General features: G+C 41.0%; 4 protein-coding genes and 1 long non-coding RNA gene across 8 annotated transcripts in view; 1 reads left to right on the plus strand and 4 right to left on the minus strand.

The window, feature by feature from the left end:
- The window catches only part of gabbr1a (gamma-aminobutyric acid (GABA) B receptor, 1a), an 89,605-nt gene extending 60,599 nt beyond the window's left edge, over window positions 1-29,006 (plus strand). For all 4 annotated transcript variants that reach the window (XM_037073389.1, XM_037073388.1, XM_037073390.1 and 1 more), the window contains 9 exons: window positions 9,698-9,848; window positions 13,758-13,890; window positions 17,223-17,339; window positions 18,787-18,897; window positions 20,716-20,809; window positions 22,117-22,244; window positions 24,372-24,500; window positions 25,198-25,341; window positions 27,980-29,006. In XM_037073389.1, coding sequence (XP_036929284.1) covers window positions 9,698-9,848; window positions 13,758-13,890; window positions 17,223-17,339; window positions 18,787-18,897; window positions 20,716-20,809; window positions 22,117-22,244; window positions 24,372-24,500; window positions 25,198-25,341; window positions 27,980-28,258 — 1,286 coding nt within the window. In that variant the 3' untranslated portion in view covers window positions 28,259-29,006. The remainder of the gene's footprint in view (window positions 1-9,697; window positions 9,849-13,757; window positions 13,891-17,222; window positions 17,340-18,786; window positions 18,898-20,715; window positions 20,810-22,116; window positions 22,245-24,371; window positions 24,501-25,197; window positions 25,342-27,979) is intronic.
- Window positions 29,007-33,687: 4,681 nt separating this feature from the next.
- Window positions 33,688-37,045, minus strand: tnfb (tumor necrosis factor b (TNF superfamily, member 2)). Its single transcript, XM_037073394.1, has 4 exons — window positions 35,201-37,045; window positions 35,043-35,097; window positions 34,895-34,954; window positions 33,688-34,600 (listed from the first exon to the last, which is right to left on the minus strand). The coding sequence occupies exons 1-4, from the start codon at window positions 35,387-35,389 to the stop codon at window positions 34,143-34,145; spliced, it is 762 nt and encodes a 253-aa protein (XP_036929289.1). The 5' UTR covers window positions 35,390-37,045; the 3' UTR covers window positions 33,688-34,142.
- Window positions 37,046-41,810: 4,765 nt separating this feature from the next.
- On the minus strand, window positions 41,811-44,933 carry LOC119005617. The gene is made up of 3 exons (XR_005070552.1): window positions 43,621-44,933; window positions 43,161-43,254; window positions 41,811-42,935 (listed from the first exon to the last, which is right to left on the minus strand). It is a non-coding gene; the product is annotated as an uncharacterized LOC119005617 (long non-coding RNA).
- Window positions 44,934-47,719: 2,786 nt separating this feature from the next.
- On the minus strand, window positions 47,720-54,636 carry lta (lymphotoxin alpha (TNF superfamily, member 1)). The gene is made up of 6 exons (XM_037074759.1): window positions 54,574-54,636; window positions 52,860-52,983; window positions 52,570-52,609; window positions 51,576-51,608; window positions 51,409-51,441; window positions 47,720-49,301 (listed from the first exon to the last, which is right to left on the minus strand). Exons 1-6 carry the CDS (start codon window positions 54,630-54,632, stop codon window positions 48,964-48,966), a joined length of 627 nt encoding a protein of 208 aa, XP_036930654.1. The 5' UTR covers window positions 54,633-54,636; the 3' UTR covers window positions 47,720-48,963.
- Window positions 54,637-62,188: 7,552 nt separating this feature from the next.
- On the minus strand, window positions 62,189-66,955 carry apom (apolipoprotein M). The gene is made up of 7 exons (XM_037074485.1): window positions 66,759-66,955; window positions 66,277-66,416; window positions 65,303-65,373; window positions 64,038-64,172; window positions 62,530-62,628; window positions 62,399-62,426; window positions 62,189-62,312 (listed from the first exon to the last, which is right to left on the minus strand). Exons 1-6 carry the CDS (start codon window positions 66,870-66,872, stop codon window positions 62,413-62,415), a joined length of 573 nt encoding a protein of 190 aa, XP_036930380.1. The 5' UTR covers window positions 66,873-66,955; the 3' UTR covers window positions 62,189-62,312; window positions 62,399-62,412.
- Window positions 66,956-69,075: the final 2,120 nt, after the last annotated feature.

The raw sequence follows: 69,075 nt of genomic DNA on the forward strand, positions 1-69,075 counted from the left end.
TTTCAGTAGTTTGGATCGGCTGTGTCTTTCACAACAAGCTTCCTCCACTCGCGGTTCTCCTTTTTGGGGCGACTTTGGGTGATTTTTGAGGCTCATTCTCTGCGTGTGAAATACCTCCGTCCACCATCATCCACCACCACAGGCTCACCACAGGCACACTCACGCTGTGGGAAACACCAAACCCTGTTTGCTTCTTAGAATTGTTTTGCAGACTACTTTAGAGTGAACACGACTGAACTTTAATTTCTGGGAGAGCTTTTCCATTAATTTTTTAATGAGTTGTGACTCAGTTATAAGTCATGAGTTATGCCCGACAAGGAGTGCGACTTCAGTGGCAGGTTGCAGCAATCTTTGAAAGTACCTTAATTGCCTCCATGAGCTGTGTGTCACCGTCACTGCCGCAGCTCCCACTGCTGATTGTGATGGTAAGTGGGCCAAATCAGTGCACCAAATACAATAACTAACAGTTGTTTTATCAGATGTCACCCTCGTCCCAGTACGTTTGCCTCGCGTCTCTCCTTCCGCAGCCCCCCGCTGCTTCACAGTTAAAAAAAAACAACCTCTGAGCTAACTCACCCAACAAAACTATGAGTTCATTTTTACATCATTCTCCTCTTTGAAGGAGCTCGAGTTCACATCACACAAACCAGAACCGACTCTCTTAACTCCTGCTGCCCATATTCTAGTTTGCTGTGAAAACCTATTACTGCTGATTTGCCGCAGACACCAAGACCAATTCTGTGGTTGTTTACTGGCCCGTCCCTCCCCGGAGAGGTGACATACTTGTGCCTGGACAGAGTGTGCCACTAATCAATCCTACACGCCTCAGTGGCCCGTAGAGAGCTGCCTTTTTTTAGGCTTTTAAGGAAATGATCTGTTGCCAACGGCTTAACAGAACTCAGAAGAGGTAGTGATTCCAGGTCAGCGTCAGTGGCGAGGGACGAGGGACCTGTATGCATGTAGGCAGCATGTCTTTCACGAGGGCCGGCTGCCAGCTCTTTAGTTTGGCTCGTTGCAACGTGACAGGCTCGGTGTTAGCCCAGTTAAAACCTGCCGGGCTGAAAACTGACTCGCTCTCCAACTTGTCAGAGGTGAGTTCTGTTTACCTCGCTCTAACCCCGGCCTCCTCTATTGGTGCCTGATTTAGTGTTTTGTTTTGTTTTTTTTTGTTTTGCTGTTTACCAAATAAAGATGCATCCAACTGACATGTACTTGTTGTGAGGAAGTGAGTAATTTCCTGCTCTCTGGAGCTGAGTCAGTTTGGGGGAAGTTTTTATTTTGTTTTTTTTTATTTTGACAAGGTGGGGGGTGCGTTTGATTTGCTCCACACTGACAGGGTGGAGCACACACAGGGGCTCTCAACTTAACCCCTCCGCTTGTTTTCCTGCGTGTTAACCACCAGGCGCCTCCCTGCCTCACTTTCTCACTCTCTTCACGGTCGCCCTAACAACCACTTCAGCTCAGCTCTGCCTCTAATCGCTGTGGCAACTGTTACAGAGCTGGGTCTCCATGGCAACACCCTGTCCTGATTCCTTGATCAAGGACGGACAGTTGACACACATGCACACACACACACACACACAGGCAGACATATGCTCACACAGCGTTAAAGTAATAATCTCAAAGATTTGAATTTTAAATACATGTGTTCAGTCACGATCTGTCACACAATGGTGATCGCACCTTCAGGCTACTGATGAAAGTATTGCAATATTTAGATACTGTACCAGCCGTATTACAAACTGGTGTTCTGTGGTGACGTTCCTGCAAAACATGCTCTGTTAAGTTACTGTCAGAAGAAGAGGAAGGACGTCATTGTTAGCAAAAAGACCAAACTGTGTCGCCCTTGTTAACCTGCAATGTCCTCTCCTCTCCCCTGAGCTCACTAATAAGCGGGCCGCTGCTCTGATCTGAACCCGACACCACTGTTTCCGAGCGGGGACATAAACCTGATGTATTATTAAACATTATTACATTTGGCAGAGCGTTTCTGTCACACCAATCACGTGCATCGTAAAAGCGCTCACCAATCAAATCTGTGTATTGTGTTAAGCGCAGTAATTTGAGTCCGACGGACGAGAGATGAGACGAAGGCGACAAAACAGTCGTAGAAGATCAACAGTGAAAACTGAGCTCGAATCAAGCTCGAACTCTTAAATGTTCATGCTTCCAACAGGCAGTTTGGAAATGGTGTGACTCATATCTGGATTCATAACGATAATTAAAAGCGACAATGTGGAACGCCACTATTAGACAAAGCACAAAGCATGTTTAACATCCGTCATGTTAGAATCTGACAAATCGCTTGTTTGTTTACTGCGAATGCAAACCACACGTCTCAAACTGCTGCCGTTTCAGCATTTAAAGTGGTCACAGGAAATATTTTGTTCAGTGGGATTAACATTGACTGCTGCGTTTCATCAGACAAGCGATGAACAGACATTTTCAGCATTCTCTGACAGTGGATCAGTTTGTAATAATGCAGGTGTAATGGAACAAGAGGGAGCAGCGATCTGCAGGCGACACACCTCCAGCTTCCCCTCACTGCACCCGGCTGCATCGTAGTTTCTCACAGGATGACAGAAAAAGCTTGACTTCTTTATTAAAACAACAGTAATTTGCTTGGCTCCGCTGAAACAAGTTAAGTATTAAACTACGCTCGCTGTTACCACCAGTAACCACAGGTGTCGCCAAATCAACCAGGACTGAAATGTTGTCGATTAGACCTTTTAATTACTGCTATTATACACATACATTATATAATATAATCTTTTTTGCATCATACCATGGTCATAAAACGTTATTTTATAGCAGCTTTTATATAGTCCATGGTAGATGGTCCATGCAGGTCCATTTATCATTTACTCTTTATATATAGCTCAAAGTATTTCAGGTCAAATTGTTTATAAAAGAAAGAATTTAAACAAATACATTTTTATAAAACACAGAAAATCAATAAAAAATAGGTAAGATTGATGAGAATGAAATTCAAAATAACAAGTCAGAAGACTACCACTGTGTGTAGTGAGCTGCACAGCCTGCTGTTGAGAAGGTTTTTGCTCACTTGTCGTATACAGTATGTGACGACTCCAGGTCACTGCACATCGGTACGCTGTGCATGCTGTAAACTGCAAAAGGGGGACAAACGTTCTCATAAATAACACATTTTCTTTTTGGTCAGGTGAATAATTGTGATACCAGAAATCGAGGCATAAGGTTTGAACAGTTGAATTCAGTTTCCTCATAAAGGCTTTAAGATATTAAACGTATTAAAACCTGTAGAGAGTGATGTTGAATATAAAATGCTTTTGTACCTGATTGAAGGCTGTCAGGAGATGTTGAACAACCATAAACCAAGTCTAATTTAAAACAGTGGACTGTACTGTTGATGCTGCTCTCCACGGTAACTCGGAAGCTTGTCCTTTAATCATGTGCAAGTGTTGATTTTAGGAAAAACTTGCACTAACAGTTGCGTGGTTGCCTGGCCTTTAGTTGCCATCAGTGACAACCAGTTTTTCAACAAATACTACAGGGAGAGCAAACAGCAGAAGTGCACCACACAATAATTATATTTTTATTATTTGTTGTATTATAGATGTATAGATACTGTTACATTCAGAACCAGAACCAGAGCCAGACAACGCTGCACGTGCTTTCAGTGTTTCCCCTAGACTTTTTTTGTAGCAGCGATGCTCTGAGTTGGTAACCTAGCAACACTACCTGGAAGTTTCAAAGTTTTGAAAAATAACCCTTTAAATGGTGACTACTGGTGAGATTTTAAAAAAAAAAAAAATCATTTTCAGAATTTCAGTATCAGAATCTAAGACATGAGACAAAATAGTGTAGACTTGTAGAAATTACACAAATAGCAGTCATGACAATAATAATCGATTTCAAGATAACTTAGGGTGAAGCGCTTTCACTGTGTGTAACTTAAATTTGCCGTTCGCCCGTGATATTAAACCGACAAAACTCATGTCTGTTATCTTGCGCACCGCCACAGAATGTGTATAGGGGAAACACTGTGTGCTTTGGTACATTTACTCTGCACACAAGCGTCTGTTTTAGAGACAATAGCAAAGCAAGCAGGGACAGCAAAATGTCAAAAAAAATGTCAAGCGGCTGGAATCGCTTTAAAGTTTGCAGAAATGAACCCCAACAAGTCGAGTGCCAGATAGGCGAAAGGAATCTGGCATATCACAAGTCTACTACGAGTTTGTCCTGAAAACTCAGCGGAGACAGCGTTGGCAGTTGTTTTATGACAGGCATATTATGGCTTTCGTCGAGTCACAAGATGACGTAATTCTCACTGAAGCCCCCAAAGCGGTGCTGATATCGTCTCTCCACTGGCTTCCCCTCACGATTTCATACTTTCACACAAACATTACCCTGGAATTGCACTCCGTGTGGTCATAAACAAGTCTTGAAAATTCTTCACTTGAACTTGGCGAATGCTGCAGAGTCCCTCTTACATCGTCATCCCTCAGCCGGATGACACCAGATACACATCGGCTGTGTGACGCCGGTGACAAGCATCTAAACAGAGCACGATGGGCGTCCCGACACCCTGCGGCCCCCCGAGGGTGCGACAACTCTGACACTTTCCTCTGACATCTGACACATCAGCTCCACGCGATGCTGACAGTCCCGCTCAGCTTCCACTCTGACATGCACACACACTCTGTCCCTCTCCATTTCTCTCTCCCACACTAACACACACACACACACTCCACACATACTGTATACGTGCATTAATGCTCCGCTGCACTCATATTCACCCTCGTGCTCACTGTATGCTGTATGGTCCTCATGCTTATCACATAGTATATACACAGTTGGCATTATGTGTACCCAGGAGCACAAATAGATGCACAAATCTGCAAGCAGCCCTACATTTAGACAGATAGTCCGGGGCTGTTGAGGGTAAAAACAGGCTCCCCGTCCATCTGCCCTTCTTTGAACCTTAACTCTCACTGAGGAATTCCGCTGGAAGCTGCATAAGCATGAATAACTGGGTAGTTTATAAAGCCCCGAAGCTACAACTCGTACAGTAATTAACACCAAAGTTGTATTTCTTGCTTACTCCGTCACGTTACGGTACAATAACAACCGACATTTATTTACGACTCAGTTCAAGATCGTATATTTGACCCCTCTTCGCCTTTTATCAGTATTTAATGGAGGTTGTGGAGTTCAGACGCTGATAGAAGGAAAACTTCTGAGCTCTGTGTGTATGTGTTCGCTACTGTTTGTATTCAATATGGGAAAAAAAACTGCTCTTGACACCTGTGGCATCATCTCAAGCAGTATTTTCAATCAATGCATTATACAAACAGACAGAATTGTGGTTACAAGTGCATAGCGAGTTCTTGTTGACTTGAGTTTTGTTGAACTTGCTGAGCATCAGTTCCCAGAGTGGAGGTCAGAGTTCAGTGGAGGCTCACACACAGCACCTTCACTCCGCTGTTTGCATCCCGGATGAAGCTATACATCTGTGGCCTTTCCCCCGAACCAGGCAGAACTGTTCCATATTCACCACGTTAGAAGTTAAATCCACCAAAACTTAAGTCATTATCTTCTCACCAGAGTAGTCCGTGTGAGCGGAGCATGAGCGAGCGGGAGGATTTTGGATGGAGTGCAGAGCAGCTTTTTTTTTTTTTTTTTTTTTAAACGCTTGATTGGCATATCATCTCCCACTCCATCCCGCTCCAATTTTCGCTCAGGTACCGCTCTCACCATGAGTCCGAGGCGAGCCCGACGTCGAAATAAATCACTCCTACTTGGACAAAATGGGGTTTTTCTGCCGCTCAGTCATTTTGGTTGCCAGGCAACAGTTTAAGCTAAAATTGAAATAAAATACAGGTTTATTATTATTATAATTATTATTTTTTGCCTTTATTGGAAACGAGCAGTGAGCAATTTTAGTTGAGTGGGGTGAAATCTGAGTGGTTACAATTAGATGATTCTTCTGCAAAGTTCTGCGTCGACGTTCTGATTTCAGAGCAGATTTATGGATGTTGATTTGCACTCAATGTAAAAGTATATGTGTTATAACCATATCTTGAGACGCCACAGTAAAATAATTGAAAAAAAAAACAGTTTGGGATGTCAGGGTTCTTAGAGGCTTGAAGTACACCGTATGAGCTGTCTGGAAGATTTTTTTTCTGTTGCTTTTTCACATTTGAAAACAAGTCCCCATCTCCTGCAGTTGATTCGGAGAATGCTAAAATACTGTTTTGCTGTGAAGCTCCAGAAAAAAGAGGGTGCGTAGAAAATGAATTTGCAAAAATGATTTTTGGGTGAACTTATCCTTTAACGTGTCTGTATTGAAAGACTAGCACTGGTAGCTTGTGATGAGAATGTTTTGTTAATAATCAGGGAAAGTCTCTCAAAGGCAATACGTACGTATGTGGAGCTGTTGACTGCTATCGACTCAGCCGTTAATTCGTCGCTGAATCATTCGACTGAAGTGTTCTTTGTCGTCTGGGATCAAAAGTGCTTGCTGTCGTTTCAAAACACCTCACCGGTGGTGACACGAGAAGCGTGCGTCATGGAGACGGGGGGAATACATGCGATGTTGTTTAAATATGAAGATACTGCTCATTGTTCAGACGTGGAGAACATTTGTAGCGTTCACACGTAAAAAGACAGAAATAGTTGCTCGAGAGAAAAGTTTGAATCAGGGTGTGAATGTGGGATTGTGGGAATGTCACGGAAACGATCAGAGACTGGCAGGTCTGGCACTGGACAGGTGAGGGCTCCTGAATCTATTCGTCCTGTAGAGGAATCATGGCCGCTTGACTTGATTTGATTTTCAACTGCTGGGCAGTTTTTACAGCGTTGTGTGAATGATGTTTGTTCGTATCGATGAAGCGATGACCCAGATGGGTCCGCATGGCTTCACAAACATCTTTGACCTCGGCTGGATGTCTGTCAGACGCTCAGCTCTAGCAAACAGGCATTTCTTGACAGCAGTTTAATTTGAATGACATCGATATTTTAAAGGAACATTTAACAGACTCCGTCTTTTTCCTCTGTTCTTTCTTTAAACGAGTCAAAGCAAAAAGAGAGAGAGAGATAGAACACGTGTTCAGTGTATGAATTTATTTGGTGCCTCCAGTGTCTAATGTAATTTTGTGTAATTCTGTGTCGAGCGCTGATGTATATTGTACGACAGCTGCAGGCTAACGTCTCTGTGATGAACAGATATTGCATGCGGTAGTCTCTTATGACTCAGTCAAACATGCATCAGATTAGATGTGTGTAATGTCTCAGAGGGCTCAGTGACTCAGTCACAATGAAAAGTCCTGAGGAGTCTGGAGGTTCTAGTTAATTGCATTAATTGGTCCTTTAATTCAGTGGGTTCCCAACATTTTCCTCTAATGTAGCCCCACAGCTCTGTCAGATGAGCTCAAGTACTCTTCATCGACACCACCCAGTCACGATTAAACATGCTAATTTGAATTGATTTTAAACTGGTTGTTTAAAGCTTTTCCAAGTGCAAATGTTCAGCTCAGTTTTGTCAAGTGTGCATTTGCTCTCCCTCTGGACATTTCACCCGTTTATCTGTTACTTTTAACTAACTGTGTTAAAGTGTTAATTCTTCACTTAAAGCAATCTATTTTAACCATTTATCAACCATTTTTAGCTATCTGTTTTAATCATTTGTCCTTTTACTTTACACAGTTTCAACAGTCCAACCACTACTTTAGCTCTTACATGATTTTTATTTGTAACACTTCCTGCTAACTATTTCAACAGCTAATTCATTTCTTTGAAGTAACAATTGCAGCCATTTATCAATACTTTCAGCCAGCTATTTCCACGGTTTCTAATACTTTTAGCTCACTCCTTACTATTTAAAGACGGTCAATGGAAGAATATTAGTTTAAAAGAGATATAACCAAAATGACTAACAATGTGAGGAAATAACATTTAATGAATTGTGTTTCGGAGATATCTACTGAAGCAAGCATGCTAACAAGCTAGCCAACTCTGTCTCCTTATCCCACTTGGTACCTTCACTTTGAAGCTCCTGTGCTCGATAATGCTGATCCCCACTCATTCCTTGCTAACTCCTCCCTGCTCCACACCTGAAAACCTCCTCCTCCTCCCAGCAGTCCAACTCTCATGTGCTAACAATGTAAACGTCACAACAAGTTCCCGTCCAGGCCGCTAGCTGCACAGCTAACTGAGCTAACGGTAGCTATAGTCTGCAGCAGTAAGTGATTGCTCTGGTGATATGTTGCCCCCTGTTTGACTGGAGAATGATTTCAACAGGTGGATTCTTACATAATTCACCTTTTAGCATTGCTGTTAAAAGTCTTTATTTTAGTTTGTCTGCTTGCTGCGAGCTATGTAGCGTTCAGTTGTTACAGTCGACTCAGTAAGTGGATACATGCACATAAATTAGTCGAGCTTCTCTTCGATCTTTCCTTGCCAACTGTAGAAGTTCCCTCACCCGGGGGGGAACAAATAAATCCCGGGTTGGGAATCACTGCTTTAATGAAGTACGCTTGTTAGTTTAAGACTGTTGGCTCGAGCTCCGGACCAGCAGGATCCATCTGGGTGGGGAAAGTGAAACGGCAACACTGAGGTGCCCTTGAGCAAAGCATTTAACCCGCAGCTGCCTCAGTGGAGCTGCTCAGTCAGTGGCTGGCAGACAGGACTGTATGAATGTGTGTAACTGTAATTTTAGCTGCAAACACATTCAGGTACTCTCAGCCAGTATTGATTGGCCTTGTAACACTCTTGTTCGAGGAGTATTAAAAGGGGAGATAGTAGAGCTCCAACCAACAAATATTTTTATTTTTTCATTAATCAAGGATATATTTTAGTTTTGAAATGTCATGAAATATGAAACAGGCTCTTCACAGTTTCCCAGAGCCACCTTCAGATGTCTTGTTTTGTCTGGCCAGCAGTCCAAAACCCAAAGATATTTCATTGACTGTCATTTAAGGCCAGAAAAAGCAGCAAATCCTCACATCTTAGGAGATTCAACCAGCAAACTTTGTGTATTTTTTGCCTGAAAAATGACTGAACTAATTACATGATTATTAAAAATAATTGCAGATAAATTTTCTGTCAATTGGCCAATTAGCCAAACCCAAATATCACTACGTATGAATATCAATGAGTCACATTATTGCCACAAACACACACACACACACGCACACACACACACACACACTGTCATTTTTCTTTGTTGTTTGAGTGAATCCCACGTGCACCATGCTACTCCTGGAAATAACAACTTGTATTACTCCACCACAGGAAATAGTACCCAACATCATCACTACACACTCTAAAAATGCTAAACACTGCAGTCGACAGATGTTTTGGGAAATTATTTCACCTTTTTTTTAACAGGCTAAAATAAAAAATTATATATTTGTGAGCTTCAGTAGGAACCAGTGTGTTTGGGTGTGGACAGGGGAGGGAGGACAGAAAAGGTTGCGGTTGCTGATTGATTAACCAGATGTTGATTTTGGTCTTCTCATGGGAAAAAGCAGCTACTAAAAAAAACATTGCCGTCTGGATCCTATAATATTTTTTTGTCTTATTTTATTGTCTTATTGTGGTTTTGGCCAGTTTATTCGAACATGCCACTGTATCCAGATGTGTCCTTGACTGAGAGAAGACGGCTCCAGAAGCATTTTCCCTTTTCACATTTCTTTCTCTCATTTTCTCCGTTCAGGCGCTGGACCTCCGGCTGATCGGACGGTGGTGATCGAGGAGTACAGGTTCCTGTCTCAAAAGCTGTTTGCGGCCGTGTCCGTCTTCGCTGGCCTCGGCATCCTGCTCGGCATCGTGTGTCTCACCTTCAACATCTACAATGGCAACGTCCGGTGAGTTCACTCACGCTGAATGAGAATAAATGCATGCTCTATCGTCTAATTCCCAGGCTATGATCGATAAACCTAAATTATTGTAGGTGCATTAGAGCTGCAACTACAAGTCAATTTATCGATTTAAGTTCTTGGTTGTACATGATATTGAATAGAATATTTTTAGCTTCTTGACTTCTGGTCTGACGAAATGAAGAACACAAGTGTTTTCACTGTTTTCTGAAATTTTTTTACACAAAATTTTGAATTGATTAATCCAGAAATATTTGGCAGATTAATTGAAAATTGCAACCGATGGTTGCAGCTCCAGTATTCATTACTTCACTGCAACATTTAGGTGTCATGTTTTTTAGGCGGGTTGATTCAAGTGAGTTTAGTTTAGTGAGTTTTTTTGCTTTACCACTCATCTTGTTTGTCCTTCCGAGAGGCATCAGTAATGAGCGATATCTCTGATAATTTTGCAAATAAAGTTGTCCTCCAAAGAGGAAGGTCATGGTTGAAAGGATTTTTTAAAAACCTGAAAATAATGAGAATTGACAGATGAATTAAACGGGGCGTCAAAGGTTAAATACATGGTTTTGTTACATGAAGGTCACCTGTTTGAGGAATTGCAATGGCTCCGGGAGGCGAATGGAAATTACTTCCTGTAACAACCTCCAGCTGCTCCAGCAGAGCTGATCTTTCACTGTGGTTGCACGAGTGCGAATGTGATTATGTGAAGTACGTGAGACAAAGGGAAAAAAAATATTCACATGCTCAATGGAGATCCTTGCCTCTTTTGAGGTTTATGTAAACACTGAGTGGCTCTGCTGCCTCTTGAGTTTGGGGACTACAAAGTTTGTGATTTGGGTGTGGCTTCTCTCGATCCAGCAGCTGGTTTCATTGTCGCAGCTTAAGCGTAGCCCTGGACCAAATGCAAATAGACTTTCCCTAAAACATGCTTTTTGATCTTGGATTTCTGAGCTTAATACATGTCTGTGAACTTGGCGCAGGGTATCTGTGATGTCTTCTAACAGTATTTTTATGTTTGACCGGGGTCAAAGTGATTTAAAGTCCCATAAATCCACAAGCTTATCGTGAGTTTTTCGGAGAAGCGGGAGAGGTTTGTTCCTTTGGGGATCTCTGGCTGGCTCCAGTGTGGCAGTCAGGCCCTTTTCCAGCTTTGATTATATTTCAAACACAGTTTCACCGAGGGCTGCTCTCAGCAGCCAAAACACTGTGAGTCAGATCAAATCAAATCAAATTTATTCAGTAAGCTGTTTTTACAAAAACAAGTTTGCGACCGACTGCCTCGTTAGGAGACAAAAATACATAACCGATTCATTTTAAAAACAAGAAAAAGTCAAACGCAATCACAGTCCTAAAGGAGCAATACTTTAGAAACACTGACACCCCTTTAAAACAGCTACAAACAATGTTGTCTTATAAGAACTTGTCAAATTGAAAATGTCAAAATAACGTGACAGTGTGAGAGGGCTCGGTCGTAGCGATGCACCAACACAGAATTAACACCTGAATCTGCAGCTTCCATCGGCTTTACGGAGCTCACAGGGGTTCACTCTCGCTGCTGTCATGTCAGCATTTCCCTCTGCAGCAGGCAGCTGTCTTCAGTGAGAAGGTGCTCAAACGTCCAACTGAATTGATTAACGGGTTAATGTAGTTTAGCATTTAGCAGCCAAAGATCGAGAGATTTCCCTCGGGAGATGGTGGAGACCAAAAATTGAGCAAAGAGATGTTGAATATTGGACTTTAAAACCTTATACACATAGAAACCTTAAATGGTGACTACATGTCTGTAACGACTGCTGAAGCAATCGGCTAAAGACTCAGTTTCATGATTCTGAGACAGAATTAAATAAAGAAAAACAAGATGTCACTCTGTCAATGTTGTTTAGCCAAACGGCCCCAAAAAATCAGTTACTGCAGTGATGCTGCATTTAAGTTTGATGACAGAATGTCTTCCAGTGATCTAAAACATCAACAATATAAATGTGATTTTCAAATCACCCAGCTTCTTTTATTCAAAATATTCAACAATATCCGCATACAAGAGAAAAAGATGACGGCTTTTCTTCTAATAATATCCTCAATCGACTATAATTCAGAGCGACCGCAAGCACGGTGCATAATAATGGAAGGAAGAAAATAACTCCTGCAGCACAAAGAACATCATATATTCATGGTATATAATAGCATTAAAGGGGTTTCTGGGGTATGAAAGGTTGGACTGGGGCCAGTGTGCATCCGTGTGTTTCTGTTTCTGTGTGATTGGGTGTTTGTATGCAGGCTGTATAGTAAATAAGCAGCGTGGCCTCAGGGCAGGTCAACGGGATGAAAGAATTAAAGACACACCTACAGCTGCAGGATGAGCCGGAGCTGCAGAGCGGAGGAAGGCTGCTGTGCTGGGTGCCGCGGTACAGCGCAGATTATGTAAAACACACAAGTCTTAAATCTGTAGTTTTTTTGAGAATATTTTAACACTGAGATTATCTCTAATGTAGCATTTACATAAACACTTTGTCGTGACCGGGTAGAAAAATCACTGTGCTTATGTTTCTTTTTTTTTTTTCTTCTTCTTATGGTAATCACTTTTTTGCTTCATTATCCTTTAAGCTCCAGTCTTTACTTGCACAAACAGTGACAGTGTACATGAAAAGCACAGCGACGCTTTACCGCAGTGACAAGATGCAAAACTTTCATCAGATGTCAAACATGTGGGCAGAGGAAAAGTGTATGAGGAGCGTAAGAACGCCCACGTTGAATTTTGAATTGTTGCTGCCATTGTTAAATGACACAGCTCACAACACATCCAGTGCATCAAAGGACGGCTTACCTTTAATTGAATCTGGACACACAGGTAGTTTGTTAGTCCAGGTTTTGAAATCGCTGCCGCCACCCGAGTACAGTGGAGGAGAACTGACTCGAGTTTATAAAGCATTTAAAAATTAGATGGAGCTGGGCAATATATCAAGATTATGTCGATACTGTGATATGAGAGTATAAATCATCCTAGATTTTGGATATCGTTGTCATAAGTGTGACTTTCTTAAGATTTAATACTTTCTTGTTGTTTTTCCAAGAACTTTCTGCGTCGTGTCACCGCCATGATTCACTTCTCCTCCATTTCCTTCGTGCATTGCATTGTGGGAGACAAGAATCCATCATCAACCACATTTATTGCATACTGTCTGAATTAAGGATGCTCCAGCTAGTAACTGTCTATATTTTACAAGTTTTACCATATACTAAAAAAACGGCTTTCGAACTGGCGTGTAGTCGAACATCCGCATGTTAGCATTGTCTTTGTCAGCATGTTAGCATTTAGCTCAGTTCCAATTTAGACCCACGGAGGCGTAAGCAATGCTGCAGACTCTTAGTTTTGTCACCCATATGATTAAAACTGTTGAGGGTGTGATCAGAGGATTATCCAGAGAAATCAGCGCATTGTTTCTGTGCCAACTCACAATTAATTAGGAAGAAATTCCCCCTGCTGCCGGGCTGAAGCTCACAAAATAAAGCAATGGCTCCTCCACTAAACTTAATTCCAATTTTCTCTTTTTTTTTTTGTCCCTTCTGCCACACATAAATTTCCCTTTTCTCATTTGTTAGCTTTACGGTAAAAAAATATGCATTTAAACTGGAATAGCCAGAGCAGTGAGTAATTAAAAAACGGCCAGACTGTCTGAAGTAGGACGAAAAGATGATAAAAAATTTCAATTAAAAAACAATGGGAGAGCAATTAAAAACAATTGATGGCATTTCCAACAGCTAACAGCAGGACCACCAACACAACTAGCGCCTCCTTACCTGCAAATTCACAAATTGTGCCTTTCAAGTATAAATAAGTAATTACCAGTGTTTGTTTTTTGTCTCATTCTGTGCCCCTCTGTGAATCTGTCACTGCTGCAGCTACATCCAGAACTCTCAACCGTACCTGAACAACATGACGGCGGTGGGCTGCATGATGGCTCTGGCTGCGGTGTTCCCGCTGGGCATTGATGGCCATCACGTCCACAGATCACAGTTCCCGGTCGTCTGCCAGGTAAGAGGAGAAAGAGACGGACACACAGGGGAGAGACGGAGGCAGAGAGGAGCCAGAGGGCAGGACGAGAGCTGTAGGGCTGCGGATGTTTGGTCTCGCTGATTTGATGCTAAAACAAGAAGCTTGTTACGTGATATGATGCAAACTATAGAAGCAATTAAATGCCTTTTTTTTGCCTCTCTCTTCGATGGAAAACTATTAGTTGGAAAAATATATGTTAGAATTCTGCATTAAACTGTCTAAAAACGACCTGTGTTATATTAACTTGAGCTGTGCGCATTATCTTAAATGTTTCAACAATGTTCAAACTCGATAAAATCGGTAATTTTACTTAAGATAGCGGTGCGTTTAATTTGGCCACATGCCGCTAAAACATCTGCAGAAACATTAGATGATGCGTTTAAGGGTGAGGAAGGAAGTCAGCGAACGTGACTAAACACTAGGTAAATAAAACTTTAAAGGAGATCTGTTACACTTGTATATGTTTTTGTGCATGTAATATCTAGAGGGTAAAATGGCCAAAATCCGCACCAACAGAAGCTCCTGTCTCCCACAGAAAACACTGCTCCTGAAACGCCTCGTCACTAGCCCCGCCTTTTATTGCGAGACATTGTGACATCACACTATGTCACAGAGTCATACGTTTGGGTAATTTATACGTATAGCGGCTAATTGTGCACTGAAGAAATGATTTAAAACAGAAGTCTTCAGGCGGAGAGGGATAACTGATGTGTTTTCTTAGCATTAAAGCATGTAAGCCTATTCTAGAAGCAACCCAAAATAAAGTTATGAATCTGAAAATAAGCACAATATGTCTCCTTTAATACATAACCTTCTCTGTGAACAGTCCTGCTGGAGTCGGGTCAGGTTTTCATCGCAGTGATGGTTGTTTGAGAAAGAAGACAACAAGCTACTCCACGGCATCATCAAACAAAATCTTTGGCTTTCATTGTTTCGATTGAGAGAACCGTAGTGTAGTAAAAATTACCTGCTGTGCGTTGAGGGCCTTCAGTAAACCTGTTACCTCCATTTAATAACCCTTAAAGTCCGACTGAAGTTGCAATTAGTCGTGGCTGACCCAAATGTTCGGAAGCTTTGAAGTTTTCAACGCTGCTGCGAAGCTCCAGAAATGTTTGGTTTGGCTATGAAACTTCATCTGACTTTCCATCAGCGAGGGGGCTGAATAATGACTGAATGTTCCACTTCATTTATATTCTGTTCCTTTAAAGGTTGGGAACGTCAACTTATTCCACAGTGACTGTGATTGTCACATTCTATACATATTGTGTTTCATCTTGTTCCAGCTTTTGATTAATGCTATTTGAGGTTTACACTGAGTGAAACGCGTGGAACATTTTTTTTATTTTTTTTATGGTGCCACCGTTCCATGAAATTGAAATATTATCAAAGTCTTGTGCATCATTTTATACACATTAGAGTGAAATTCAGCCTGACACGTTTTGAAACCTCGGGATCTCATCTGGAATTTGAAACAAGGTTCTGTGGGGTTAAACAATGTCGGGCTGCGCGGCGTGAATGTGAACTGGGCGGTCCACCTGCAGGTCAGTGATGGTTAAAACTTACACCTATTGAAATTTCTCTTAGCAACATTGACTTGTTGTATTTGATTAACGGTATGACTGGACCTAAACTAAAGCCCTCTGTTGTCCTGTGTGTGTCCCATTCTGTCTGATCACGCGCTCTTAGTGGACGGAACACGCTAAAAGTTTAAACACAGACATAATTCATGAGGCATTTGAACGTGTTTTGGTGCTCGGTGGCACAGACGTGATTTGCTGGACGCCAGAATAGCCCAGACGATAGGATACCAGCACTAATGAGGAGTGGGAGCGCTCCTCTGTCACCCATGTTGAGCCTTTTTGTTGCGGAGGCGAGAGGGAGATTTCCATTTCTGTTGCTTCTGTCCAGTTTTATTCTCTCTCAATCTTTGTGCTGCATCTCTACTCCAATCTGCATCTATCTATCTATCTATCTATCTATCTATCTATCTATCTATCTATCTATCTAGAGTTTCCACCGGGTTAACTTCAAAACTGTCTCTCTGTCCGACCCGCTTTTAAAATTTCAAGGTGATTTTCTAACAGAAAAAAATCTTTTAACTCTTAGCGTCCGTCCACCACAGTCCAGATGTAAAAAAAGCAAAGAGAGGCGTTGATAGAAATGTTGATATTTTCATCTGAATAACCTTCAGTTGTGCATTCAGAGCAATAAGCTTAAGAATCTGCAGAGTGTTTTGCAGACTTTTTTTTCTTTCATCCTGCAGGCTCCTCACAGACGGCCCCTACACCATTGGTGTTTTTTTTTGTTTTTTGGGTATATGCAGTCTGAAAACGAACACCTGCAGACATTATTATGAAAAAAGTCCTCCCACCTTCTCTACATGTTCTTTGGAAAGGAAAAACATCATGATATCTATGCTTTTATTCACAGTGTGTATTTTCTTTTAAAAAAAAACATTTAAATAAAACATCAAGTGGAAAGGGAAGCACAGAGCTCCTTGTAGTAAAGATACAAACACACATTCAGTATGGGGGTAAAATGTGTTTAATGCAGAACACAACAACCAATGTCATCAGTATTTCTTAAATGCTAGATTGATCTACATAAAGTGTCGCTTTAATCAAAAGTACAGGTGAAATTATCTCTTTTTTAACCGAGAACCTAGCTCAATAAATGATCTACATATTTTTAGCACACAAAAAAATCAATATTCCAGCTCACACCAGGATATCAAGGCATCAACACGTTTTATTAACAGCTGTATTAAAACAACAAGGAGATCCGTGTTTTGCTTGTTGCTTTGTCAGATTAATTTGCGCTTTACTGGTTTACGGGTTTAGCCATTTATAAAATGTGTGCTGGAATACTGATGTTTCTTTGTCCACTATGGTTTGCCCTGTTGCAGCTGCATCCAGGAGAGAGAGAGAGACGCCGTGCACCGGGTTTCTTCAGCATGTTGGATAATTATATTTTCGATTTATTTCCCACTGCTGATACCAAACCCAAAGAAACTCCGGTCCAGAGAGTCGACACTGACACACAGAACAGTTTGCGTTGTTCATGTAATGTCGACTGGATGATCAACAGCATTGAGAATGATTTCTTTAAAATGTATTTTTTAGAGTTCTTCGGCCGCAACATGCTGATTTTTTAGAAATATGACTCCGTCCTCACCTAACAAACATAAAACCCACAAAAATGATAGAGATTTTATAACCTGCCTCTCCTCTCCTCTCCTCTCCTCTCCTCTCCTCTCCTCTCCTCTCCTCTCCTCTCCTCTCCTCCTCCTCCTCCTCCTCCTCCTCCTTCAGTTCCGCCTGTGGCTCCTCGGCCTCGGCTTCAGCCTGGCGTACGGCAGCATGTTCACCAAGATCTGGTGGGTCCACACCCTCTTCACGAAGAAGGACGAAAAGAAGGAGAAGAAGAAGGTAGGAAAGAAGGAAGCGTGGTAGGGAGGGAGGGAAGGGATAAGCCTCTCAGCTGTCTCGGGAGAGTAGAGAAAAGATGGGAGAGGGGGGCCAGGCCACGCAGCATGTGTGGCGGCGGCTGATAAAAAAAAGTTCGGTTAAAAAAACTTTGCAGGCTTCCCAGTCACATAAGCTTCTAAGAGGCCAGCTTGGCATCATTCACTGCGGCGGTGGCGTTAAGGGTATTGGACACACACTGACACAGATACTGTACTTTTTACACATGCACACATGAAGCACATGTGCACCTCCACAACATTAATGCGCGGAAACATGCAGACGCAGGTTTTGGACCGGGGCCCCTGATACCTCCCGTCATCAGCTTTATTTGCATGTGGGTGTGTGCGAGCGTAGGGCGTGTGTGTGTGTTTATATGTGAGGGTGTGTGTGTGTGTGTGCTTACCCTTGAAGATAGTGTATCCTGGAGCCAGCTAGATACTGCCAGTCTGCGATGTGTAGTGGGAATTTCTAAGACCTAATCAGAAGAATAAGAGATTAAGCCATTTATGGAATATTTATGAATATGGATGAGTATTAAAGTTCTATGCAGAAATCCAACCTTCGGGGGCTTTATTATTTGAGCCAAAGCACGACGAATCAGGATGACTTTCAACTCTCTTCGTGTCCACAGAAGGGCATTTTGCCAGAGAGCTGTAGCGTGAGTATTTAAAGAAACTTTCACAAAATCGAGGGGTGAATGAGCGCCTTTCAAATCATTTATTTTCATGCAACTCAAGTGGAGAGGCGCTCGGGACTGTGTAATGCGTTTTCTTCTTTATTATATTTTTCAGTTTTAGTTATTCCACGCTTGAATGGCCGCTACTACGTCGGAGGTTCTGGGACAAAGCGTGGTCAAATAAAAAAACGGAGAAATGTGTGTGGAAAAAGAGGGCGAGGGGGAGCTCGGTGGGGGAGCTCATTTCGGTCGCTTGTTTTTCGGTTACGGCTGTATTACTTCCATTATGGCTCAAGTTAAGAACAATAAAGTTGATATCAGCCGCTTCGGGAAACCGTCCACACAAAGGCAGTGTCATCTCGGTGTGTGTAAACGATGATTTCAGGTGGCAGCACAAATATAGCGGCTCTCTGTGAGTCGCCTGCAGACGCACAAACATACACACACACATGCGCGCGCGTGCGCACGCACACACACACACACACACCCACACAAGCAAACTGCCACTGCTCCTAAAATACACTTGGAGACGGACACACACACTTGAAGACACACATTCAGAAAGACAATTCGCGCCCAGTCATGCAGAAATCACAAGGACGCCTGTCGTATTATTCGTCCCGGTTGTTTGTCTTTGTTTGTGGACCAGCTCGTGATGCCCTTGGATACTGATGACTATTGTGTGTGTCTGTGTGTGTGTGTGTGTGTGTGTCTTTGCTCAAACTCACACAGCAACACTTGGAGCCATGGAAACTCTACGCAACAGTTGGAGTGCTGCTGGCTATCGACTTCCTGTCACTCATGATCTGGCAGATTGTGGATCCTCTGCACATTACGGTTGAGGTAGAGTGCGAAAGACAGATGAGATAATTTGTGTGTCATCGCCCATCGGCGCAGAACGTGCAGCCACTGTCATCAGTCAATAACGCAGTAATGAGACACCGGGCCTCGTTTGTAGCAATGTTCTCTCATTTTGATTCATCTTACGCTCAAAGAGCACCATCGCAGACAAGAATAAATATCATGTCATTGCTGAACGGCAGTGTAACAGTGTAGCTGTGACATTTATGACTTGGATAATTATATTTATCTATGTGTTAGTGTTTGTGTTATAGTGTGACTACCACAATCACTGTTAAAGGTGCCCGGAGGCATTTTCTGCAAACAAAATTCAACATTCATCAAGCAGCTAAATAAACAAGTTGAACGAGCTCCTCTCCTCCTCTATGTTTAACTTCATTAAACCTGCATTGATCAATATTTTCAATATTAACACTGACGCAGGGGACTCGCACGCTCACTTCTGGATATATAATCACCAACTGTGTGCCACAGTCTGGTTCTGACAGAGCTGCTCTCATCGGCCTTCATGTGCAGTTGTTTCCAAAAAGAGGAGATCCCTTAGACCCATGGGACATAATCTGCTCCGCACCAAGGAACCTAAAAAACAAGGAAGGGTCACTACGTAACTAATTCTTGATTTGGTGCTGGAATGTTGTGACGGATGTATTGAAGTCTATGGGAGATGCATTGAGAAACACACCGATCACACATATCTGTGTTCTGAAGCAAAAATGCCTCCAGAAAATGAAAAAAACACTCCAGAGATTACAAAAACAGATATTTCTGTCATCCTGAGAGCTGCTAAATGCTCCGCTATGTTCACAGCTGTTTAGTGCTGAGCACTAAATTTAATTTTTAGAGATTTTTTCAGCAGAAAACAGCTGCAAACAAAAAACGGACAGTGATGAAAAGCAAAACACTTAGCTGAAAGATGCTAAAATGCTCCGTCGGGCTGATGGGAACTGCAGAAACAGATGACGACCATCACCTGGTCTTTTTTTGACATGACATATTGATAAGTAGCCACTTTAAAGATCTGAAAATTGCAGTGTTTATTTACATTACCGCCCCTGATCTGAATGCTAACAATAACATGCGTCATCCCTTTCAATGTGCATGTGTATCCTCATGCTTGTGCTGGTAAAACATTAGATAGAAAACAAAACAGGCACCCACTCATCAGAGTATTGCTGCACAGCACCACCAGTGCTCAAATCTCCTCAGGGTCTCTTTAATATTACCTCATCATCGCATTAATTTCATGTCTTTGTTGGATTAATCCGTCCAAAGCGACTTACGATGATTGTGTTTCCCTGTGCATGAGTACTATACTTGATACTGTTCTACTGTTTAAACACTATCAGAAGCTGGATAAGACACCAAACAGTGCATCTGATTTGCATGTCACCCGCTCATTAAGCTGTTCTCTAAACCGTCCTCATTAAGGACGTTAAATCTCCGCTGGAATAAGAGCCGTACATCATCGTCAGCCCCAATCTGAGCAGCATTGACTTTAACTGCAGTCAGAGCTTATATGGAATTTCTAAATAGCCATTTTTCATATTTATTGGATATCTGATACTCTTTTAATTCAGCCATCTATATCTGACTAACAGGAAGGCCTGTGTACCCGTGGGGCTCAAGCGTGCAGTCTCTGGGGCTTTTGCTTACTGTGCATTTTTGCCTCCTTCTCCATTCCGCTGCTGTCTCATCGTTTCTTATTATCTTCCCCTCCTCTCTCTCTCTCTCTCTTTTTTCCCTCCATCTCTTCATCCCCCTTGTTCCTCTCCCCTCTTCATCCGTCTGCCATGTGAGCAGAAGTTCACTAAGGAGGCCCCGAAAGAAGATTTGGATGTCCTGATTCAGCCCTTGTTGGAGCACTGCAGCTCAGAGAAGATGAACACGTGGCTCGGTATCAGACCTCTCTTCTTCTTCTTCTTCTTCTTCTTCTTCTTCTTCTTCTTCTTCTTCTTCTTCTTCTTTTTCTTCTTCTTCTTCCTCTTCCTCTTCTTCTGCTTCTTTTTCTTCTTCTCACATATCTCAGTCTGTCTCTTTATCACTCTCTGCCCTGCTGTGTTTTTTTTAATGTCTCTGTCACTCACATGGACATATGCAGACACATATGCGTGTGCAGGCACGTCACTGCCACTCACTCTGAATTAAACAGGTCTCATATCACAGCCTCCTCCCTCGTTTGATTCCTCTTTTCTCTCTCTCTCTTCTCTTTTTTCCCTCTTTGCTTCTCTTTTTTGTCGGCCCACGCAGACCTTCTCTCTCTCTCTCTGTCTCTCTCTCTCTCTGTCGCTCTCTCCCCGTTCGTCTCTCTGCTGTCTTTCTTAGTGTGGCAGCTCTTATGAAAGTATAATGGTGCTGAAATTCAAATAATGTGGGTCACAAACTGGGCCATTGCCCCATAGCATTTCCTTTCTCCGAGAAGAAAAGATGGTGCTTTAATATCAGGCGGTATAAAGAAACAATGGACAGTCTGAAGAAGTGTCGAACTCACTCAGTCACAGATTCTCTTTTTCCTCCCTGCTCGCTCTCTCTCTCTCTTTCTCTTTCACGGTTATGTTCTCTTTTCTCTGTCAGTCAGCCCGGCTCTGTCTCTCTTTCAACATATTCAAACATCTATTGTATCTGCATTTTTGATTTTCTACCTCTGCACACACTCGCTCACTCCCTCGGTGGTTATATTGAGCTGTTGCTCTCTTCGCTAGCAGCAAGCAGGAGCCATGTTTAGCCATTGACACGATCCCAGAATTTGACAAAAGCATAAAATTAAAGTTGCACTGCGCCGATTTAGTGTGACACTTGTTGAACTTCTGAGAGATTGTGTTTCTTTGGTTGGTAACACGACTAAAGGCCTTCGCACACCAATTCCATTTTTGCGTTTATGTTTTAATCTGTCATCCAATTACAAAAAAGAAAAGTCCATTGCGTTTATTATTCTATTTGTTTTGAAAATTCACGTTACGAGACAAAATGGACTCTGGACTGTAGCAGTGGGTGATGAAGGTTTGAGCTAAAATCATGACCGACCTCTAGCGTTCAGGGCTTTGTGTCCATTGTTTCCATGTGACTCTTTAAGCAGACTGCATTATTTGAATAACTGCACCATGTGCGTTACACACACATCATATAATATTCATTTCCATGGCTGCACACTCACTCATTCACTCTTTTTACCTGCCTTCTCTCACTGTTTCCCTCTTCCTGTAGGTGTGGTCTACGGCTACAAGGGTCTGCTGCTGCTGCTGGGCATATTCTTGGCTTACGAGACCAAGTCTGTCTCCACAGAAAAGATCAATGACCACCGAGCCGTTGGGATGGCTATTTACAACGTTGCTGTGAGTCCAAAAAAAGAAACGGTCATGCGTGAACTCCTGCTTCTGGGTTCTGCTGTCTGCTTTCTGCCGTTTTGCTTTTTTCTGCAACAACCTTTTCTCCAGTGTAGCGCGCTGAGAAACATTCGAGTGGCAATACGGATTTTTTATTGCTCCATAGCGCAAAACTGGTGTAGTATATCTGTTGTGGGGGGTTAATCAGTGCCAGTGCCTCAGTGATTCATTTGCCTGGTGTGGAGATTTCTGGCTTCCAGAAGACACTTTTCTGCTCATTTCAGAGCAAACCAGGCAGCTGACCAGCGTGTCAAGACATTTCAGCTGCAGCGGCTTAAAGCTGCATTCTCAAGGGGATACTCTTTGCATTTTTATGAAAGTTAATGGAGTTCCTGGTCATAACTTGAAGCTCCCTTAATACCTCTGTGGTCCATTTTCTTTATTTGAGTTGAAAACTAGCAAAACGTGACAGAAAATCACATTGAAATACTTCCAGTGTGATAATGATATTATTTGTAGATTAACCGTTTTGCGTCAATCATTAAAAAAAACATGCAACAACAGTCCAATGTGGGTGCGTGAGAATATGAATTGTGTCTTTACCACCTCTTACATATCTCTCTTGGATGTGCTGCACATCATAAATTGATGATCTAGTATAATATACTTAAAAGCACATGTTGGTATAACGCTCAGTCGCAGCGTTACGAGACACAGAAACACACTTCTATATAAAATATTCAAGCTTTTCTACAAGTGCGTCCCGAGATTTCGTTCCTTTAAAATGCACATCCCTTTACGCATTTCTGTCCAAATCAGTAAACTACAAACAGAAGCTGCTGTTTTGTACGAATCATACGTTTTGATGCTTATTGCGCCTGTGGTGCAACGATACCCACCGTCGTATCTCAGCTCGCTTTTGTAGAATGAAAACTCCCTCTCGCAGGGACTTCCTGGTGGAATAAACGTTAAATAAAAATCTATAAAATACGAATGGCTGCATCGCAAACTTTTATTGTGCTGCAGTCTCGCACAACTCTAGCTCACCTGCGTGAGTGCTCTGTGCTTTAGCTTTAGTGTTGAAGCATAAATATGGGGGGAAATCTGTGCGTGGAGATAGCAAACAAAACACTTTGTGTGGAGCTGTTACCTTGCCCTGTGGCAGGAATGGGTTTAAAATGTACCCATTTAGGCACTAAAGTACAGTGGTAAACGCTGCCGTCAGCCGCACACATTTGTCAGCCACTGTTGATAGCAAGTGAATCATCTCAAACGGAGGCACCTAGGATGCACTTTACATGAAAATAGCTGCCATTATGTTCACTTCAGCCACTTCAGACAAATAGTCGATGGCATTTCCTCATATTCTTGACACGGGGTAACTTTGTAATTGATGTAAAATGTCTGTGAAAAGTGGCTTCTGTCACTTCACGTTTTCTGTTTGGATGGAAGGCAGGGAACATTTCTTCCCCTCTTTCAGACTTCAACAGTCATTTTGCCAGAAGTTGCTGTCCTCGCCCGCATCGCCGCTAATGAATAAAAGAGGAAGCATCTTAATGAGCATCCAAACATTTATCAGCTTATACTTTGTGGATATGTAATTAGTAAATGGATTGATCTCGCCTCCTCCGTCACGGAGAGGATTTATCATTGATCATCATTCATGGTTATTTATGAGAGCATTAAATGCGGCTTGCACGCTCATTTCATCACATGGGTCCATAATGTGAGACAAGTCTAATGTGATTATTTTATGTTATGATATACACATTTCAGTTTTATGGCGGTGTTAATAGTTAATGGTGTCTGTAAAGGGACCTCCTTCCTCTTTGCCAAGCTGGGAGCTGCAGGCCCTGATGAGATGACAATGTGGTGATTGTCAGCGCGCTGTTGCCACTTCAGTCATGACTTTTTAATGCTGTTTTCACATGGGAGCCCTCCCCGGAATGATAAACAGATGCCTAATGCTTTTATGGATGTGATTTTCCTCCCCTCTCATGCTCTCGCTCGCACGCTCCACCTCCTCCTCCTCCTCCACCTCCTGCCTCCGTCTTTCTCTTTATTTTAAACCTCACTTCTCCTCTTCCGTCCTCTCTCTTTCTTTCTCCCTCTGTTTCGGCCTCTCTCTTCATGCAGGTGTTGTGCCTGATCACTGCTCCGGTGACTATGATCCTGACTTCGCAGCAGGACGCCTCCTTTGCCTTTGCCTCTCTAGCAATCGTCTTCTCTGCCTACATCACGCTGGTGGTGCTTTTTGTACCCAAGGTGCTCCGACTCGTTGCACACTGCACACACTGAAAAGTGTACTTGTAACGCAGTAAAGGTCAAACGTACTGGCCTCAGTGCCTTTAAGAAGGCAGTCCAGCATTAGAACTAACTTCTGAAATGCGCATGCAATGCACGGTGACAGTCTTTAAAGTTTCCATACTGAAAGTTGCTTTAATATAATGAGCTTTCTAGATGTGTAGCTGCTGTAAACAGTTGGTGTTGGAAAAAAAATAATCCTCTGGCACGAATAAAGGGAGACATTTACATGTCTGGCAGCAGCTATTATGATTTGTTTGGACTAAATAGAGCTGGGTAGTGCACACGAGCGCTGCTGCAGACAGAGGGAAGAGTGCCACCTACAGAAGCTCTAACTTCATCAACTGAAACTCAGACAAAAAAACATCACAATATTGTCACCATTGTTTGATTGTCTGGCTATTTCTGGGAGCACACTGCAGAAAACCGCACAGCAGTGAGCACTCAGATGTCACCGGAATAAGAAAAAGAACTGAAAGCATCAGCCCCTTAAAAATGGCTCCATGCAGTGATCATCTTTAAGCCTCCAGACAAGTGCCAGAGATTTAGGCTTACAGGACTGCAAATATTAAAAATATGTTCTCAATAGATGCATTATTCATCCGGCACGCTGCACTCCCAGGCCTGATTTTTATTCTTTATTAACTCTCCGGTCCAGATGCGGCGCCTGATCACCCGCGGTGAGTGGCAGTCGGAGCAGCAGGACACTCTGAAGACCGGCTCGTCCACCAACAACAACGACGAGGAGAAATCCAGGCAGCTGGAGCGGGAGAACAGGGAGCTGCAGAAGATCATCCAGGAGGTGAAAAACATTACAGACATTACATTAAACACACGCAGACACATTAGTGTCATTACTCAACATGCACATTTAAATACCCATGAGGTACACTTCTGTGTTAGATAGCATTTAAATTCATCCTGGAGGCAGGAGTTGTATAATTCATATCTACATGTTATTTTAAGCATTCTTTTTTTTTTTAGTTAACATACAGCGTGTTCTTGCTGCTTTTCTGTGCGTGTGTGAGTGCGATTCAGTTGTACATAATTCGCAACAGTTAATGCCGCGTAATGTGAGAAAACAGAGAATAAAAATAACATTCAACGCTGCAATTATTTCTTTTATTAAGTGAATGTTATCCCGCAGGTTTCCTTTGATATTTTAACCTCATTTCACACTGACAGATATGGAAGAGGGGTCATGACGCATCCCTCTTTATTCATCACTCATCACATCATAAAGGGATAGTAAAGGGATCAGAATGTTGTATTTTTTTCCTGTGCAAAATTAGGTTGATGTTTTACGTAACTTATGTGAGGTATGTGCAAAGTTAATACACTTTAGAATATCAGAAGAGATTATTGTTCCCCCTCTGACTGATCTAAACATAAAGGAGATCGGAGCTCCAGCCGTTCTGGGCATTTATTCATCGATGTGTTGAGATGGCTGTTGAACGGGAGGGTGGGGGTTGGTTCTCTTTTGCCCGTGCTTATTTGTGCTAAAGAAGTTCCTTCTGCTCTCAATCGGTGAATGACTCCATGCAGCTGTTATCCTCGGCAGGAAGTCAGTGGATGTGCCATCGTTTACAGACCGGCATCTACTCATTACCAGATTGGTCGCGTATGAAAAGGGGTGCAATGCAATGTTTTCTTCCTCCAAGGGAAGAGGAAGAGGGACGCTTGCTTTTTTTTAAATTTCAAACTTCCTTTTTACTTCTTTTGCAGCTTATTAGGATAGCTCTGCCTCGGTTTCCACTCAAACATTGAAACAGCAGTGTGAAAGGAGAGTGGAGTGAGCAGAGGCAGGAAGACCTCAGACTCAAACAAATTATTTCAGTGTGAAAACAGTTGTGATTTTTTTTAAAAGACTTTTTAGACACTGTGAAGTTGGATCGCACATATTATCATATTAGTTTGGTAACACTTTAATTTCTAAGCACAATATAAAGCTTTGATTTGATAAAGGGTTTGTACCACACTAATGAAGCGTTAAGCAGATACAAAGACACAGCTATTCAATTTTAAATCCTCCTATTAAGACATTTTATATTAGTACAGCTATTGTTGTCGTACCATGTTGTCATTAATTATCAAGTTTCAAGATTACTTTATTTGTGCTGAGGAATATTTCATATTTAATAGATAAGTAGTGCACATTTAAGTTAGGGCTGCAACTGACAACTATATGACTGATAATATGATTAATTGAATTTAGTCTATAAATGTAAAAAAAAAAAAAACAATATTACATTACATTTTTTTATGTATATAAGCTAATTGCTTCTTTTGTCCAACCAAAAGCCCAAAACCCAAAGCGTCTTCATTTATTAACATGAATGACAAAGAAAATCAGAAGCTGGAACTTGAAGCTTTAAAATGATCAACGTTTTTGCTCAATCAAATTAGCGACACATTTACTATTTACTTTTGATTGACAAATCGGTTAATAACTAATGGTTGCAGCTCTAATTCAAGTATACACAGAAAACTGCCTGTACATACATACATACATCATGATGAATTAACAGACAGGTGCAGACATAAATGCAGCACAGCTCGTCATTTCACGGCCTCCTTCTGTCCTGCGTTTAGGAGTTTCACTTTTAAAGAGATGAAAGAGTTTTCATACCTGTTATCTATTTATACACCGGCCTCACAGGAGGAGTAACAGTTGTAGACCGATAAACAATAAGCACATATATCAGCTCACAACTACAATGCAGTTTGTAAAAAAAAAAAAAAAAAAAAACAAAAACATTTATGTGCGCTGTTACATTATCAATTACGCTTCTGATTTTTTCTATGATTAGTCTACAAAATGTCAAATCATTGTGAAAACTGATCACCATAGTTTCCCTCCTGCTCTTTTTCAGGTTCATGCTTTAATTTTAGGTATCTACTAGTCAATCATAATGTTCTTTAATGTTCATAAAGCAGATTGTTTTTTTCAAACGGCCCATTCCTGCAGCACCTCTATTCATCCTCTGTGCCACTCGATGAGCCCGGTCTGATTTTATTGGTCAGCTCACACTTGCCTGAGCAGGGTTAACGGCTGAGGGCAGTTTAAAGTAGTTTATAGTAGTTATAGTTTTACAGTATCTATACAGCACCGGGACCAACGTTGTAATCAAAAGGGACGTGGAAATCTCACTTTCTATGATATCTGATGGTTGGAATCCCAAATATATTTCATTCACTGTGATATTTGCCAGGAAAAGGCCGAAAACTTCTCATTTAGAAAGCTGACAATCAAAACAGTTCGGGTTAATAGGGTAATTAATTTTCTCCTGAATGACTAATTGACGATTGTCTAATACATTTCTGATGTAATGACTTCTAATATGTAAAAAGGGGGTTAACACATAAAGTGTTGCCCTGACATTTATTTTCATTTAGACGTGACAGCTGTACAGTAACTTCTCCTCTCGCTGTGTCTGTAGAAAGAAGAGAGGGTGTCGGCGCTTCGCAACCAGTTGGCTGAGCGACAGGCTCTACGCAACCGCCGCCGGCCCTCCACAGGCCAGAACCAGAACCACAACGCCCCACCGCCGTCGTCACAGCCGGATCCCAAGTCCCTGCTTCCCCCGCCCGGCTACCCCACCACGGACAATCACTCCCTCCCGCCTTCCTTCTCCAACTCCTCCAACCTCTACCCCGCCGACAGCAAGATGAGCCGCAACCACTGTCACAACAGCCAGATCCCACTGCTGTACAAATAGGCGAGGCACGGAGGGGGGAGGGGGAAGAGGGAGGGGGCAGTCGCACAATGCACACGGGGGACACGAAACACAACGAGACACTGTGACTTTCACTTGTACCGGCGACGAGCACAGCGGTGTTGTGACACTGTTTTGGTTTTTTTTTGTAAAAGAAAAACGGCGTGAAAGCACAAACAAGTTCCACAGACAGGAGTGTTTTACACTTGGCAGCTCCGGGGAGAGTCACGCAGGTAACACCCGTCCTCACAGTTTTGATCTCACTGTGTTCAGCCCAGCAACGCCGCGGCGACAAGCACATCTCAGACGAGCAGCACTTGAGATCTCCTCTAAGGTCACAGATCTCTCAGTCATCTCCTCTCCCTCATTCGTTATCTCGTTCTGTTGTGGAGACACTCGAGGATCTCAAAAAGGAAGTGTTCGTGTTTGTGTCTTTGCTATATCGTCTCCACCTTTTGTCTCCTCCGGTTCGTTGACTAGCACTTACAGTAGTGATTTATATTGTTCTGTAATATCTGATCTGTTTTCGTCATGGAGTTGTTGTTGTTAAGTTATTTGTTTACTTTTCAGGAGAGTTGTGAAAACCGACGTTTCACAAAAGGGACAAAGCAATGTACAGTTTCTTCCGGTGTTCCCTCGGAGGAGCAGCTTGAGCTCGACTGCGTGAAAAAACTGGCTCCACTGGAAAGTGATCATGTGCATTATTAAATAGCCATAAAGTAGAAGGACCAAGGAGTTTGGCATGTTTGGATGTCTGTTGTCAGGACTATGTATTTAAGTACAGCACTGCATCTTAAAAATCCAGTCCTTCGCTGATGTACGAATATTAGACCCATTTTAAAGGAGAAAATGATCGAAGCTTGCTGGTGTATGAGGACGATTTTGATAGTTTCGCCATTTGAAATGTTTTACAATGTATTTTTTGAGATTTGTGTTGTATCTATCTAGCAGTGTAGAAGAGTAGTAGCCATCGAATGAATCCCTCATCCCGCATCGGATGTATTTCCCAGAGAATGCCGACAAAGACAGTCTGCAGCTGACTCTCACATTTTGTAGAAACAGTTCGAATCCTGCCTCCTAGACAATGAAATCCAATCTATATTTCTACAGCAGCGGTGCGGCCTGATGCGGTGCTTCTAAGATGGCTATTTCTGTGGACGGTCAAAGAAAGCACAGTTTTTTCCTCAAGATTTTATACATACATGTCATTCTTGTAAACCTTTTTTTATTTTAAAGGATTGTGTTTTTTTTTTTTGTTTTTTTTTTAACGTTTTCCCATAACAGACAATCTGGATGGATGCTCTTTTCTTTTTTTTTATTTTTCTTTCCCATTTTTGCCTTTGGATAAGTTGTAAATGACTCAACGAGGGATATACGTAATTTAAAGTGACATACTGTATTTACTCAGCAGCAGTTAATCTGGATGTACTATTTCATTCATGAGCTATTTCCAGATTTTATAAGCAATGATACCTGAACAACTTTATCAGCAGGTAAAACAATACTTTGTCAAATATTTCTATATATATATTTCAGTGTGCACTTTAAACTGAACAAATTATCATTATCCCACTTTTATGTTGCTGTTTATTCTAATACATTTTAGCTCAGGGTACGGAGAAGGATATAAATGAATGAAATAGGCCATATTTATTAACTGTACAGTACCTGGATCAGATAGTGTAACATATGAATGCAGAAAATAATTTAGGAAATGTTCTATTATCTTGCACATATATGACAATATACATGGATTTGGGGATATTTGTATTCACTATATCTAAGATCTTAAATGTTAATATATTTCAGAGTATGTGTATGCAGATATATGGGTACCGTAAATAAAATAATTGTTTTTTCATCGGGTAATTTTCTGTTTCAGTGAAACCTTTTGCATCAGTGGGATTACAGGTGGAATAAACACAAGTGGATTGCAGAGTTGATTCCTTAAACACCACAGTGTTCAGCACAATGGACAACGTACATACCTGGTGGGTTTTTTAGCTCAGGCCATGTTACATCTTAATACTTCCACCAAGGAGGTTTTTGTTTTCACCTGTCTGTTGGTTGGTTGGTTTGTCAGCAGGATTACAGAAAAGCTATCACATGGATTTCCACAAAACTTGGATGGAGAATGAAGGACAGACACTGTTATCTTGTGTTGGGAGTGCAGATAAAGGGGCGCATCCTGGAATTATTTTCTCAGCTACTTCATCTAAAGTCCTGTTAAACAGAAGGAAGATTGTTATTTGCTTCCAGATGTTCACCTGTCACAAAGGGAAGGATTTGTGAATGATATTGACCGGCGTTGAGTTACGGCCCTCGCCATGCAGCTAGATGCTAGCTAGTCTGTGCTATCTGTGTGTACAGTTTTTCACTATCCTTAGTGCTACGTGACAGTACAAAAAACACTTCCAAGCTAGCAACCTACTCGCTGAAAATAGTCAATTAATCTAGCACATCAAGTCGCTAGCAGCTGTTAGCTTTTCTTTTGGGGAGATTGAGCCATTTTAAGGCCGGCCTGCCCATGTGCAAACCATATCTCTCCCCCTCCGACACTGGTTTGACAGATGCGAGCTAACTGACCCAGTCACTGGGAGCTCCTGGTGCACACAGCTAATTAAGTGATATGCAAGCCTAGTAAACATCGCCACATGTGCCAACAGCCGAGACCAACGGCTGCCAGTCTGACCACAGAATACAGCACCAAGGTGTTTTTCTTGCCAAGTTTGGTTCCTGCAAATCAGCTTATGGAACCTCTAACATGCTTAAGTGGTAATCACAGGGGGGACGGGGGGAGCTGGACCCCCTTTCTCTAGGAAAAACAGAGATTTATACCCCTCAATGACATATCAGTGAAAACATATCATTTTAAATCATACAGTAATATGTACTGAAAAACACGTGTGCTAATTAAAGATGTAAAACTAAAGGTTATTAAGTCTTTAACGGCTGGTTCCCCCCTCCATGTGCCTCAAAGTGGTTTGGTCCACTGCCAATCAGCCTCCCCTCCACACACCTGAGTGCTCCGGACATGTGTGTTGTGCAGCGGTCTCTGGAGGTGCGGTGGAGTGCTGTGGTGCTGGCTGATCATAGTAAGTAGCTACTTTGCAAAAGACACAAGAACGGTGTTATTTTTCTCTTGTCGCAGAGAGCTATGTTTAAGCACAAAAACCACTTTGTTTGAGTTTGGAAAACAGTGTTCTGGCTTGAAATTGCTACCTGTTTTTGATGCTACAGGCACATGAGAAAGTGTCCCGAGGTCCCCTCACAGATATCCAGCAGTGTCACGCTTGCAAATGTTGAACCACCGATGTCCCCCTTCAGAAATTTCCACCACCATTTGTATCCTGGCGAGTGGGCTGAAAAATGTGTCTGACATTTTTATGAACTTCTACCTTAAAAATGAGAATACATTTACACGTACGACTGCATATTTTTCCTGCCTGTTACCTCAATGTTGTGTGACAACACGGCCAACGTATTTGTACCAAGCAGCCACGTCTCTTAACATGCTGGTACAACCCTGAAGTTATTCATCTTGCCTTCTACAATATAGTTTAATGGTGTGCCTCGTAATCAGTGTTTCCTCTTCATGCATTTAGACACACAGCACCTTTGCTGTCCCCTTCAGGAATTACGCTTGAGAAATGTTTTTGTTTATGCCTTTGGGTGCATGACCAAACAAGCAAATTGTAACTGATCAACAGCAGCTAAACTCTGTCCACTTGGAGCCTGGTATGATATTAATGGTTACTTTAGCAACAGGGAAAGCCGTCGGTCTTTCAGAAAACATTGTCTCACAGAATATGATCCAGTTTCACCCAGATCCAGAATAAAGTTACACATTTGTTTTTGTAGAGTAATCAGTACTATACCAGCAATGCCTACAGATATGAAATCTGCTATCTGTGCTGCTGGCTCACTGGTTAAAGTTGACGATTGATTAACGGGTGGATGGCACGATATTACTGGTTAGAAGTTGGTTGGTGTCAGCTGACGTAAGCACGCGTGATATTTTTGTTTAACAGGACAATGAGGAAAACATGTTTTTTTTTTCTTTCACAACCTGACCATGGATGTGATCTAAACTGGCTGAGAGGCTTTTGTAAAATTTCAGCTTGAAGTGATCATTATTTCTGTTTTTGTCAACCTATTATTCTCCCACAACACAGTAGAGATTTTGATTCCATCTGCATTGTTTTGTTGCTGAAGTGGTTGTTGAATTAAACGGGACTGTGGGGCCTCGGCGGAGGTAGGAACCCTCCCCTCCATGAATAATTTTCAGAATAATGTGTTTTCATAAGTCTTTCCGAGCCGCTCCCTAATCTTGAGTCACAGTATCCTGTTGATAACACAGCCAAGCATGTTTACATCATCCACTAGATGTCACCAGTTATTTACTGCTTTTCTGACTCACCATGACCTTATGAGCAATTAACCATGCGACGTCGAGGGATAATTGTCCGTGAGACTTGATTTCTTTTCTCTAGATCGGCCTGCGGGAGTCAAAGAGCAAATAAACCCAGAAGCCGAGATCATTAAGCCAAAAAAGTGGGAAGTGGTTTTCATCACAATGAGCAGCTGCGAGGGCCAGTGGGAACCTCATTACCAAGACAATAAGTGGAAGTTTGTAGATAAAAAGAAACTAAAGGAGACAAATTACTCCCAAGTGCATCCGATATTTGTATAATTTGTGTTTTTAGATGATGACAATGTGACAAAACCAGCTGCGCTCCGGTCCCAAACACACACACACACACACACACACACACACACACACACACACACACACACACACACACACACACACACACACACTGAATGCAATTAGATGCATACACACACATACACACACACTCCGTCCAATGTCATGTCTCTTTCCAGATGACTGAAGATGAGGTATGTGGTAATAGGGGGACGGGGGTGGTGGTGTGGAGGAGGATGGATGTTGGAGAGTGTGTGGGAGAGAGGGTGTGTGTGCATGTGAGTGTGTGTGTGTGTGTAGGGGGGGTGGGGGGTAGTCACTGGGGAAAACCCGCTCTGGGCTGAGGCTTCTGTGGGCCTCCACCTGACACAGCATTCAGCAAGACACAAAAAAGTAGGAAATTCCCCTCGTCTTGTCTGATCTAACAAAGGAAGTATTTGCTGGCTGTGGAGGAATTTCAGCGCGACTTTTGCCAAATAATAGACCGAGCCCAGTGCAGAGGGTGTGTGTGTAGGTGTGTGTGTGTGTGTGTGTGTGTGTGTGTGTGTGCGTGTGTGTGTGTGTGTGTGTGTGTGTGTGTGTGAGAGAGAGAGAGAGTTACTGCCCTGGTTGGCCAGAGCGGTTTGCCAACTCAGCTGTAAATTTTCTATTTGGTATCTCAGCTATGAAATGAGTCGATGCTCCGCAGTGACACAAAATATTCTTTTTTTTTTTTTTTTTGCATTTTAATTAAGTTTATGTGCACATATAAATATAAATCTTTCAACACCTTACCCCAACAATTTAAATATAAATAAATACAAATAAATACATACAGGCTGTACTGGTACATGATAACAATTCTGTAGATAATCCTCAAAAACCTGCACTCTCCAGTGAAGAGCTGTGTCGTCATCAGATACAGCAGAGAGAGTCTGGCCTACTACAATCTCAGGTCAGCATAAATAATGTACAAAAAGTGCCTAAAATAGAAATAACATTTCAAACTGTTACAGTTTATAGGATTTTTAAAAATCAGCAGCGCCTGTTCAGCCACAAGCGTTATCTCCATTGAGATTTCAACATTTCTACATCACCATGAAGATGAATAATAAAAATTCAAATAAAATCTTTCAGAAAAGCCCAAACTTTTGGCACTGTGCAAGGCTTTGCGTCCTCTCTGTCAGTATCACAGTCATTTTAAAGTGCAAACACACCAAAGAAGGTCTTGCCCTCGTCTGTCTCCAGCTCTGACAGCTGGTTGGTTTCCGTCTCCAGTCTGTCACCTCTGTTCAGCTGAAACACGGCGCCCAGATAGATGGTGTTGTACCAGCCCCGTCCATCGCTGTAGCTGTCCTCGTGAGCGGTGTTCTGGCACGCCGACCTCACCGCGCTCATCAGAGACACATCAGTGCCCATGGACTCTGAGAAGCGCGAGATGGTGTGGCTGAGAGGTGTGAGGTGTCTCCCTGCTCCCTCCTCGTCGCCATCGCTGCAGGAGACTCTGAACGACGCCTGGCTGTAGACGAAGTAGAGGCCAGTCTGTGGGATCACGATCTTGTTGTCCACCAGTCGGAAGCCGCCCTGAGCAAACGCCTGGCCTTGACCGTTCTTCCACTCCACCTGGTCTTTCAAACCTTCGTCTTCATCATAGCTCCCTGGAAAAAGAACACGAATAGATGCTGTTACAGCCGTGAAGTGCCTCGATTCTTCTCTCCACAGGGTGATAAACACAGGAGTGAATAGTTAACAGGTGTATCATTTGGAAAGTGGAATAAAAGATTGCCTGAGCTAATGAATAACTTATGCAACCACTTCCTTATAGAGCGTCTGACTAACGCAAACAGCAAATATCACACAAGTGGAAGAACGAGTCTGAAAGGTCCCTTTGAAAGCCAAAGCATGAGCCCAGTGTTTGCTGAGCACCAAATTAAAGGTAAGCTGTGACTCACCTTCTAAATGGATGGCTGCCTTGGCTTTGCTGCTGATGCGCCTCAGCGTGGAGTGGGGATCTGAGGAGCGGAAGACAAATGTGAGCTTGTCTCGAATAATCCACAGAGACTTAGATATATCTGACAAAGCACCTGTGCATATAATCACCTGTTTTCTCAGTGTGGTCATTCTTGGTTAGCGCCTCTGTTTGGCCTGAATGTATCTGTAAAAGAGAGAGAGAGAGAGGGAAACAGATTAGAGATATAAACACAGAGGCTTTTGTTGCCAGAAAATACTGGGTTTTTAAAAAGATCTCTGATCCTTACCAGAATTTCTGGCTTGCCATTCCAATACCAAGCAAACAGCAGGACGCCTGCGAAACAAAGTGCTGCGACGAGCAGGGCCACGGACACCTTCCACATCCACCCTGTAGCTGACTTCTTCTCTATCAAGACTACCGTCCTCTCCTCAGGACCCATCTCCAAGTCACATGGAGCTGTTGTGTATGCCACCATACTGTGCACAAGTCTGCTCTCTGTCGTTACTGCTTGCTGTTTAGAAGTGTCTACAAACTGAACTCTTGGCTGTATGCTGTAGTGTGTCGTCCAGTGCTGTAGTAATACTTCTCTCTTTGTGTTGCTATTGTGCCGAAGTGAACTTCTGCCAAGGATCTTGTAGTATTTATGCTGTGGCAGCTGCTTCTGCAGAAGGGAAACTCCAGTGATGTCACTCTGTAAGCGGAGACAGTGCAGGAGGCAGTGGCAGAGCAGCCCGGGCCACGGAGAGAACAGAGCGGCGGACGAGAGGGAAAGAGAAGTCACAGAATTTTTAGCGGAGTTTCACCAGAGCACGGAACCCAACGGGAGTCGCGGTTTCAGGATGGGAAAGTGGTCTGTCGCTACTTTTGGGTTTTGAAAAATTACACAATGTTGTAACACACACACCCTCTCACTCACACACACACACACACACACACACACACACACACACACATATGCAGAAACACTTAAACTACTGCATACACACCGAGGCAGACACGGTCATAAACACATAAACACACATTGAGCTCATTACCGACTCGAGCCACCCACAGAATGTAAGCTGAGTCTGTTAGTGCTGAGGTTTTACACATGAATCCACAGTTCACCAACATTTTGAGGTCGAGCCGGACCAGATGTTTTGAAATACCACAAAAATGCGAGATTGTGTAAACACCTGTTCACCACTTATTTTGGAAAACACTTAACGGCAACCGCCCCTGATTATCCCTGATCAGCTCTTTATGAACACTTGATTAATGTTTTTTGTAACGCACCGTAATCAGTGATGAAGAGGTAAGAAGTACATTTACAATTTTGAGGTATTTGTATTTGAGTATTTCCCTTTTCTGCTACTTCATACTTTCGCTCCACTCTACATTTCAATGTTTGTACTTTTTACTTCGCTACATTAATTTAATAGCTTTAGTTACACGTTACGTGACAGATTACGTGGCTGTATCAGAGCTAAAAGAGTGCATGTTTGAATTAATATATTTCATCAACAGTCAGATGTAAAATAAAAACACTGACTCCAATTATCAGAAAAATACAGCCGATAAATTGATCGACACATACATTAAATATATGTATGACTGACTCTTTATTACCCAAGTTAATGTAATATCAGATACTTTTAAGTCTTTATTTTAACATGATATCTTTACTTTTACTTTTAGCAGATAAACGGACATTGTTAAGTGTACATCAACTTTGACTATTACATCTGTGTTTAACAATATTATCATTCATTATCTGTTAATACACCAGCCTCTTATTGGTGTACATTAATGAAGATCTCTGCTGATAACTACAATTCAGTGTGTTCAATGCTTCATAGGAGAGTTTAAAAGTACAACAAGGAACTTTAAGGGTTAACTGGTTATGAAACAAACTCAGTTTAATACTGATCCTTCTCTATGATCTACACCAGCAAAAGAGACTTTCAGCGAGAAGACTGGCTATTTATAAGTGAAAAAGTCCACCCTGATGCCCGTCACTGGGTCTGATTGTGAACTGCTCTTCAGTCTGGTGGTGCGGCTCTAAAACAAAGTTTGCTTCTTTTCTTTTCTTTGCCAGTACCTTGCTGTAACTTTCAATAAATTATTACCACTTTTTTTTATCTGAATCTTTACTTTTATTATCTGAGGTTCAGTAGCATTTCCAAATACCGTCACTTAAAAAACCCAAGTAAAATCTAAGTACATAACCCTGGAGCACCATGTTGTTTCAATAGGTCATCTTGACACGAAAACAAATTATTTTTGAGAACTACCTCAGTCTAAAAAGGGAAAGCTGTGCAGCAGCAGAACTTGGCAGCTCTTCAACATTCAGTTTCAAAACTGGATGATGATGTAACGCAGACCACTCGGCAAACTGGTTTTTACACTTCTCCTTATTGGCCTCTGTCTCTGTGCCGGTTTCCCTGATATACTCTCTCACCTGACGGTTTGTGTTTGTTTCCAAATGGCTTTATGGCCACACATGCCTGAAATGCCCGCTCCATTCTGTTTTCATTCGGCAGCGCTTAGGCAACACTTATGGACCTCTTTCTCAATCACTTTCCCTTGTAATTGTTCTGTTTGTTTGCTCGGAGTGCAGCGCAGGCTTTGGGTGAATTCTTGTGTTTGTGTGACTTGGAAACCTTTCAGGACTCAAGTGCTGTGACGCTGAATATTATCACTGTAGTTTTAAATGTGTGTCTGTGTGTCTGTGTGTATGTGTGTATGTGTGTTCGTTTCATTGTGTGAGATGAGTGGCCTTGACTGTTTCGTTCCGACCGCAAGATGCTACAGCATGATATCACCGTCACCATCATCATATGCACCCACATGACGTGCAAACAAACAAATAGACATAGTCTCTGTGAACTTCCTCCTGCTCACTCACCCACCTCCTCTCGATAGAGAAGATTCACCAAATGTAAGTTATCACATCCGGCAAACTCAGACTGCACAGGAAGCTTGTGTACAAAGCTACATTACTCACTTTACTCTGAGTTGACAGACATATATGTCAAAGTAAAGTGGTCAAAAAGTCAGTAACAAATGTAGAAATATCAGAGGATGATTGGTATTCTATGCACGTAACGCACATATTCACACTCCAGGAAATGGAGGGAACTCGGTCGGAAGAATTTAATTTGCTTTTTCATCACACCCCAAATTAAAAATAAACAACTCCTTGCCCAACAGCAGTGTCGGGAGATTGTGTGAGCTCACGAATGCTCACTCAGTCTCACATTTTGTAGTCATGTGAATCTGTGTCTTTAACCTTACAGACATTTTAGATTGTGAAACTCCCACAGACCAGAAGATAACGTATCCGAACTGATAGAAGGGAAGGCTGATCTGTATCTCTGGGGGGAAAAAAAAAATCTTCTTTTCCTGTTGGTTTATGAGGAAAACTTCTGTCCTCTTGGGAAGAAAATGGGGGGAATGGATCAACTTCAAAGCAGATAACATGGATGCTGTCATGTGTGGATTTGGATAAATCGAAAGACAATATGAACATGTTCACTCCACTTGATCCCACGCTTTGTGGATACACAAAAGATTAATATAAATAAAAAGGGACCATTAGACACAACCTCATTTACCTGTCATATGTTATCACGCCTACATTCTGTCGAGCCTTTCCAAAGATGTTTTTCCCAGTCAGAGGTCATCTGTAATATGTAACTCACAAGCTCCCACTGGATTCCTCCAACAGACAAACAGCTCTTTTCATGGAGCTGAAAACTGAAACTCCCTAGTTTGAGCCCACATATCTGGGTGCCCTTTCCCTTTCCCCGAGCCACTGAATCATTATCAGCCCTCTCCTATGGTGACATGTTTCCCACATGTAACTCCCCCCCTGCGATATCCAGAGGACTTTGAAAAAGCCCTCTTTTGTTCTTTTGCTGATTTTGCTCATGGATTGCATCATGAAATCCCAGGATTGTGTGGTCATCACGCAGCGGAGCTCAACCACAGTGCCGGCAAAGATTACCTCAGGGCAGGAAGGAAAGGATGGAAGGATGGAGGGGGAGGGTGGGAGGCCAAGGAGGGAGGAAGTGGAGGAAGGAAGCTGCAAATAAGCTCCATTTGCAGATACGTCTGGTGACACAGTCGCAGGTGCCAGGTTTTGAAGAAACAAAAAATCCACATCACACGGTTCTGGTTTCTGTCTCATCATTCCCTCTTCAGTGTTGCCATGTGTGGGCTCAGGGAGAGCTGTTGATGTGTAAGGGAAGAATCTGGGCCAAACTGAGGTTTAACCACATATGCAAGGTGGCTTCTAGACTGTATAGTCTGGTGGCCTACAAAGCCATACACCTCCAAGAAGTTACGCTGTGCCTGTTACTGTAGGTGTTTCACCTCCTCGCTCTCCTACTGTATGTATCAGCCAAGAACTCATTTAAAAACCACTAGATTAGATCAGGTGATTGTATCAATCTGGGATTTTACATTTTATATTACGAAATGAAATTAGATTAATTCCAAACTTATTACAGGGTCAAAAAAATCAATTTAACTAAGCGATAAGAAATAAATGTGTCGGGTATATTTGAGAAAATGCCTTCGAGATAAGTATAATAAAAGTTAGAGGAGATAAGAAAGTTGCTGGTCATACAGTGTGTGTGTGTGTGTGTGTGTGTGTGTGTGTGTGTGTGTGTGTGTGTGTGTGTGTGTGTGTGTGTGTGTGTGTGTGTGTGTGTGTGTGTGTGTGTGTGTGTGTGTGTGTGCGTGCGCATGAGTTGTCAACTGTTGAATATGTTTTAATGTTTATGTTACAAGTCATCTGCAGGCTTTTTCAGATTTTTAAAATTCTTTGCTTCAAAAAAATGTAGGCAAGAAAAATAGTTTAATAATTCTGTGTGTTCAAAATTCTATATATTAATGCTAGAGACAATTACAGCGCTTCTGACAGCTTGGGAGGAAAAAAAAAATCCGTTTATAAGTCTTATACCCAAATGAGTTGCAAACCGAAACTGTACTCCAAAAGCTTTGACTTTACTCTCAGCTAGACTGGGACGGGTGGTTTAGGATCATTTTAGATGAATTCCCCGAAATAAGAACAGGTTAACATAAATGCAAGGCAGTCAGACTTATTTGGAAGAGAACTTTAAGGTGACTTGTGAAATAATTTCCCAGTACGGTGTCAACATTGATCACAGCTGACATCTGTCAATGACTCACTTCCTGCATCAACTTTTACATAGTGCTTTGCTGTAGCTGTGCACCCACACAGTTTCTCTGTACAATGCGGGATCAATACTAACAGTAGGTGCTCTCACTTTCAATCTTATCTCCGAATAATGTGAAGATAATCTGACTCATCTACGGGATTAGTTACAACATGTTTAGCACCTTGTCCTGTCGGATCTATTTAGTGATCTGGAGCTCATGCACAGATCTCAACTTTACTATCTTATCCTGAAGAGAAACAATATTATAGAAAAAGGTTGTGGCCTAATGAACCTTAATGATCATTTGACAGACACCGATTGTCATGGTTTGAGTTTTTGGTTTAGTTGTTTCCTGTTTTATTTTGTAGTTCATATCCTTGAACTGTACTTCCTCCATTTGTCTGCTTTCCCACAATTTTTGCTGCATTACCAAATCACTCCCTGTGTATTAAAGCCTGTGTTTTCTCCTCACTCGTTGTTGGTTAATAGTGTGTCTCCCTGTACATTTGTGTCTTTTCTTGCTTTCCTTTGGACTCTTGGATTGGAGTTTAGGCCTTGGATTTCAGCTTCATATAAATACTGCTAGCTTTTTTTATTTCAATCTGCCTGTCTCTGGGTCTACTTTTGGGTCCTCACCTTCTTGCATCTGTTAGCATATTGACTCTGTCCAACATCCGCTCTCTGTTTTAAATCTAATTTCATCTCTGCCGACTCCTGAGGAACACGTGTATGTCTTAGCTGGTCGCTAATGTCATCTGTCCCAAGTGTAAACCCTTAAATCCCCCTCTGGTTTGTGGACTACCGTTGTGAATCCTTGGCTTTGGCATTATGGCCGTCACCATCTTGGTTTTATTGGAGGCAGAAGTGAACGTATTTTGGATTGAGAACCGGAGTACAATCTGGTGATAACAGTTTAAAGAAGTGTTGAGACCATAAACTCATTAGGAACAAAGTTGAGTGGGCAGTAGGGTAATTTCCCTGCAGCTGGCTTTTAGAAATCATGCTTGTTTAGAGCACTTCTGCATTGGCTTCACTTCTCAGACCCAGAAGCTCCATCCTCCGTTTAGTGCAATCAGTTGTCGGTCTTCTTTGACCCGTGTCTCAGCTTTTTAACACTCCAGCAGCCTGACCAGTCTGTCCACGGGGAAATACAATATCATTATTCTATCAGGGACAAAAGAGTTTAAAATAAAGTGAGAGGATTTTTGTGGGTCGATGCTTTTACTCTGTTATTGCATCACTGCAGCTCAGAATAACTTACAGAATAGTTAAATACGTAGTGATGATAACTGGAAATAATAACCATACCCTCTGATGTCTTTTACAATATAAATAATCTTCACACAAAGTTAGATATTTTCTGAGATCGTAAATGCAACATTTTGGTTAGATAGACCTCATCTTTTCTCTCTTGTCTCTGATTTAGCAGCAGGAAACAATCTGATGTAACTTTCAGCGGTTTTCTAATCTGCATCATATTCATGATACTTTGCTAATCATCAGACAGCAAAACAACAAAAAAATACCCTATACTAAAGATATGTATATGGAAATCTCCACACTTATTTTTAGCCTATACTATCAATCTTTCAGTTTCTTATTCTATCTTAATTCCAATATCACTTTATTCCTTTAATATGCTATCAGTTATTAAGGACAGCCAGTGTTAGCCTCTGTGAAATATCAGATAATCCAAAGAGAGACAGACAAAAGTGAATAAACATACAAGACACTGAACTGTAATACAGACATCTTTATTTTGAAGGGGTCTTTATGTGTTTTCCAAAACCTGATTCACCAGGAGTTATGTTTGCATTATTTAACTTAAAGTGTATAATACCATATTTTTGACCCTGCAGGTGGATCCACACTGACAGTCTCTCACCGTTAGATGCTGGCCAGGTCATGTACGGTGAGTTTATCAGAACTCTTCTGTGAAAAAAAAAAAAAACAGCTGGAAAGGCCGATAACAGCACTGAGAATAGTCAAAAAAGCAAAGTTAGGGGTTGTAAGACTGTCCTCCCAGGGAAAACAGCAGAATCAGTCATTCCAGCAAATGCTTCAAAACAACACATGCTTATATGACAAAGCCCTCCGAGGTTATTGCAACCTTAACCATGTATTTATTTTTGTAACCATACCAGCAGAGGTCCTCGGACCTTACCAAAGTAGTAATTTCAATCCAAACCACAATGTTTCCCTCAACCTTACAAAGGTCTTTCTGTGCCAAAACCTCATCAAACCACAACCAAAGCAGATTATAAAATGGATTTAGTTTCATTTAGTTTCAATAGTGATTTGTAAAAGGTTTTGTATGACTCAGTAAAAGGATGTCCTCCATTGTGATTGTGGCATCGGATCAGAAAATGTTTTTTTATGTGTTTTTTCAGAAGGTCAGTTTGGAAAGAAACAACCTATAAGATGAGATAAACCTGAATGGAAGTAGGTAGAGTGCATACCTCCACCGAAGCCCTTTAGTATAATCAAGTCTAATCACTTGACTTAACATCAGTTAGAGGGTCAGATCACAGCGTTACAAACATGTTTACTTCAACACAAGTTTTCAACACACAACTTTGTCATGACGTCATGAAATTTGTTTGTAGTTATCACCTACATTACATCTGACAAATTGTTCCAGACCTGGGATTTGCATTTATGACATTGGTGATGATCTCAGGAACTGTTATGCAAATCTCAATTTCAACATAATGTTGCTTAAAAAAAAAATTCAAAGAAACACAATCATGGATCCGCCTCTTTATCTGAAGTCAGTGGGGTCTATTCTGGGCTGAGAGCCATCCTCAATTGTAGTTTCGCGAAGATCCATTCAGTAGTTTTTGTTTAATCCTCCTGACAAACCAACAAACAAACAAACAAACAAACAAGCTGACACAGGTGACAACACAACCATGTTGGTGGGGCTGATGATGCTAAAATGCTGGGCAGGGCTGAGAGGAACAACCAGTGACGCAATCACATTACTCATTCATTGTTCATACAACTGGACTCAAAAATAGCTGTGACGTAAAGAAAAATGTACAGCAATCATTTGCAATGTAAAGTTTGTTTACTGACCGGTTTTACGAATTGCTCCTGAGTACCACGTAGTTAGATCCTTTAAGCTATCAAGTACTGTATGTCATGACGCCATCACTGGTTACCAATGAACCTGTTTGAAACGCATTGCTGTCATCAAATTCATACATCAGGTAAAACATGAAATATGTTGTTTTTGTGCAGTTTTCATTGGAGTATGTATCAGGAAAAGGATTAGGAAATTATCAAATTCAGTTTTGTTGATGTTTAACACAGTGTTCTAAAGTTTTTAAAATAAGCGATATGTTGGAATATAGATTTGAGCAGCATTAAAATAACAACACGGGTCAGAAAGGGAGCTTGATAACTCTCATTGTGGATAACTGTTGACTTCAACTGCTGACACAAATCTGTCCAGGCTGTTTGGGACAGATGCAGCCACTGCGACCGGAGAGGTTTGAAGAGTGACAAGTCTACAACCACAGCAGAGTTTACGCACCTTTGGTCTTTGAGGACTTTCTCTCTTCCTCTGTTCCACATCTACGGTCGGCCTTTTAGCAGAAGTTGCAAGGCAAGGTGCCTTCCTAAAGGGCACCCCAACTGTTTTTTCTCGAGGGAGGCTGAAAAACATTGTTCTCGAAGTTTCCCTCTTGCCGGGGATTCATATTTTACTTTCCAGCCATGGGACCACTTCTCTAATCTTCAGGGTATCAATTCCTGCATTTTATAAAGGTAATGTTTGTCAGAACAGCCCTCCTACACATGTCTTATCTGGATAGTTTGACCTTTGTCTGTTGATTTGTTGATTTTGTTTTTGCAAATGATGCAACGGTTGTACCTGATCTGAGAACAAACCTTCATTATCAAAAAAACTTTTTCCTTCAAGGCCATCTGTCGTGCTTCTTCCTTAGATGCTCGGTACAGTCACATGATGAGCTGTGCGTTCGACATGATCACTCACATGTGACCAAAAATAGAATAAAATAACCAACGAATCTTTACAGGAAGTACATCGTGTCCACATGACTTAAAGTCAGGTGTTGGACATCACTGACAAGACAGAGGAAGTGATAATAGATCTTTCTCTCCCTTTTTTGTATTATTGCATCCAATGAAAACACATAATTACACATATTCACAGCAGCTAATATCATGTAATGGTGACATGCATGAGACGGGAAGTGTGAGTGACAAATAAGGAAATGGTATTTTCAGTGTTCGTAGCACGAAAGCTAATGTGTCCTGACCTTTTACTATGACTACACCGCTGAAATGAGATGGTGACGCTTCACATTTGAGTCATTGTGGTGACTTGTGTGGCCGTTTTCAAATAAAACTTTTCTTTATTTTTAGTAATTTGTATATCACTTGCCCGTTTGTAAATGTATTTGTTTCTGTGTTGTCTGACTTTGCTGCAGTAATGCTGTGGTTTCCTTGTGGGATTACAGAGAGAACTCTCTCCTGTGCTTTTTAATAAACATATTTACTTGAAGCTTTTGCTCTAAAAATAGCTCGTTCTCTGGATTGGCACACTGGGTAACAAAGCAAACATACGGTAGATTATGACTTAAACAAACACGCAGCGGTGGAATGTAGCTGAGTTCATTGGGTTTGAGTGATGATGCACCCGAGGAGTTTTCACAGGGAAAACATGATGATATCATTCAATATGATGCATTCTTAAAAACTGGAGGTGTTTTGACTGGTGGGCTCAGACGTCTTGACTCTACTTTATGTATTTTATCAATTATGGCAGTTTATTTAGATGATGTACTTTATTAATGAAAGTCTTTTATCTCTGAATTTAATTAAAAGATGTTTTTTTATTATGTATTTTTACTTTAGATGACCCTTCCTCAGTTCCTAAGTAGGTCTAATGGGTTTTATTTTTATTGCTTGGTGTGTAAATAATATCCGATTGATTGATTGATTACTCTTGTGAATATAAGACTTGTAGTAGTCTGTTTATATATTGAAATATTTTTACTTCTGAATAGTTAGCAGAACAGTATGCACTTCAGCAACAACAACATTTGCACCTTCTAAGACTGTGTTTTGTTTTGCTTGAGGAATAAAGTGTTGAGCAAAGCTTGAAAGGGCTCGAAGTACAAAGTTGTATCAACTGGCATTCATTAATCACTTTTTATTGTCAATATGTGAGTGGATTGAGGAGTGTTGTGTAATATGAGGCCTTCGCTGTCTCTGTGGTCGATTGTTTAAGTCGTTCGGTGCTGCCGGACTGTGGATTTCTCTGGGAAGATTTCTTTAAAGTGGCTGGCGAATGTATTTCCAGACGTAGAAACTCCAACTCCAAATGTCGTCAGAGCCCCGACGAAGAAGTCAGACAGAAATGACGAGGCTGACAAACACTCCCTACAGAACTACAAAGGCCCGGCAGAACAAAGGAGTAAGTGTTGCAGAGAATGTGCAGGGAAGTGAACAGGCTACCTGGTGGAGGTGATGTCATGCCACCTGCTTTCCTTGCACCCTGATCTGTAAGTGTCCCAGCTGTCCGCGGGCTGTGTGAACATCGATAAGGTGAAGGCAAGGTCAACCCTCACACAAAGAGAGTGTTTGCCACATCACATGAAGTCAAGTCAATCCTATTTCTAAAGTATTTCTAACTAATCTAAGTAGGTGAATGACATTTACAGCGTTAAAAGTGTGTCTGAGATATTACGTCAGCCTCTGTGCTGCTTGAGTGTGTGTTCACGGGTGCTTTACAGCATTGAGTTAGGATTTGAATTAGCACTTGAAGCCTTTTTTTGGCTAGTTATAGGCATTGCTCTGTGGCTCTAGGGTGAAATATCTCAACAGCTATCAGATGGATTGCTGCGTAATGTTTGAGCATACACTGATTGTTCCAGGAGGATGAATTTACTGACTTTGTTTTTCTCCTCCGCTGACTTTTGTGGTCGCGCCGCCACGGCGGTGATTTCTTGTTTTAGTAAAATGTCCTGACAGCTGTTGAACTGATTGCCTCTAGATTTTGTCTTGACATTCGTGTCCCCTTGAGAAATTCTAATCACTTTGGTGAACCCCAAACTTTTTCACGGCTCTATCTCAAGTGCAAATTTGATTTGTTCAATGTGTTAAGGACCAGCAAAACTAATTCCCATCAGCCCCTTTGAGTTAAAGGTCAAGTGTGTAGTGCATGTTAATCACCTGAAATTAAGAATCACTGTGCTTTTGTTACCTTCGATAGCACTTTTCATATCTACTGACAGTCCTCTCCCTCACCACAAAATACATTTATTCAACTGTGCTTTTAGAGCACTTACTGTATTCTGAACTACAAATAACAGAGTATGCTCTTAGCTGACTTTTTTTGTGCTTATCAGAGATAAACACAGCAAGATTATACTTAGATTAAATCAGTTTATACTGACAAGTGTACAGACAGGTTTACATGTATACCTGTACTTGTCTCTTGCTCATGATGTATGCCAGAAAATATGATTTTTTAAATGCGTGTAGCCCACTGGTAGTGTATATATGAGTTAACTTCAAGTTTACTCAAAGAACAGTTAAAGGTCTATTTCAAGAGTGGTGAACACAGACAAAAGGAGAATACTGCATCAGAGCCAAAGCAACACATTTTCATCTGCAGTTGGACAAAAAAAACAAAACACATAGATACAAAAAACAGGGAAAAATGCTGAAGATCAGCCCCGGTAATCGCCCAGGCTGGTAATCGGTCTATCCCCACACTGTATAATCAAGAAGGACTCATTTTGGACACAGCCCACGCTAGCGTGCTGATGTTATCATTCAGCTGAAAGCTCAACTGTGCCTACGAAAAAAGCCTCAAAGAGCAGCTGCTGGCATGAAGACTCTTGATAAATTTAGGGTTTGAGTACAACTTTGGGCATTTTAGCAGTTTACCTGCATTAAAAATTCAAAACTTAAATGGGCTTCTGGGCTTATGAGCTGTTTCAAAGTGGTCTAAATGTTCCACACATCCACTAATATACGGGAGACTGCTGTGGTTTATTCGACGCAGCGACAAATCGCCGGCTTAATTAGCGTTGAGTTTGACAGGCCACGGCGCTGAGGTCAGACATGCAGACAGAAAAGCAGGCCTGCCAGTGAGCCTGAGAATAGTATCAACAGTCATTTCATTAGAGGAACCGAGCTGCCGCCAAGGGGTTTGATCTGATAGCGTTTTTCACTTCAGTATGTCTGGTGATGTATCGTAAAGGGGAGGTGGTGTGACAGATATTGCACCAAATATGTGGCTTCCTGTTCTGCACTTGCTTCTCCTACTGTTTGTGTGTACAGTGTTGGCCTCAGGCCAGTCAGACGAGCCACATGGTTTGTGTTGGCTGGACTTACTGCCAGTAGTCTTGAGGTTTTCTCGGGCATCTGTGGAATGTCTCTGTTTTGTTTAATCGTTATAATTTGTCACCAGGCTGTGAAATGTGATCTACACAATAGTGAGTCTGATACACAGTACATGCAGTCTGCAGTGTTACCTCTCATGTGGGGGAAGGTGGCACCCCCCTGTGGGCAGCTGGCAGATCACAGTGAAGATAAAAATGTGAACGAGTCAATGGTTCTTTCAAATAATCTTTATGAATCTTTCATCCCACTCCCCTCTTTGACATCAAACCACCATTTCATAAATTACACAAGAGCACAGCAGTGAAAACAAACGTATTCGTGCCCCACACAGTTACAGTTTACATTCATTTAGAATTAGCTTAAACATTTACAACATCTCCAAACGGCACACGATGAGAGTCTGAACCAGCTGGCACACCTGAAAGTCAAGACTCTGTTGAGGTTGGATTTTTGTTTTTCTTTTGATATATAAGTCAGTAGGATGTGAACATTTGACCTCATTAAAATGTTTCGTCCTCACAGAAACCGGATGGAGCTTTAACCATTTTAGTGTTCCGTGTTGACCACAAAGATTGTTAAAAGACTCAACTGCCCTGCATAAAATCAGATTTATTCACTTTGGACGCCACTTCATCCCTGTGGTTTTCAGTATTATTGGCATAAAATTGAGTTAAAGGTCCAATTTATAAGAACTGTAAGACGGTGGCCTGCCCGACCCACAATCCCAAAGCATCAGTATTTAATAAGGAGGGAATTCTTTTCATTTGGACCTTTAACTCATTTTTATGCAGTGTTGTAAAAAGTACCCAAAAGTAACACTTGAGTTAGACTAAGGGATAATAACACAATAGGTTAAAATATTACTCCGGTGAAAGTGAAAGTCATAACTTATTTTATTAATAAATAAATATATTTAAATATACTTACATTTCAAAAGTACAAGTAAAAGGAGATTACGTATACCAACATGTTCGTGTGCGCTGTATGTTGTTGACAGATTATTATGATCATCTTTTTTCTGATGAAATCAGCGTTTTTCTTTTCCTCACTGTAGCTAAAACACTGTAGATTATTTATTATAATAATATTATTTATTTATTTATTTATTTATTTATTATCATATAAAAAACAGACTACTTAAGTATTCTGCAAAGCAACTAGTAACTAAAGTTGTCAAATAAATGTAGGGGAGTAGAAGTACAATATATCCCCTCCAAACTGTAGTGGAGTGTAAGTAGAAAGTAGCAGAAATGTATGCTTCAGTACAGTATTTAAGTAAATGTACTTAGTTACATTTATTCCTAATAATACTAAAAATCACAGGGATTTAGTGATTATTCATAAATCTAATTTTATTACGTTTAAACTGGGCCTTTAAACAAATATTGGAACAAAATACAGGTGATGAAACACTTTCATACAGGATTACTAATGACATATCAGTCCAACCCCAAACAAATCCTTCTTGTATGGTAACACGTCCTGGAGGCCTGCAGTGCTAATGAAGCTGAAAGGCACCCCAGAACGTGCTGTCTCTTCGAAAATCACCCGTGATATTTATACTGACACTGTCTCCCTTTCTGAGCCTGACAATCTTGGCCACCCACACAGATCCCTCCAGTGTGTGTGAGAAGCTCCCCTCGACCAGTTTCTTAAGATGCCTGCCAGGCCGGGCGTTTTTTATCAAGATCACAGACCTGGGCGGGTGACTCAGTTTGCTGAAGGTGACCTGGCTGTAGATGAAGTAGAGGCTGTCCTCCATGCAGTGGATGGAGTTGTTGTGCAGGACGAGGAAGCAGGAGTCACAGCTCTCTAAGTCTTTCCATGAGTCTCCAGCTGTAGGTACAATAATTAGCTTTTCTTTAGTTGTTCAGCTGTTGAAAAAACACCTTCATTTCACCGATGATGCTTCAGACTGTGACATTTGAGACCACTTTGGCTCAAACTGAGGTTCTTTAGTCTACACAGGCCCGCTGAGACATCCACCCTCACATTTTCATCTCAAGTTGAATAAAGACAAATAAAGTTGATCTTTCAATTAATGGCTAATTTTTGCTCCCATCTGACAGACTAAGCATCCCCTGGCAAACCGACGATGTCTGTCGCTGTGGGCTGTAATTATACCTTCAGTCGGCTCAGCCCACATGACAGCTCTGCTTCGGGTTTGTTGAGGTTTTTAGGAACCCACTTCATACAGGAAAAAACGGCAATGTGGTGGGAGGAGCACAGCGCATGAGACTGGAAACATGACAGTGCTGTACTGTCTGTCTCAGTCAGTGGTTTAGTCTGGCTGTGTGTTTATGCAGATGAGTTATTTGTGAATGTAGCTTACGTGAATGTCTGAGATATGATAGCTATTCAGCTGGAGGGTGACCAATACTGTGTACGTTACTGTTCAGGAGTGACAGTAAATATGGTAGCAGATACAGTAGCAGCACAGCTTTCAGGTGCAAACTGTTGAGTTTAAGGTCCCTTAAAACTCTTTGAATTTCTTTTTGAACTCTTTTTGAACTTCTTCGAAAAAGAACAAGAAGAATTGTTATTTGTGAAGAGATTAACACTCAGAAACATAAAGTAAAACTCATTTTAAGCCCAGAACTTTATATGTTGGTGCAAATTTGTAATATGTGTGATATCAGCTTTTAAAACATGGCAGGAACTTGATCCAGAAAATACATTTTCAGGGCTTTTAATGTGTTTTTTTTGTGAAACTTCACTTCTGGTTCAGTCGATCTGAACTTCTCACTTAAAAATATCAGTTAAAGACGATCTTATATGCTTTTTTTTGGTTGTTACTGTCCTTCCCTTCATGTTAAAGGCCTTGAAAGTTAAGTCTCCAACAAACGCTCCTCTGTCCCACAGAAAACACTGCTCCCTAAACGCGTCGTCAGTAGGCCGGTTCCCTGACTTGATGACCTCACAACACGTCGCCATGTCGCACATTTGCGTAATCAATGCCAAGCTAGTTTGGCACAGAAGAATTCATTTCAATAGTAGCGCTGGCTCAGGCATGTGCAAGATGACCAATCAGAGCAGACTGGGTATTTGAGAGGGGGGAGGGGCCTTAAAGTGACAAGAAAAGTGGTTTTAAGTATTAAAGAATGTAAACCTATTCTAGTAGTTACCCAAAATTCAAATGATGAAGCTGAAAAAAATTATGTCTCCTTTAAAGAACTCCAATGTGGTGTTACTTTGTTGTTATTTACTCTTAAGTGCAACCACTTCCCCTCAGTCTGCCCTATTTCACTTAAAGGCTTCCCACGTTTCTCAGAATGACTTTCAGCAGCTCCCTGAGAGCACGTCTGAGCCCGTTACACCGAGGATCTGTAGGTGTCTGCATTTTCTATGCGAAAGAAACACAATGACACCAAGAGAGATCAGTGAAAAGTGAGAATAAGGCCTTACAACCTAAACACATCTTGTATTTTGGTCCATTAAAAGTTCTTGGGCAATAAAGTGGCATTTCTGTCTTTTTTGGCTCGTGTACTCGCGCTTTGAAATCTCAGGAACTGACAGCAAAACCTGACACTGACTGCACGTTTCAGAAAGTATAAATTGCTTCTGCTGTCATTGGAAATCTCAGCTTGACATCTCATCATTTATGCCTGACTGATTTTTTTTTTTTCTTCACAGAAATAAACAAACAACCGATGTGAGAAATGCAAAACTGAGGAATGAGGGTTTAAAAATGCAATGTACCTCAACAAAGCTCTCATTATTTGACAGTTTTGATTTCTCCTCAAGCTCCAAGGGCTCCTCAAGACAACCACTGACAGCATTAAATAGTAGCTATGCTCTCTACAGCTATCTAAAACTCTAAAATAAATATGACAATATAATTTCTTTATAAACACACAATCACTAAATCACATGGATTTTCCACACAGGAAGAGGAGATGAAAATAAATCTAAATAGTAACCAGAAGAGGAAGTGTTTACTCACGCTTGTACAGCTGGATGTACGAGAGAGAGGATCCTGAAAATCAACGTTATTTAGAGAGTTAGCTGCTGATGCGTAAGTGTGGAAATGTTCACAGTACATTTAACTTTAGAGTTGTTTTTTTTTATAGAGGTTTGAGGATGTTGGTGGTAAAACAAGATCTGACTTACCTGTCAACTTTAAGGGCGCCTCCAAAGTGCTGACTGCCAGAGACAAGGTTTGAGTTAACTTCAGTTTCATCCATGTAAAAATAGCTTGGTTTTGTGTTGATGTGATGGAATGTAAAGTGCAATTTTGAGGTACTCTTGTACCTTCACTTGAATACATCTTCTGGGCAAAAACGCAACTTTTTAATACACTACATAAGTGTGATAACTTAATTACTGAATATTGGCTCCGACATTTAGTTGACCCAAAGTGTATAGCATATAAACAAATGTTAATATGTGTTTAAAGTGCCCAAAAGTCATACTTGAGTGAAAGAAAACATTTAAGGGCTTTTTACACACAAATTCTTCACCCAGATTTGCCCTCAGCCCAGAGCAAAGAGATTCACACTGCACCTCTTACTAGCTCAGGGTTAATCACACAAGTGCTCTGAAGTTTGGCTGAACATTTAAGAATGTTGTCTTACTACTCTGTTTGCTTCTTAGCGCTTCTTAGCCGCAGGCTTAGTTGATTTTCTTGGAATAACGCCACAAAGTTGGGGCTTACCCTGCTCTGGAGCAGAGCCAGCGAGCCCGAGGCCAATGTCAGGGTTAGCCTAACAGGGCTAACAGCTTCCTTAGCCTGCCTGGGTCTAGGTGCAGTGTGAAATGTAGAGCTGAAGTACAATAGTTACCCCCAAAATGTAGTGGAGTGGAAGTATAAAGACAACGAAAATACTTAAACCTCAAAATGATGCTGAAGTACAGTTGAGTAAATGTACTTTGTGACATTTAATCACTGAGTACGAGATACGTTTAGCTCTTGTTTCATGCTTAAAGACATTTCATATCCAATTTTTCTCAAGTTCTATTTACATTCGTGATTCACTAATATTTTAACATGATATCTTTACTTTTACTCAAGTATGGCTTCTTCTTACAACACTGAATACAAGGTTACTCTAAAAGGCTTCGTCTGAAGTGCACACAGTGAAAGGTTGACATGTAATAAGTGTACCTGTCGGACCGACGTCTGACTTCAGCACCGAGACTGCATCCTTAAAAAGACAGAAAACAAACCATCATCCCCTGCATCGTCATCACCCTTTCCATTACTTTGTCACCTCAGTGGCTCACACGTTGGCATTCAATTCCAAAAGCACAAGTTGTTCATTCATGTGATCATGTGTCAGCTACATGAGAGTGTCATGCATGAATATGGAGCCTGATCCAGTCGTCCAGAACTGTTCCGACTGCGCTGCTGTTCAGGCAGTAAGAGTTCTCTCTCCTTGCAGCAGATGTACTGACCTCAGTTGACTTTGGCTTGATTGAAGTGAGAAACGCAGCCATAGCCACCATGGCAACAGTGAGGAGACCACACCACACCTGCAGGAGCAGGTACTTAGGAGATGACCTCGACTGACCCTCCATTCTGTCAGACACAAACACAGACACTTCAGTTATTGTCAATTATCTGATCGTAATACTTGATCATTGTAATATTTTATGATTAGTACTTCTAATCATGTAAATGAACCACACAGTCAAAACAGGCAACATACTATGTGGTTAGAAAGGTTGCCATTGAATCCTTAGTATAAAAACATCATCTAAACAACAAAGGAGGTAAAAGAGAATGAAAACAACAGCGGAGACCCGTCTGACTGCTCGTGTCGCTCTTCTTGATCGAGTCCAGAGTCTCTGTGGCTTTTTGTCTCTATTTGTTAAATTAAATGTTAACATGACTCAGAGGAATAATCGTCAAAACTCATGAAATATGACTCAGGTTGTGAGAAAAATAACACTGTCCTTCAATCAGTAACTCTAAAATAAGCATTTACACTCAACAACAGGACTAAATGTAAATCCCAGATTGGCTGTACTTCACACATTGCATTGTGGGTATGTACCCTCAGCTCACAGCACACCAGGCTGGGATTTCACCTCAGTGGGAGGTTGCTTTTTTTTTTTTTTTTGCGTCCTGCACAGTGTGGCATGTCAGTGTCTAGTTTGTGGCTCAGTTGTTTGTTTGTAGTGACATAGAGTGAAACTTGATAAATGATTGCTAAAATACCACTGACCCTAAATCTTGTGTCAGGGGTCCGTCGATCAAAACCCAAACCTTTAAACAAGATAGTGACAGTTGTGTCTGGGTGATTTCCAGTGGCATACTTTACATTCCACAGTATATGATGTATGATTGTGAGTGGGTGTAACACATTTCAGGTTAACAGCATGGCAGAGTTACACAATGACCATGCTGTCACTCAGATTTTCATCATGTCAGCTGACACATTCAACTAAGCTAATTATTTTGCACCTTTTTGATGAATTATAAGAAAGAATCTGGGATCTGCAGTTGGAAAAAAACAAACTGTATACCGAATCACATTCAGCAGCTAGAGATACTGATGAACTATTTAGATAATCAATTAATCATATAGGTAATTACTTCTTAATTTATAAGTATCTGCAGATGAGTCAATCAGTTGGAACTCTGTTGTGGACTGAAGCATCTTGCATGTAACTGCATCTGACTCTAAATCACATCCTCCCTTGTACTCAGCATCCTGTAAGCACTGACAGGTTCATTACTCCAAATGCCAATCAGACCTTCAATACAAACGATATCCCATCAGCTCTCATTAAAGCTCTCATTATGCACTGATATGAATGGCACATCAGATTTTTTAACATGGAAACAGGAAAACTGATGCTCAAGAGGGTCAAAACCTGCATTATGTGTTTTAATCAATTGCACCAAAACATTTCATTATTTCCTCTGAATACCATAGAAATACTGAAATGGTGGCATCATTTAATAAGGGAAGAGAACGATAAAAATCCTGTCTCTCATCACGGGTCTTCCCCTTTCATACTTCATGCATAACTTTGATCCACAGACCGCTGAGTCCAAAAGAATTCCTAGTATTCTCAGAGGTATCACAGGAACACAAAACAATATTATAATATACACGCATTAAAGACAGGAACTGAATTCACTTACTAAATCTTGACTCACCCAGTGTGTGTTGCACTCGCAGTGTCCAAATTCGTGTGCTGCTTCTCTCTGAGAGACATGACAGGTTGACAGGGTTTTTCCTTTTACATGGCTCGTAGTGAAGATGAGATGGACTTTTTCTTTCTACCGAGAGTTGTGGTTTGACAGAGAGGAGGGAGGAGGCTGTGGTGTAGGTGGCTCCACTTGTAGATATCGCAGAGTGTATTACACGTGGGGTGAAACTAACAAGTGCCAAACAAGAACTGGTGTGAAACCTTTAATGAATTAATGACACCCGAATGCACTTTCACATGGTGCGATGTAGATCTAATCATTGCCCTCTTTTCACCCTAAAGTGAAAGCTAAAGAAAAATTATTTTAAAATGTTTTTTAAAAATGTGTCGAATAAGATGTGAAGGCATTTCAGTGACACATAAAGAAATGGGTCTGTGGTGCGGCCCCTTGCTGACACATTCATGTTTGTTGTGGGTGGCTTGTGATTTCCCACGTTTATAGGCCACGGTCAGAGTTTAACACCTAAACAAATATGACAGGGGCTTTTTCACACTGCATTTGATCTGATGTGTGATGAGGAAACGCATTGCATGGCTTTTAAAATGCAGCACGTTCTGGCATCCCTTTGATGTGCTGCTGCCTCTCTCCGTCTCTCTCCAGAGTCTATTTTTGGAATGAAAGACTCTTTACTTTTAATCTTAGGTATAGCATGTGAGTATATAGTTGACTTAAAGTATCAAGAAAGCTCCAAAAGAGTTCATTGACAGCGTCACGAGGAGCTTGAACACATCCGGTATTTAGATTTTCGAGTACTTGTGGGTCAGGTTCATCCACTGTCTTTCTTGTTTGACTCACCAGTCATGCAACAAAAGTTCAGTGTTGAAAAAAATTACCCAAAAGTGATACTTGTGTAAAAGAAGAGATACCAGGTCAAAATATTACTCTGGTAAAATTGACAGTCACCTGTTCCAATAGTACTTAAATGTCTTCAAGCATCTGTTATTAAATGCACATTAAGTATCAAGGTTTAGGGTAAAAGTAAAATTATGCATATATTTACATGTATGTATACTGTAAATTGTGTCGACCGATTATGAACCTGGTCGATTATCATTATCAATATTTGGCATCTAATCTGATTTATATAAATATGAAGAAATAGAAGAATCTTGATCAATCTTTTGTCAGTTATCTTTACATGCAAACACACCCAAAATTAGTCCTCTGCATTTAACCCATGCACATTGTAAGTACACACACACACACACACACACACACACACACACACACACACACACTGCAAACTGGGAGCAGTGGGTGGCCATCTCAGGCGCCCAGGGAGCACATGGGGGTTTTGGTGCCTTGCTCAAGGGCACCTCGGCAGTAACCCAGGAAGTGAACTGGCACCTCTCCAGCCACTGGTCCACTTTCCATATTGTGGTCTGTAGCTGGACTTGAACCAGCCACCCTCCGGTCCCCAAGCCAAGTCTCTACCGACTGATCTTGTGCTTCTTTCCCTGGTTGTAGAATGTAATCTGCAAAGTGACTTGTAACTAAAGTTATCAAATAAATGTAGAGTGAGTACATGGATATATGCATCCAAAATGTAGTGGATTACAGGTATAAAGTAGCAGAAAATGGAAATATTCAAGTAAAATACAAGAATCTGAATACTGCATTAAAGTAGAGTACTTGAGTAAATGTACTCAGTTACATTCCTTCACTGGCAAACTGAGAGTTTTCATTTTCTACTGTGCACATCAATAAAAATAAGTCTTACATAAAATCTCTTTTAAACCACGAAGAGAAGAGTTTGAGTAAGATTTCCTGCATGTTTTCTGACTTTAAGACTCAGTACGTACAATAACAGCCACACACAACTTAAACGTGTTAAAGCTGTTAAGTATAAATGATTAAGAAGGCTCCACATGTGTAGTTTCCTGCTTCCTGAAGCGCTTGACTATACCTACATTTTTAATGTTGAAATATCAGATTATCACGTGAGGTTCAAATTGTCGCCACTTCCTTCCTCCCTCCACGTTCCTTCGCAAACCAGCTATGGGACGAAACTGCACATATTTAATCCAACTCAAAGTGTTTTTGTGCATTTTGATCTAAAAAAAAGTGCAAATCACTGACTGGAATGGGAATTTTTTTTACCAGGTTATTTTAAACTACTAAGAGGACAGATTGAGTAAGCTGTGCCACACCAGTACCGGATCAGCACAGAGTGTAAAGTCCCTTGAACATTTTCTGGGGGGCCATTTTCTGTCTGTAAAGCTTTGTTGTGTTTTCTTGTCACTTCTTGCCCATACTTATCATTAAAGGGTATCTAAGGGTATTGGAGCACATGTTAAGATAAATATATTAAGATAGATACTGTTGGATTAGATCTTTATTGGGATGATTGATGTCATTTAATGGTAATCATATGTTTTATAGTTTAGAAAAAAGATTATATGTGTACGTTCTAACGCTGCTTGTGGTGTCAGGAGTTGTGAGGTTTGGCAGAGTAATACGTCAGTTACAATTTACAAATGTTGAGTGATGTACGACACGCATGGTCAAAGTAAAACAAAATTAAATTGCCCATATAAGTGTTCTTTTACAGTTATCATTGCTGCTGTTCATACTGGCCACTGAATGAGAGTGGATGGAAGTTGATACCATCCAAAGATACATGTGTCTTGTATCAAACTACTTCTTTTCGTTTCCTCTTAAAAGTTTCCTTGATGTCGTTTCCTTGATTTTTTTCCCTAATTCGTCTAAGTCGAACTGCTGAGACCTCATTTTATCAATAGTCTTTATTTGTACACAAAGACTGTATACAAACAAAGCTGCCTCATCATGCACAACCAAACCATGCTACTCTGCATCTCATAAATACTGTAATCTTATTATTATTTTTTTTTTATTCTATCTGACTTGTTTGGGGTCTGTGCACAACTACTCCACGTGCTTTTAATTGCTGCCTGGGGACAAATAAAGTATTTTAAATTGAATTGAAGCTTGTCTCCCATAAATTATTTTTACATACAACTAATTTACAACAGCAGAAACACTCCGATGGAAACATAAATGTCGGCTGGAATACATCTTCTATTACCGTATTGAGGAAATGTTCTCGATTTACATATGTGGCAAGTTACAAAAGTCTTGTTTCTGAAAAACCCCACCAGTGAAAAATAACCATGACAAACATTTCTTATTTGTTTTCCACCAAACTATTAGATCTTGTAATGCAGATTTCACTTGTAGTGAATAGTACATAAACTTTTTATTAACATTGGTGAAGGTTATGGAAAGTTTGTGGTCTGTAGAAAAGGTCTGCAGTGAGACATAACATGCTCAATTAACTTTCACCCTGTGACCAAAACCACAACCTTTTCCTAACACTCGCCCAGTCACCGGAGGTAAAGGAGATGTATCACGCTCATTTTTCGGTTTGTAATCTCATTTTGGATCACTACTAGAATACCAGAACTGGAATTTTACATGCTTTAATGCTAAAAAAAAACCCCACATCCCTTATACAGCGCTGTATTCCCCCTCCGTCTGAAACGCTCTGTTTGAGCTCCTGCCAAACACACGCTCGAGCCACCACTGGTAAAATCAACAGACTCTGCTCGGCTAAATCAATTCATATGCGCCAGACAAATTATGCAAATGTGTGTCATGGGGATGTACGGTAGTGTGGTGTCGGAAAGTCATGGAAGCAGTGTTTTCTGTGGTAGAGATGAGCTTCTGTTGGTGCAGACTTTGACCTTTTGAACATGCAAAATCTTTTAGATGCTCAACAACCGAAATGCGAAAAAGCAAAAGCAAAATAGGTCTCCTTTAAGTTGTTGGCATCGTGAGTCTCTACAAACCCAGGGCATGTTAAATTTGTAGGTTCTGCATGTGTTATTTCTACATTTCTACAAAACGTGTCATATCTTGGGACAATCTTCATTAGTGTTGTGGAGCGACAGACGTATGACCTAATTCTAACCCTAACCAAGAGGTTCTTGTGCCTGAATCTTACCGGACCTTTAGCAGAGCATTGCCACAACATAAAATGGAAAACTAAACTTAAAGAAAAATAAAGTTTCAACTTATTTAATGATAGTTTCTCGGTTAGTTTTCTCTGTTTCTTAGTTTGTACATTGCCAGTGTTGCAGGACTTTCTTTACACAACAACACGGCACGGTGAGAAATGAAACTTCAGCAGCAGCTTTTTCAGGTTTTCTCATCAACACACATGTATATGGGTAAAGAGGAGTGAATGATAGGAAACCTCCAAACTAGTCTGAATAACTTTCTCCCACAGAAGAGAAAAATGCATGGTATCAAATTTGCTACGAGAAACAGAATCCCTCCTCCTCATCGTTTGATAATAACCGACATTATTTTTTACATTTGGGTTGAACGAAACATTTCCTCCGAACATCAACCAGCCAGCGATTACGGCTTTTAGCACAAATAACAGGTTTGTTTTGGGATGAACCTGAGGAATGATCACAGCCTGCAAAAACTGTTTCAGTGCACACCAGAGTGACAGACTATTACATTAAGACAAGCTTGAAAAATTGTGAAGTGAGTTGCACCGAAGCGGATGTTTTGCTTTTACCCACGCTGTGAGAGCAATTGTAGTGTACAGCTAAGAGCTGCTATAAGCTAAGCTACGTCATTTTAACCTAACCGTGCTGTGGAACGGATCGACAGTAAGAGGAATGAAGTTACATTCAGAGAAAGGGATGAGAAATGTTTGTACGAAAACAGAAGTGAGAGTTGGGTTTGAAGAAGGCAGTGTGAGACAGACACTGAGGATCAATTTCCATTTCACTTTGGTGCGTTCGGTTTCACGTTCCATGGGACATCCCCAGCCAACCAGCCAGTGTTCTCCTGGATTTTGTAAATGTCACCAACTTTCTCCTGTATTAGCTCTATCAAGCGCACACATGCAAACAAACACACACACAAACACACACACACACACACACACACATCTACACATGCGACATGAAAGACAGGTGGGCTGGATGTGGGCTGCACGGTGCTGTCCTCGCTCGAATCAAACTGAGGACGTGAGCACGGCTGAGTTGAGCCCTTCTTATCAAATCCACATCACTTTCCCCAACAGGTTCAATATCGGTTGTCAGCATCTCAGACACCGCTCTAGATTTCACAGTGATTACAAACGATCGGCCAGGTCTCAAATACAGAAGTGTGTGTCCCTAGACTCACCCACCGAAAACCACCTTGTTCTTAAATTTAAGGTCAAAAGTTGTCACAATGAAGTTCAACTGAATGGGAACATTATGTCAGTGTTCAGTCCCCGTAGTTCTGCTGTAGAACGCATGAATAATCTTTTTATCTGTAGACGAAGTTCTGCTTTTCAAGACATCACCAGAATAAATGTGCTGTCTTGTGAGATCGATGAATATCAAATCAATCATTCAAATGTCATTTAGTGACACTTTACAAACTGAGCAGGTCTGGACCTTAGAACTTAAAGGAACAGTTCACTCACAATTATCCTCTGACCCCCATGCCGATGGGAAGTTGAGTTACATTTTAAAAGGTGTATGGAGCTTCACAGCAAAACAGTGAGGCAGCATTCTCCTAAATACTGGAGGCAGGTAGGGACTTGTTTTAAAATGTAAAAATAGCAGAAAAAACAGCTTGTCTGGCATAATCCAAGTCTCCTAAAGCCCAGAAAGCCCAAACTGATTCGAAAAAACGTCATTTGCTACTTTTTTTTAAGCCAAAATCCTGTAGCTGCAAAACTAAAAGTGAAGTCGGTGCACAAGCTCGAATGCACGAACATTTGGTCCATACATATCTGGACAGTAAACCTCTGGTAAAAAAAAGAGTTGGATTCAGTTGATATGACATCCAGACGAAGAGCGATTAGCTGCAGCCGTTTTCTTTCTGGGCTCATGTAGTGGAAGTCTGTGGGAAGTTAGCAACATGGCTACTGACTAAAGCAAGAGAGGAGCCGTAGGACTCCCAATAAACTCTGATTTACAACACCCGGCTGTATTCATAACGGGGCAGGTTTCGGTACTTACTGTTATAATAGAAAGAATGCCAGTTTTGAACCATCTCTGGCTATTATGTGTTTCCCCTGGTCAGGGGGACGTTGATCAGGGGAAACACATAATAGCCAGAGAAACACATAATAAAAAAACACATAATAGCCAGAGAACAGACGCTAAACACCAGAGCACTAGATCAACTGCATGCACATCCATTAACCTCCACCGGTTCTTTATCCTTTGCAGTGAAGAATTTCCAGATTTCATTTCTGTTATCTGGGGATGGAACCGAGGAAAACAAATACCTCTTCCTGTTTTGGTTGCACAGCGGAAGACCAAATGCCTCCTTTGTGGCATAATGCAAACTCTATTTTTTTCTCAGGAAATCAGGCACATTTGCAGGCCAGATAGCATAGAGCATGAGAGTGAGGTTTATAGTGAACAAATCTACATGAGGATGGTGTCATTTTTAATTTTTCAGCTGTCATGCCACTGCAGGGACTTGTCATGGAGTGTATTTACATTGTGATCCTCTTTAAATCTAACAGTGCACTGTAAACACAGATCAGATGACACTCAGGAGTTCATAAGCTAGTCAGAGACCAATAATGGGAAACCAGCCAGAGAAAGTAACTGTGGGGAATTCAACTTCTGTTTTTTTTAAATTTCTTTTTTTTTTTTTATGGTGTTTTCATCTCCATGAGCATTTCCACCAACCCCGGCCAAACTCTCAAACATGTGTGTTACTAGGTGACTGTGCTGTGTTTACTAAATACATGCTTGACGAAATGAGACGGTTGTGATGTGTCACTGTCTCTGGGACACATTCAGTGCTGACGAGGCGCAGCGGAAAACTGATTTCACAACCATGTTATTTTGTTTGTTCCGGAGTAAAGGTGAGTTACAGGGAAGGTGAAAGTGGATGTAAATTATGTGTTGCTCGTCCTAACGACAAGAGCGTAAACACAAATTAATTGCCGCAACCATAATTACCCTTTCGCTCTGGCATGAACTGTCGTTGCCTAGGAACGTAATACATGCACTTCCTACGCAGAAGGAGACATTTTTCAGGGGGCGAACTGACCAGAAACTGGGTGTTATTAACAAATCTGCGTATGAATAAAATCTGTTTTACATTAGACGATAACATTGAGCAGCAAGAAAGTAATTCGCTTATGAAATTGAGGTCGTTAGTCACGTTCATGGAGGCAGGAGTCCATCACATTTGCCATGCCACTTTCAAATTATATTCATTTATTTATTTTGTTAACCAGCTCAGAAGTGTGCTGCCTTCAAGTTATGTCAACAGGTGTTTCTGTTCAGTGGCACCATGGGAATTTCCCAGGTTTTTGCTGAGTGGTTGTGGGTGGATCCTCCCCCACAAAGGTGCTTTTGTCAACTCAAGCTATCGTGCCTTTGGTTATTTGGACTGAAAGTGACAGGGATAATGGGTGGAAGAACAGACAAGAGGGAGTCATGGCTAGCTACACTTTTGTTTTATTTTACAGAATTCACTGATTTATGTTCAATGACACCACATATCGCTCGTTTATTACAATGTAATCTGACACAACTGTAAAAGGTAAATAAAACGGCACATCTCTTGAAGGAAAAACTGCTTTATTCGTTCCACTTTTACAGGGAAATCCGCTAATTATCTTATTGTCATTCAGGATGTCCACGGCTCCAGCAACACCATGTGAGAAATTGTGTAGAACCAAGAGCCTGCAATTGTAACCAGCACGTACAGAACAGGTTGAATATGAATCATTAGAATAAAAATGGAAGTAAAATGTAAAAATCAGGCCTACCTCAGTGATTGTATTTAGGTGCAAAACTCTGTAAATGCAGAGATAATTGTTAGATTCATAAACAGACATTTGACATTCAGAAGAATCATCTTCTATGAAAAGAGGTTTAATTAATCCTCTTAACAACAAACCTTTATTCTGAGGCAGTGTGACGCTTACTGACATGTTGTTACAAGCTGCGTTTGACACGAACGCTGACACCACGGCAGTGTTGACGTCACCCTGGCGAGCTACAGTGAGAGGAAACTGACAAATTAAAGGCGCGGTAGACAGTTTGATTGCTGTCAAACGTTCACGGAGTGTGTGTTTACAGAACGTCATTAGGAGTAATAGACCACATCACACGGCAGGGTGGAAAGTTCAGTTGTTGTGGTTAAACAGCTTATGAACGCAGGGAATCTGACAAGTTATTATCAGTTAACTGCTTCTTGATTGATTGGCGACAGAACAGTGAAAGTCTGGAGGGAAAACAGGCCACTTGTTTATTTCATAGATCCCCTTGGCTTTTGTTAAACAACGGCTAATGTTAGCATTCAGCCACTTCCTAGTTAACTAATTATCTAATAGTGTTACACGATAAAATGGGAATGCTGTAAATTAATTTGAAAATTTGGAGATTGTACATCTTGAACAAATTTATTCAAGCCTGAAAGTGAAAAGCACCAGATGTAATCAGAGGGAGAGGTGCAGTAATGAGTCCTAAAACACAGAAATCGGTTCAGTATAATCAGTATTTTTGCTCTTATAGTTCTCTCGTCTCAAAGTCAGTGAGTTCCTTTAACTGGTTTTCAGTTAAATGCCTGAAATAAGTAAAAACTGTTTCAGCTCTCACTTTACAACTTGTACATTGATCAGTTCATAGAAAACGTGTATAATAATTGTGTAGTAAGACACTTTGTGGCATTGATTTTTAAGTTGTGTTCACAGTCTGATTATAGCTTTTTACTTCTAGAGATCTAATTTACGCTTCCAAAATCCCAAAAGTGGTTTTCATGTGTGATTTTATTGTCAGTGTCAGTGCCAAAAACATCACATGACTTTTTGTGGTTTTTCTCTTGACACAGAGAGCTGATGCTATATCCAGGAAAGCACTTGGAGAGAAATCCAATTTAGCTTAAGTTCAAACAAAATTCAATGGACAGGTTATTCTCTAGCTGTTTTTACTGCAACTGAAAGACATCTATTAGGATGAATCGTTATCTTGGTATTTCAATTTGTTCACTTAATGATGCAGTTAAATCCAACTGTGATGCTTATTAGAGTGGAATTGACAGTTATTTCAATACAGTGTAAATGCTAAATGTAGAAAAAACAAACAAGTTAAGATGAACAAGTAAAGTGAACAAACACATTTGGGTTTTTTCTCCCCTTTAGACTGAAGCTGAGTGCTTTCTGCATACTTTAGGTATATGTAGGCACGATGACAGCTATGAAACTTCTCAACCAACTAAAATAAAGGTATAACAATCATTATATAACACAGTTTACCAGCCAGCTTCAAAAGTTTTACCGTTTCTCTCAATTTTAACTCCTTCTGTAGGAAAGTGCAAAACACAGATTATGCGGGACAAGCCCATGAATATTTAACATTATCTACAGATGGTAACCTGCTAGTGGGGGAGACAAACTGATAGCCTACCATACAGCATGAATCTGTTGAGGGAGTCCACTGAGTCAGACGGACTAAGAGGCGGCTCTTTTTCTTGTAAAATGATGCACTCGGGGCAGTTGGCCCACTTGCCGCTCCACAGCAGGCTCCACCGAAACGTCCTTCCTGGATCAACAGAAGAAGACACAAGCAAGGCAGCGTCTGTAGTGAGTGACTCTGGACGGGGTGGACATACTGCACCGGCAAAAGGCCAGAAGGCGAATCACTGTATACAGCTGCTTTCTCTTGGTTGATCTGTTCATTAAACTTAGATGGTCCCAGTCAACGATGGGTTAGCAAGCATGCAGCTTTAGGATTACTGTGTGTCTACAGGTTTCTTGTTGGAGTACACGCCATTAACACACAGCATCAACTGGCATTTCTAACATGTTGATTTATACAATAACTTCTTGGCAGAGTGTCAGATAAGGCTACATCCAGAAGCTGCTTTTCACATCAGAAGCTTTCAGAAGCAGTCTGAAAAGGCTGGAAACAAAGAGAAACTTCTAAAATCCCCAATTTAATGTGGTCCATTATCATTTTTGCTGCTGGACAGGGTACTTTCTCTCTTTGTGCACCTGTTTTGTACAGTAAGATCAGTTCAACATAGCCTTAAAAACTGCACATTATTGGAAATAATCTTTGGCAAACTGCAGCTACATGTGTCCAGTCATATACACACTGTATGTAACCTTTATTTAACATGGTCACAGTGGGATGAAATATGCAGCAAGAACAGCAATCAGATAGCAGCAGCAGTGACGGGACAACATCAAATCAGCAACTCAAGATACGCAGATACACAAATACACTTCATTATTTAGAACATAAACAAGGCGAGATTATTTAGGCATGTGCGACACAACAGCAGCTAGCAGTGAAGCCGTGATTCATCTAAAAAAAATGATTTAAAGAAACAAATGTCTCAAATCTGCAGCTGCTAGTCACTCCAGGCTTGTTTTTTACAACTCTGTGTGGAAGAACATGTCTCGACAAGTCCACAGCTACCTTAAAATACCACCAAAGTAAAAGCGATTTTAGTGCCGAGCTTTAGCGTTACAGAGCTAACAGAAACACTTAGGGGTTTTTCCCACCTTACTAAGAATACAATTCTGGGAAAGTTACTGAATCCCTGTGATGCTTTGGTGTAGCATGTGGTCTCAAAATTGCCTCTCCGAAACCCCATACCTGCTGCCGTGAGCTGCGTGCATGTGTGTGTGCTCTGAGCATCTGTGAGTGCAGATGGTTCTGGTTACCTTCCAGTATCATATCATCCCTGTCAGGACGTATATGATAGGTCCAGGATTGGTTCACGCAGTCGTCTCCCCTATGTATTAAAGAAAAACACACATTTATGTTTTATAAAGTAATGACACAGTAAGAGGATGTTGAGACTTTCATTTTGGAAACGTATGTACATTCACACCTTTTTACATGTTCTAAATGTCACTTCCCACATTCTGGTGTCTATTTGTGGTCTCGGGTTTTCTTGCTTCTGTTCTCATGCTGTGTTTTAAACATGCTGCAGATGTCATCATCGATGGAAAAGAAGGACTTTGCTTTCTTTTGTGAAAGTCAGGAACTTATTACTGGCCATGTAAAGTCTATATTTAGGTCCTATGTCTCTATATGAGTTACATAATCAAAGAAGACATCAGTGAGAAGATTGGCAATTGCCGTATAATTTAAAAAAGTTATCTTTAATACCTGTCACTGGGTCAGATTCAGACTTATCTGGTCTGAAAAGGTCACACAAATTTTAACTTTTCATCCTGGAGCATCGAGGATGATTGCGGGGTCTCACGGCGAGACGAAAGAAGCTGCTCTGTATTCTGGTCGTACAGGTACAAAGTTTATTTTGTTTAAATGTTGTTATCTCATATCCATCTGAGGCTGCAAAAAACACAACAAACCTATAACGTGCAATTTTGTTTAAACAGCGGTCTCAACTTGTTATGGTTATGACCTCTTACCAAAAAAAAGCCATGTCTGCTTCGAAAAGACATTTGTCTGTTTCTTCAGATAGTTTCATTTTAAAAATGTTTTACTTTGAAATAACAGTTTCAAATTTCAATGGTACATTCAAATGTACAGTGTCATGATGAAGGCAGTAACTTCAGTGAGAGGGCAGGATCACAGCGTCTTCTTCAGCGATCAAGTTTTCAACACTGTCATCTTATTTAGGGTTTTTGGGTTTTAATCCCTATGGTGTAGTGTGCGTGTGCCTCACATGCGCATATGTCCGGTCAGAAGCAGCGTGTCATTGGCTGTCTTCTCCAAGGTGAACCAGAGGTTGTCCAGCTGTCTGAACTTCTGGATGTCAGCCTCTCTGTTGCTGACTGCAGCTTGAAAGTACCATCTCCCCAGATACTAAAACAGACGGAGGCACAGAGAGGTGGCATTGCAGAGTGAGGTGGTGTCGATGAAGGAGGAACGGAAAATTCTAATAAAATTTAAGCCCACTGCTTGCATCAAACAACAACTGGGGGTGGAAAGTGACGTCTGTGTGGCCATCACTTGTGTCTATCTCGGTTAAATCTCGTTATCTGCAGCAACTGTGTAAAGCCAACGCACTACTTACTTGCAAAGCCCACTGAACCAGAGGGTATACGTTGATGTTATGGCTCAAATGCATGAATCAAAAGTTAGATGATTCAGCTGAGAATTTTTTGGCATTTTGATAAACAGAAAATCTAGCTTTTTGTTTCTTACCTGCTCTTGGTTGATGGTCTTGACAAACAACTGCTCAGGTAGCGAGCAAGGAACGATGACCTGGTACAAAAAACTACTCAAGGAGAGAACATAGGTCAAGACGTCTTTGAACATCACTGCAACCTGACAGCTCACTCTTCAACTCACAATGAACCTGATCCAACACCTGTTAATCCTCAGGGTCATCTGAGTTTCAGTAATGTTCCAACATGTCTCTTTAAAATAGTGTGGGTGTAGGTAAATTATTAACGAGTGCTGGTCTTTAGAGGAGGAGGAGGAGGAGGAGGACATTGGTTAAATATGGGGTGTCTCTGTCCTTTAATGTACAGACCGAGATTTAGTGTAAACACATTTACAGTAAAATGAATCACTTGCGTTTCACGCGGCGAATTTTGTTCCAAAATCTGCTAAAAAGAGAAACGTAGTGAAAAGCACTCCTCTGGAGGACTGCTGAGTCATCGCTGTCTTGTGGGAGGTGGTGGTTTCTTTTAAGCCATTTAATTATAGAACGTTTCCTACTATTGGAAAAAAAAAAACACACGCTTAACCTCAAGGATCTGTTACGAAGAAAACAGAGCATTGCAAATTTTTTTGTAGGTTGATCCGTCCCTACTGAAGAAGTCCCACTCACTGCCTGTCAACGTTTATCAACTGCGAATCATTAACTACTTGTTTGAAGTTAATGGTGACCTTTTATCATCCTACACAAGTGTTTGTCTTTATCGGGAGCTTAAACAACTTGTGCCACAGTGGAAAACAGGAAAAAAAATGCAAATAATTTGTGGCATTAAAAACAGCGCAAAGAAAACATATCTAGCGTTTTTAGTTTTACACAGAATCATTAGTTTTTTGGAATCAGGGTTGTAATTACACACACCTATCACAGTTTTATGAAGCCCAAGTTAACAGAGTCAACTTGCTTTATTTGTCCAAAGATAGTTTGAAGCAACATAATGTAGAAATTCACATTTTTTACAATTTGGAGCCCCAGCACAGTTTCTATGTGCAATGCTGCTGTTACAAACACAAATCTGAGGTCTGGAACAATTTGTAAGACGTCTTGTAGATGCAAACTACAAACAAAACTCATCATGTCATAACTACTTTATGTGTTTAAAATGTGTATCTTGGAGTAAACATGTATGTAACTTGTATGTGATTCCACCCACTGAAGTTACAAGTGATGGGGGGGCGGAGTGGCTGAGACAGAGACAATGTTTACCCTGTTTACAAGACACTGTCCTGTCATGATTTTGAAGCTGTGATTAAGGTAAATCATTATATAATGTTGCTTTAATATGATATAAAACTAGGGAAAGCAGCAAATGTTAACTTTGGAGAAGCTGATCTCAGTACATTTTGGCATTCTCTGCTCAAATATTTCTTCAGTGATTGATCAATTGTCAAAAATATGCAGATTTTATTGTCAGTGACTAACTGATAAACAGAATGCTTCAGCTCTAAAATGTGTTATCATGAGGTAAACTTATAGACTGAGATTGTTCAACATCTGAACAAGTTGAATAACTTAAATATCTTGATAAAATCCCCCTAATTTAATTTATTTTACTGTAGATTTTAATTGATATTTGCTTATTTCTTTACTAAAGTTTGCTGCTTTGAAACACTATAAGATATGTTAAAAAATTATGACAATTGTTAATTGAAAATGCTGAATAAAGTAAAAAAAACACTAACAAATTTTTAAAAAAGGAAACATATAGGCTGACATCAGGTTAAAGAGTTTACTTGTATTCTATGCCTGTTTCCACAAGGTGGTGTCAGACAACCAGCTCGTCTGCACACATTCCATCTTAATTAACTTCTCTAGAAATCACATGTTGATGGTAACTTTCCCCAACATCAAATCCAACGAACTAAACAAGTCTGGGAGATTAATCATAACCGAAGATGAGTGTATTCCTATCTTGATGACAATTTACATTAAAGGAACATTGTATACTGCAGAATGTCTCACTGCAACCAAATGCTCCATGTATACGTCTTAATCTAGTTCCTAAACACTTTATTGACATTTTTTACTAAAATTAGGAAAGCAGAACACCTTTCCCCATCCTGATAGACACAGAACTGTGATATGTTGTGCAGAGATCACCACCTTTGTGACACTCATATATGATATTTGTTAAGACCTTGTCTGAGAGCTGATGATTGAACTGTGATGCAGTAGTTTGTAGGGCTGTTGAATTCTAAAGCGATTTGTGAAGCGCAGTTCTGCTGCAGCCAAGAATTATAGATGTGCCATAGCTATGGTTACAGACACAGCAAGTAATCTTATTTGAGAACAAAATCAAAA

Source organism: Acanthopagrus latus, chromosome 17 (genome assembly GCF_904848185.1).
Source record: "Acanthopagrus latus isolate v.2019 chromosome 17, fAcaLat1.1, whole genome shotgun sequence".
Taxonomy (NCBI): domain Eukaryota; kingdom Metazoa; phylum Chordata; class Actinopteri; order Spariformes; family Sparidae; genus Acanthopagrus; species Acanthopagrus latus.

Bases quoted from the DNA above. Each gene is read 5' to 3' on its own strand.
- tnfb (XM_037073394.1), bottom strand. From the start codon at position 35,389: ATGGTGGCATACACAACAGCTCCATGTGACTTGGAGATGGGTCCTGAG. The intron at 35,098-35,200 runs GTAAGGATCAGA...TCTCTTTTACAG, and splicing joins ATGGCAAGCCAGAAATTCTG to ATACATTCAGGCCAAACAGA. The intron at 34,601-34,894 runs GTGAGTCACAGC...TTCTTTTTCCAG, and splicing joins GGCAGCCATCCATTTAGAAG to GGAGCTATGATGAAGACGAA.
- lta (XM_037074759.1), bottom strand. From the start codon at position 54,632: ATGTCTCTCAGAGAGAAGCAGCACACGAATTTGGACACTGCGAGTGCA. The intron at 52,610-52,859 runs GTCAGTACATCT...TGTCTTTTTAAG, and splicing joins TCAAGCCAAAGTCAACTGAG to GATGCAGTCTCGGTGCTGAA. The intron at 51,442-51,575 runs GTAAGTCAGATC...GTTGATTTTCAG, and splicing joins GGCGCCCTTAAAGTTGACAG to GATCCTCTCTCTCGTACATC.
- apom (XM_037074485.1), bottom strand. From the start codon at position 66,872: ATGTTCAAAGACGTCTTGACCTATGTTCTCTCCTTGAGTAGTTTTTTG. The intron at 66,417-66,758 runs GTAAGAAACAAA...CGTCTGTTTTAG, and splicing joins AGACCATCAACCAAGAGCAG to TATCTGGGGAGATGGTACTT. The intron at 64,173-65,302 runs GTAACCAGAACC...CTGTTGATCCAG, and splicing joins GGATGATATGATACTGGAAG to GAAGGACGTTTCGGTGGAGC.